The sequence below is a fragment of the Zea mays genome, chromosome 6 (genome assembly GCF_902167145.1).
Source record: "Zea mays cultivar B73 chromosome 6, Zm-B73-REFERENCE-NAM-5.0, whole genome shotgun sequence".
In the NCBI taxonomy this organism is placed as follows: Eukaryota; Viridiplantae; Streptophyta; class Magnoliopsida; order Poales; family Poaceae; genus Zea; species Zea mays.
This window is the reverse complement of record NC_050101.1, coordinates 87,980,578-88,052,666: the sequence shown is the minus strand read 5'-3', so window position 1 is coordinate 88,052,666 and position 72,089 is coordinate 87,980,578. Positions and strand designations below refer to the sequence as shown.

The 72,089-nt window shown below is 46.7% G+C and overlaps 2 protein-coding genes and 1 non-coding gene across 4 annotated transcripts; 1 reads left to right on the top strand and 2 right to left on the bottom strand.

Annotated features, from left to right (window-relative positions):
- The first annotated feature begins 15,892 nt into the window (after positions 1–15,892).
- LOC103629523 (rRNA N6-adenosine-methyltransferase METTL5) lies at positions 15,893–21,674 on the top strand. The gene is given in 8 exon segments (XM_020539299.3): positions 15,893–16,131; positions 16,319–16,375; positions 17,043–17,087; positions 17,090–17,148; positions 17,670–17,739; positions 18,762–18,810; positions 20,528–20,616; positions 21,385–21,674. Coding segments are annotated over 8 exon segments (459 nt in total). The 5' UTR covers positions 15,893–16,071; the 3' UTR covers positions 21,415–21,674.
- A 13,214-nt stretch (positions 21,675–34,888) lies between these two features.
- On the bottom strand, positions 34,889–34,960 carry TRNAP-UGG (transfer RNA proline (anticodon UGG)). Its single transcript has one exon. It is a non-coding gene; the product is annotated as a tRNA-Pro (tRNA).
- A 293-nt stretch (positions 34,961–35,253) lies between these two features.
- On the bottom strand, positions 35,254–37,717 carry LOC118471933 (uncharacterized). 2 transcript variants are annotated; one of them, XM_035959967.1, is made up of 3 exons: positions 37,003–37,717; positions 35,983–36,277; positions 35,254–35,534 (listed from the first exon to the last, which is right to left on the bottom strand). In XM_035959967.1, the coding sequence occupies exons 1-3, from the start codon at positions 37,513–37,515 to the stop codon at positions 35,488–35,490; spliced, it is 855 nt and encodes a 284-aa protein (XP_035815860.1). In that variant the 5' UTR covers positions 37,516–37,717; the 3' UTR covers positions 35,254–35,487. The 2 variants fall into 2 exon arrangements, with proteins under 2 accessions (XP_035815860.1, XP_035815859.1); XM_035959966.1 differs by lacking the exon at positions 35,254–35,534 and having other exon boundaries at positions 35,712–36,277; positions 37,003–37,696.
- Between the last annotated feature and the right edge of the window lie 34,372 nt (positions 37,718–72,089).

Genomic DNA, 72,089 nt, shown 5'->3' with positions numbered 1-72,089 from the left:
TGACCAAACCTTGATTTCCATCCCCGAATGTGATAGCTCTTTGGGGATCTTCGTTTTTCTCATAGGAGGAGAACATCCTTTTCTCCCCTATCATGTGGTTTGTGCATCCGCTATCAATGATCCAACTTGAGCCCCTGGATGCATAAACCTACAAAACAAGTTTAGGCCTTGTTATTAGGTACCCAAATGGTCTAGGGTCCTTTCACATTAGAAACAAGCACCTTGGGTACCCAAACACAAGTCTTGGAGCCCTTGTGTTTGCCCCTAACATATTTGGCAACTACTTTGCCTAATTTGTTAGTTAAAATATAAGAAGCATCAAAAGTCTTAAATGAAACATTAGGCTCATTTGATGCAACAGGAGATTTCTTTTTAGGAATTTTAACATGGGTAGAGTGCCTACAACTAGATGTCTCATTCTTATACATAAAAGCATGATGAGAACCAGAATGAGACTTCCTAGAATGAATTCTCCTAATTTTATGCTCAGGATAACCAGCAGGATAATGTAACCCTCGTTATCCTGTGCCATGGGAGCCTTGCCCTTAACAAAATTGGGCAATCTTTTAGGGGCATTAAGCTTGACATTGTCTCCCTGTTGGAAGTCAATGCCATTCTTAATGCCAGGGCGTCTCCCATTATAAAGCATGCTACGAGCAAATTTAAATTTTTCGTTTTCTAGTTCATGCTCGGCAATTTTAGCATCTAGTTTAGCTATATAATCATTTTGTTGTTTAATCATAGCAATGTGATCATGGATAGCATCAACATTAATATCTCTACATCTCATGCAAATAGAAACATGATCAACAGTGGATGTAGTGGGTTTGCAAGATTTTAATTCATCTATCTTAAATTTTAGCATGGCATTTTCATCTCTAAGACAAGAAATAGAAACATTGCAAACATTTAAATCCTTAGCCTTAGAAATTAGTTTATCATTCTCAATCTTAAGGTTAGAAATTGATTCATTCAATTTGTCAATCTTAGCAATTAAACTAGCATTATCATTTTTAAGATTGGCAATTGAATCATCGCATTCATTTGACTCATCAACCTTAGCAATTAATTTGACATTTTCAATTCTAAGGTTGGAGATAATGTCATGACAAATGCTAAGCTCACTAGTCAATTTTTCATATTTTTCTATTTTCTGAGCATAAGCATTTTTAACTTTAACATGCTTTTGTTTTCCTTAATAAGGAATTCCTCTTGGCTATCCAAGAGTTCATCCTTCTCATGAATGGCACCTATCAATTCATTCAATTTTTCTTTTTGTTGCATATTTAAGTTGGCAAAAAGAGCAAGCAAATCATCTTCATCATCACTAGAGCTACCCTCATCACTAGATGTCGTACATTTAGTGGAGGCTCTAGATTTTACCTTCTTCTTTCTGCAGTCCTTTGCCATGAGGCACTTGTGGCCGACGTTGGGGAAGAGGAGGCCCTTGTTGATGGCGATGTTGGCGGCGTTCTCGTCGGAGGAGGTGTCGGTGGAGCTCTCATCGGAGTCCCATTCCCGACACACGTGGGCATCGCTGCCCTTCTTCTTGTATTATCTCTTCTTCTCCTTCTTCTTCCCCCTCTTGCCATTGTCCCTATCACTATCACTAGACATAGGGCATTTAGCGATAAAATGACCGAGCTTACCACATTTGTAGCATACTTTCTTGGAGCGGGGTTTATAATCCTTCCTCGTCCTTTTCTTGAGGATTGGACGGAAGCTCTTGATGATGAGTGCCATCTTCTCGTTATCGAGCTTGGAGGCGTCGATGGGGAGCCTACTTGATGTAGCCTCTTCTTTCTTTTCTTCCGTCGCTTTGAATGCGACGGGTGCAACTCGGGCGTGGAGGTGCCGCCTTGCTCGACGATTTGTTTGGAGCCTTTGATCATCAATTCAAAGCTCACAAACTTTCCTATTACTTCCTCGGGAGACATTAGCTTATATCTAAGATCAGCACATATTAATTGAACTTGAGTAGGATTGTGAAATACGAGTGATCTAAGAATAACCTTGACCATTTCATGGTCATCCCATTTTGTGCTCCCTAGGTTGCGCACTTGATTCACCAAGGTCTTGAGCCGGTTGTACATAGCTTGTGGCTCCTCTCCTTGGTTGAGGATGAATCGACCGAGCTCCCCCTCGATCGTCTCCCGCTTGGTGATCTTGGTCACCTCATCTCCTTCGTGCGCAGTCTTTAGCACGTCCCAAATCTCCTTGGCACTTTTCAACCCTTGCACCTTATTATACTCCTCTCGACATAGAGAGGCGAGGAGTATAGTAGTGGCTTGGGAGTTGAAGTGTCGGATTTGGGCGACCTCTTCCGAGTCATAGCCTTCATCCCCTACGGATGGTACCTGCGCTCCAAACTTAACAATGTCCCAAATGCTAGCATGGAGTGAGGTTAGATGATGCGTCATTTCATCACTCCACATACAATAATCTTCACCGTAAAAAACCAGTGGTTTGCCTAATGGGTCGGAAAGTAAAGGAGTGCGTTTGGAAATGCGGGGATAGCGTAAGGGTATCTTACTAAACTTCTTGCGCTCATGGCGCTTAGAAGTGACGGACGGAGCATCGGAGCCGGAGGTGGATGGCGACGAAGAGTCAGTCTCATAGTAGACCACTTTCTTCATCTTCTTGTTCTTGTCGCCACTTCGATGCGACTTGACTCGGTGAGGAGATTCCTCCCTTCCTTTGGTACCAGACTCTCTTGATGAAGCCTTCCCATGGCTTGTGGCAGTTTCCATCTCCCTCTTGGCGGATCCTCCCGACATCACTTCGAGTGGTTAGACTCTTAATGAAGTATCGGGCTCTGATACCAATTGAAAGTCGCCTAGAGGGGGTGGATAGGCGGAATCTGAAATTTATAAACTTAAGCACACACTACAAGCTGGAGTTAGCGTTAGAATTAAATTCGAGTCCGAAAGAGAGGGAAAATAAATCAACCAAGAAATAAAGCGGATGAACACGGTGATTTGTTTTACCGAGGTTCGGTTCCAAAGAACCTAATCCCCGTTGAGGTGGTCACAAAGACCGGGTCTCTTTCAACCCTTTCCCTCTCTCAAACGGTCACCTAGACCGAGTGAGCTTTATCCTTAATCAAACGGGTCACTTAGGTCCGCCGCAAGGGCCCGGACGGTCCGCACTTAGGTGATTTTCCAAAAAGCTTCTCCTGTCCGGAATAATCTACAGTATTCCGGACAGTCGACTTTAGAATAGCTGTAGATGAACTTGTGCACCTGTGGAATGATCAACTAGACAAACTGGTTAGTCCACAAGGTTTGTGATGGTCATCAAACGCCAAAATTGATTATAAGAAATATTGAGACTATTTCCTTTTCAACAACCCTCCCTCTATTTATAAAGGGTTATTTAAATTTCCTAAACTTTCCTTATTTACATAGAGCATATCCACTCCACCAGGGGTGAAATGGATCAACTCCTAGTTTTTTTGATCCGACGACTACACACTTCACACGAAGTTGCTTCGTCTTGATGCACTATCACACCCGGTTTTAGGGGCAAAACCAAATACATAGCATATGTGTGTCAGGATCCATTTTCCACACATATGTTGACGTCACAAGTGTAATATATCAAAAGATAATGTAACAAAGGCATAAAAGAGAGTATAATGAAGCGTCCCGATCCACTAGGACTCAAATGTGATACAATTACTAGTCCCAGGAGGCTAGTAAACACATTTATACATCAGATGATTCCAGATCTGCTTAAACGAGACAAACCTATAAAGGTGGCGAACAACTTTAAGAGTTGGTCCACAACTCGGGACATATCATCAAAGTGGGGTTGAAGCAGCCCGATATACGCAGTGAAGCAATTCAGCGGTCCAACAGCCACAGGCAAGGTTGGGAACAGTCGTAACTCTTACCCGATCTCCTTTTTCTGAAAAACAACAAATAAGCAAGAGTGAGTACAAACGTACTCAGCAGCCCACCTTCACCCGCGGAATGGGGAAATCAGATATAATGCATGGAATATGTGGAGCTCAGGATATTTTGCAGAAACAGCAATATTTTATGCAGAGTTGTTTTGAAAAACATTTTGTATTTTTGCAAAGCGCATCCTCTCCAAAAGGAGCAGGAAGTTTTTCAGTATTATAACAAAATCCCCTGGACTAAACCATCCAGGTATCTCAGCAGTTCCCACTAGTTTTCATTTTCAAAAACAGCTACTGGGCTTCCCGTCCACCATAGCTCACGGCTCAACCGCCGAACTTTTTAAAAACCACTTTTCAAAAGCATCTCTTTTTTTGGAAAACAAAACATTAATTGCCATACCATACCAGACTCGTCCATTCCTGTGGACACGGACTATTCGAATAGGTTTGAACTCTGCGCAGAGGTGTACACTTTACCCACTAGTCCGGCTCTGCGATCTCATAGCTAGTGAGACCCGAATCTGAATCTCTTTCTTTCCTCGCACGTCCTAACCTTAACGGTTATACGGAAGGAGTCAGGCCACCGCCATGTCCAAACCGGACAAAACATTCCCCCTCCTTATCCTCCCGGTGCTCCCCAGCCTTCATAACCCTGAGGTTGGACCGTACGAGTTCAGATTGAGTGACTGCCCACACAGTCTCGAGTGGTTGTACTTATCATGAGTACAGGTAGTGAAAGATGACAAACCGGTCCTTATACGAGGGTATAATCCTTCTGCTCACGCCTAAACCAGCTAAGCCATCACCTTAGGCCCTCCCCTAAACCAGGGAGTCCCTGATTATCCCACTCACAAGGTGATAAGGGTGAAAACCCTTCATCATACACATTTTGAAAAGCATTTTCTTTTGAAAACTCACACCCTTACTCAAATCATTTGTAACAAATATATTAGGGATTGATTGCAGCAAGCGGCTGGGTGGCCATAATAACTTGTCTCAAAATCATATCATGCATAAAATAACAGGCTGAGGGTTGTGGTTGAAAAACATAGGTAATTTATGCATCAAAGGGATCCAGTGAGCTTGTCGTGCTTATTCGGCGAAGGGGGAAGGGGAGCTCGCGGAACTGGCTCCTGGCTCCATCGCCTAGCGTAGACTTGCGGATCTGGCCTCCACGAGACGACACGAACGCTCCGATAACTATGCAACATGAACAAGCAAACATACAAACCAGCAAGTATACCAACAAATATTTAGTATAGTGGTCAGAACAACGATATATGGATGGGTAGAGTCTTGAGTAGAATCTGTGTCATGTGGTGTTGTGATATTACTGGTGGTGGAGCGGAGGTGCTTACGAGGAGGGTGGACTGGAGGCGAAGCGACACTATTCGTGTAGCCGGCAGAGCGGAGTAACTGAGTGGGTGGGGTGTTTGCCTTGGCTGAGGGTGTTGAGTGTGTGTGGAGAGGGAGAGGGTAGCTGGGTGTATTTATAGCTGGGTGTATGTGGTGTAGCACAGTGAAGTTCATTGTTGGTGAGAATAGTGACGAATGAATCGTCTGACTTAGTATGAACAGGAGAGTTATAGGCAGAATATGGGACAAGAGTATTTTGAGAGTTTTCTGGAATATGGACCATGCTTAAGGGATGACATGGTTGGATAGGGAATAGTTTGATAAGAATTTAGAAATGAGGATTATTGGAATCTGAGTTTGGAAGCCTGGTTCGAAGGAATCTCAAAGTTAAGCGTGCTCAACTTGGAGAAACCTGGGATGGGTGACCAGATGGGAAGTTCCCTACTGGAAGGAAAATCACAGTCATCGGAGTTCGTATGACTGGAATATGGGTTTGGCTGGTTTTAGGTGGACTGGACAGCATGATGTATGAGTAGTTGAAATTTGGGTGATCGGCTAATCGATGAATAGTAACGATGAATAGTGACGACGGAAAAGTTACTAGATATCATCGATGAGTAGTAACGATGATGAATAGTAACGATGATGAATAGTAACACTGAATAGTAACTGTGAATAGTGATGGTGAATAGTCGTATGAACGAACGATGAACGATGAATAGGAACTATGAACGAACGATGAACGATGAATAGGAACTATGAACGAACGGACGAACGATCGAATGATCGGACGAACGAACGATCAGAATTTCGGCAGCATAATGGCAGGACAAAGATTATCTGGAAGAACGATGAATAGGGACCATGAACGAACGATGAACGATGAATAGGAACTATGAACGAACGATGAACGATCGAATGATCGAACGAACGAACGATCGGAATTTCGGCAGCATAACGGCAGGACAAAGATTATTTGGATGAACGAACGAACGAACGATCGAGTGATCGGACGAACGAACGATCGGAATTTCGGCATCATAACGACAGGACAAAGATTATCTGGAAGAACGATGAATAGGGACTATGAACGAATGATGAACGATGAATAGGAACTATGAACGAACGATGATCGATCGAATGATCGAACGAACGAACGATCAGAATTTCGGCAGCATAACGGTAGGAAAAAGATTATTTGGACGAACGAACGGACGAACGATCGAACGATCGGACGAACGGACGAACGAACCATGAACGATCGGACGAACGAACGAACAAACTAAGAACAGGGGACGAACGATCGAAGAACGATCGAACAATCCTTGTGCTAGTGTGTGCTTGTGTGGAACATGGAGTGGGTGTGTGTGGGGGGGGGGGAAGAGAGTTGCCATGAAATGGCTTGGGGTGGGATGAGAGGAGGCCCTTGCCCCTCTATTTATAGCCATGGTGGGGGGATTAGGGGGAGGGATGAGAGGATTAGTGGGAGGATGAGAGGATTAGTGGGAGATTAGCATGGATTTGTCTTGTATAAGTGAGATTAGCTTGTAGAGCTCACCGTATGACACTGGAGGCATACATATACGTATGAGCATGAGGAAAGTTATGAAGAAAATATTTGTAGGGACTTGAAAAATGATTCCGAAGGTATTTCTCAAGAGGAAAAATACTTGGAGATATATTGGTGGAATATTTGGACAGTATTTCTAGAAAGAACTTGAAGGGGATTACTCGGGAAATATCTGGGCAGTATTTCTGTAAACAATTTGAGGGGGATCACTGGAGAAATATTTGTAGGATATTTTGAGGAGGATTTTAGAGAGAATATAGACCACTATACTTTATTTGTTGATATCAACTCGCAAACAAACATTTTGAAATGAAATTTGAAATTCATTTTGAATTTAGAGCGAGTTTGAGAAAATTTCAGGATTTGAATTTTTGGGATGCTACAAATCTACCCCACTTAAAAGGAATCTCGTCCTCGAGATTCGGCTTAGAAGGGTTATGGGTATAGCTTTACTTCAGCTACATATCTTCACTTTGCAGACTCTTCGAGGAGATGAAACTTCAACAAAATCTAGCCTTTCAGGAGCATCCGGTTGCTGATTGCAAACGCTGATTCTGGCTACTCAAAGATCATCTTCAGGCTTCTAGCTTTTGCTTGGCAGCTAGCTTATTGAAGAAGCATCGACGCCAACACGCAAACCTTTCTCTTGCGAACTTCCACATGTATTCCTTCTTTGATTGGTCTTCTGGTGCTTCATCAACAAAACTTGGGTGACCACTTCTCATCCAGAAACTTATATGCTTTGATGATCTGGTCCTCCACAAGCTTGCTACAGGCCTTCTTCTTTTTCTCCATAGCAGGAACTTGGCTGGAACACTACCCCACTTAAAATGAATGAGGGTAGATCTCTTGAATCTTGGGGATTTGAACTCCTTGAAGTACCTCATAACAAGGGTGTTATGGGGCCTTCTTCTGTTGTTGCTGCTTGAGCAGGCTGCGGAGAGATGACCGACACAGGGTTGATTCTGGGAGAACCTTCTTCTTATCTTCTCTTCATTGTCTTCTTTTCTCTTCTCACTGCTCCTTTCTTTCTCTTTGTTCTTCCCACTGGAGGATTCTATCAAAGAGTATTACTATCATACACTGGAGGAAACCAAAGACTATGAACCATGTGCAACAGTCTTCAACCCAAGAATCACCAAGCATTGTGATTTTAGGGGCGAGGGAGTGGAAAATGGAGTTGCTTGCGATTTGGCAGAGGGGATTTATCTGGAGTGTGCTTTGAGCGAGTTGGGAGTTGAGGGAGCTGGGGGGGTTTATAGGCGAGCGGTGGTGCTGGGGGTGTGGAGTGGTAGTGATGAAGCAGGTGACACGAGGCAGCAGGCGCGACATGGGGAGGGGGGCCTGTTGCCAGCGACGATGGCGGTGGGTGCGCTGCAAAAGGGGGCGTGGGTGGCGGTGGGGTTGCGCATGGAGGCGGGCACGCGTGCGGGGGGGCACGGGTGAGTGGTGGGGTCAATGACCCTGATGTTTGTGGTCTCTGGTTCCAAGAATCCTTGCCTCTCTGTATGGTAATAACTCCTTCTGTCCTCTTTTCCTGTTTACTTTGACTCAGAGGCAGTGCTTTGATTCTCACGGTCGGTCCTTTTGACTGAGCGGCTGGACTGGTTCCTTCTGTAGCTTATTCCAGGCTTCAAGGGTAAGCTTCTCGGTATCTTCTTGGGTAAAGCACTTTTCTCTTCAGATGGGTTAAGAGGAGAATGGAAGCATAAGGTAAGGATTAGCTCTAATTTGTGATCTATGTTTTTAGAGAAAACCTTTTTAAGAAAAAACAAAAAGAAAACACACAAGCTCAGCAATGATAAGTGAAAGGGAATTAGGCTTACACCTAGTTCCTAAATAATTTTGGTGGTTGAATTGCCCAACACAAATATTGGACTGACTAGTTTGCTCTAGTGTATAAGTTATACAGGTGCAAAAGGTTCACATCTAGCCAATAAAAAGACCAAGTGTTGGATTCAACAAAGGAGCAATAAGGCAACCGAGGGCACCTCTGGCTGGAGGCACCGGACTGTCCGGTGTGCACCGGACAGTGTCCGGTGCGCCCGTAGACTTCGTTTTCTACCCTTCGCCAGAGGACTTCGACTTCAACCCTTCGCCCTCGGGAATTCGCGGAGGCCGGCGCGCTATAATTCACCGGACTGTCCGGTGTGCACCGGACATGTCCGGTGCGCCAACGAACCGCGGCCTCCGGAACTCGTCATCCTCGGGTTTTCACGACAGCCGCTCCGCTATAATTCACCGGACTGTCCGGTGTGCACCGGACTGTCCGGTGTGCCAGCGGAGCAACGGCTCTCTGCGGCGCCAACGGCTCCCTGCGCAGCATTAAATGCGCGCGCAGCGCGCGCAGACGTCAGGGCTGCCCATACCGGTGCACCGGACATCAAACAGTGCATGTCCGGTGTGCACCGGACACCTCGGCAGGCCCACAAGTCAGAAGCTTCAACGGTCAGAATCCAACGGCAATGGTGACGTGGCAGAGGCACCGGACTGTCCGGTGTGCACCGGACTGTCCGGTGCGCCATCGAACAGAGGCTGCCAGCAACGGTCACTTTTGGTGGTTGGGGCTATAAATACCCCAACCACCCCACCATTCATTGCATCCAAGTTTTCCACTTCTCAACTACTACAAGAGCTCTAGCATTCAATTCTAGACACACTAAAGAGATCAAATCCTCTCCAATTCCACACAAAGCCCTAGTGACTAGTGAGAGTGATTTGCCGTGTTCATTTGAGCTCTTGCGCTTGGATTGCTTCTTTTCTTTCTCACTTGTTCTTAAGACTATAACTCCATTGTAATCAAGGCAAGAGGCACCAATTGTGTGGTGGCCCTTGCGGGGAAGTTTTGTTCCCGGCTTTGATTAGAGAAGAGAAGCTCACTCGGTCCGAGGGACCGTTTGAGAGAGGGAAGGGTTGAAAGAGACCCGGCCTTTGTGGCCTCCTCAACGGGGAGTAGGTTTGCAAGAACCGAACCTCGGTAAAACAAATCTCCGTGTCTCTCTTGCTTATTCGCTTGGAATTTGTTTTGCGCCCTCTCTCTCGGACTCATTTATATTTCTAACGCTAACCCGGCTTGTAGTTGTGTTTATATTTGTAAAATTCAGTTTCGCCCTATTCACCCCCCCTCTAGGCGACTATCAATTGGTATCAGAGCCCGGTGCTTCATTAGAGCCTAACCGCTCGAAGTGATGTCGGGAGATCACGCCAAGAAGGAGATGGAGACCGGCGAAAAGCCCACTACAAGCCAAGGGAGCACTTCATCGGAAGAGTCCCGCATCAAAAGGAGGGAGAAGAAGAAGAGCTCCTCCAACAAAGGGAAGGAGAAGAAATCTTCTTCTCATCACAAAGAGAAGAAGGAAAAATCTTCTTCCCATAAGCCGCATCGGAAAGGCGACAAGCACAAGAGGATGAGGAAGGTGGTCTACTACGAGACCGACACTTCATCAACATCGACCTCCGACTCCGATGCGCCCTCCGTCACTTCTAAGCGCCAAGAGCAGGTATGCAGTGAGGTACACGATTGAGGGGTCGTCCTCAAGCAGCTGCTGCTCTTCCAATGCACGCATCCTGGCCATCCAAGCGAGACGGTCTCTCTGAAAGGGCGGAAAGAATCTGAGCGGGGTGTCAGCCACTTCTTCTTCATAGATCTGACACAGGGCCCTCAATGCCTTGCGAGCGACGACTTGGCAGGTGTCTCTGAATCTGTGCCCAACAGCAGTGACACTCCATTCCACATGGTGCGGACTGGATCCAATGTATACAGTCACGACACACTTCTCTGTGCCATTCTCGACGAATTCACGACCATCATACTCTGGCTGGCTCCTGATTCCGAGGCGGACTGTGCATGCTCTCAGCAACTTGGGGAAACCATCTTCATTCTGGCAAAAGCTGGTTTGGCAGCGAACCTCCATCTGACTTCTGAGAGAAGGAAAGGGGGAAAGCATTTTTGAAATGAAGGGATGAGAGCAAGATTTTTTTAAGAAAATAGTTTGGACTCAAAAACTTTTGATCAGGCTAAGGGTTACGTCCTGCGGCCAACCTAACAGCTCCGATACCACCTGAAGTGTCCCGATCATCTGGGACTCAAATGTGATACAATTACTAGTCCCAGGAGGCTAGTAAACACATTTATACATCAGATGATTTCAGATCTGCTTAAACGAGACAAACCTATAAAGGTGGCGAACAACTTTAAGAGTTGGTCCACAACTCGGGACATATCATCAGACTGGGGCTGAAGCAGCCCGATATACGCAGTGAAGCAATTCAGCGGTTCAACAGCCACAGGCAAGGTTGGGAACAGTCGTAACTCTTACCCGGTCTCCTTTTTCTGAAAAACAACAAATAAGCAAGAGTGAGTACAAACGTACTCAGCAGCCCACCTTCACCCGCGGAATGGGGAAATCAGATATAATGCATGGAATATGTGGAGCTCAGGATATTTTGCAGAAACAGCAATATTTTATGCAGAGTTGTTTTGAAAAACATTTTGTATTTTTGCAAAGCGCATCCTCTCCAAAAGGAGCAGGAAGTTTTTCAGTATTATAACAAAATCCCCTGGACTAAAACATCCAGGTATCTCAGCAGTTCCCACTGGTTTTCATTTTCAAAAACAGCTACTGGACTTCCCGTCCACCATAGCTCACGGCTCAACCGCCGAACCTTTTAAAAACCACTTTTCAAAAGCATCTCTTTTTTTGGAAAACAAAACATTAATTGCCATACCATACCAGACTCGTCCATTCCTGTGGACACAGACTATTCGAATAGGTTTGAACTCTGCGCAGAGGTGTACACTTTACCCACTAGTCCGGCTCTGCGATCTCATAGCTAGTGAGACCCGAATCCGAATCTCTTTCTTTCCTCGCACGTCCTAACCTTAACGGTTATACGGAAGGAGTCAGGCCACCGCCATGTCCAAACCGGACAAAACATTCCCCCTCCTTATCCTCCCAGTGCTCCCCAGCCTTCATAACCCTGAGGTTGGACCGTACGAGTTCAGATTGAGTGACTGCCCACACAGTCTCGAGTGGTTGTACTTATCATGAGTACAGGTAGTGAAAGATGACAAACCGGTCCTTATATGAGGGGACAATCCTTCTGCTCACGCCTAAACCAGCTGAGCCATCACCTTAGGCCCTCCCCTAAACCAGGGAGTCCCTGATTATCCCACTCACAAGGTGATAAGGGTGAAAACCCTTCATCATACACATTTTGAAAAGCATTTTCTTTTGAAAACTCACACCCTTTCTCAAATCATTTGTAACAAATATATTAGGGATTGATTGCGGCAAGCGGCTGGGTGGCCATAATAACTTGTCTCAAAATCATATCATGCATAAAATAACAGGCTGAGGGTTGTGGTTGAAAAACATAGGTAATTTATGCATCAAAGGGATCCAGTGAGCTTGCCGTGCTTATTCGGCGAAGGGGGAAGGGGAGCTCGCGGAACTGGCTTCTGGCTCCATCGCCTAGCGTAGACTTGCGGATCTGGCCTCCACGAGACGACACGAACGCTCTGATAACTATGCAACATGAACAAGCAAACATACAAACCAGCAAGTATACCAACAAATATTTAGTATAGTGGTCAGAACAACGATATATGGATGGGTAGAGTCTTGAGTAGAATCTGTGTCATGTGGTGTTGTGATATTACTGGTGGTGGAGCGAAGGTGCTTACCAGGAGGGTGGACTGGAGGCGAAGCGACACTATTCATGTAGCCGACAGAGCGGAGTAACTGAGTGGGTGGGGTGTTTGCCTTGGCTGAGGGTGTTGAGTGTGTGTGGAGAGGGAGAGGGTAGCTGGGTGTATTTATAGCTAGGTGTATGTGGTGTAGCACAGTGAAGTTCATTGTTGGTGAGAATAGTGACGAATGAATCGTCTGACTTAGTATGAACAGGAGAGTTATAGGCAGAATATGGGACAAGAGTATTTTGGGAGTTTTCTGGAATATGGACCATGCTTAAGGGATGACATGGTTGGATAGGTAATAGTTTGATAAGAATTTAGAAATGAGGATTATTGGAATCTGAGTTTGGAAGCCTGGTTCGAAGGAATCTCAAAGTTAAGCGTGCTCAACTTGGAGAGACCTGGGATGGGTGACCAGATGGGAAGTTCCCTACTGGAAGGAAAATCACAGTCATCGGAGTTCGTATGACTGGAATATGGGTTTGGCTGGTTTTAGGTGGACTGGACAGCATGATGTATGAGTAGTTGAAATTTGGGTGATCGGCTAATCGATGAATAGTAACGATGAATAGTAATGATGAATAGTGATGATGGAAAAGTTACTAGACATCATCGATGAGTAGTAACGATGATGAATAGTAACACTGAATAGTAACGATGGTGAATAGTAATGATGAATAGTAACTGTGAATAGTGATGGTGAATAGTCGTATGAACGAACGATGAACGATGAATAGGAACTATGAACGAACGATGAACGATGAATAGGAACTATGAACAAACGGACGAACGATCGAATGATCGGACGAACGAACGATCGGAATTTCGGCAGCATAACGACAGGACAGATTATCTGGAAGAACGATGAATAGGGACCATGAACGAACGATGAACGATGAATAGGAACTATGAACGAACGATGAACGATCGAATGATCGAACGAACGAACGATCGGAATTTCGGCAGCATAACGGCAGGACAAAGATTATTTGGATGAACGAACAGACGAACGATCGAGTGATTGGACGAACGAACGATCGGAATTTCGGCAGCATAACGGCAGGACAAAGATTATCTGGAAGAACGATGAATAGGGACTATGAACGAACGATGAACGATGAATAGGAACTATGAACGAACGATGATCGATCGAATGATCGAATGAACGAACGATCGGAATTTCGGCAGCATAACGGTAGGAAAAAGATTATTTGGACGAACGAACGGACGAACGATCGAACGATCGGACGAACGGACGAACGAACCATGAACGATCGGACGAACGATCGGACGATCGGACGAACGAACGAACAAACTAAGAACAGGGGACGAACGATCGAAGAACGATCGAACGATCCTTGTGCTAGTGTGTGCTTGTGTGGAACATGGAGTGGGTGTGTGGGGGGGGGGGGGGGAAGAGAGTTGCCATGAAATGGCTTGGGGTGGGATGAGAGGAGGCCCTTGCCCCTCTATTTATAGCCATGGTGGGGGGATTAGGGGGAGGGATGAGAGGATTAGTAGGAGGATGAGAGGATTAGTGGGAGATTAGCATGGATTTGTCTTGTATAAGTGAGATTAGCTTGTAGAGCTCACCGTATGACACTGGAGGCATACGTATACGTATGAGCATGAGGAAAGTTATGAAGAAAATATTTGTAGGGACTTGAAAAATGATTCCGAAGGTATTTCTCAAGAGGAAAAATACTTGGAGATATATTGGTGGAATATTTGGACAGTATTTCTAGAAAGAACTTGAAGGGGATTACTCGGGAAATATCTGGGCAGTATTTCTGTAAACAATTTGAGGGGATCACTGGAGAAATATTTGTAGGATATTTTGAGGAGGATTTTAGAGAGAATATAGACCACTATACTTTATTTGTTGATATCAACTCGCAAACAAACATTTTGAAATGAAATTTGAAATTCATTTTGAATTTAGAGCGAGTTTGAGAAAATTTCAGGATTTGAATTTTTGGGATGCTACATATAATAACTTTATTACATCATCCAGACTTAAGAGTCTTAAACAATATCATAATCAAAGTACAACAGAAATAGCATGGATGATCTCCCATAGGAAGATGACAGAGCGTCCCTAGACTCAGTACTGATCAAGATCTTCGTCTAAGTCTTCCTCATCACCTTCTAATAAAAAAATTAGCAAGGGGTGAGCTCACTTACGGTGGAGGCTCAGCAAATGGGAGTAATTATGCAAGGTTAACAAGGTAGGCTATGGTTACGCGGTAAGCATTTTAGTTAGACAATATTTTATTAACAACACCTAATTTACTAATTATAAGTGTATCCCAAAACCCAATTAATCATGAGCATAATGATATATCTCAAAAGCACTTGAGTGAAACCACTTAAGCAAACCATTTTTAATTAGTAGTAGAGTAGGGGTAAGCAAGATACTCGATATCCAAATCCCAAACCCGAACTATCCAAATTTGGATCCGAACTACCCCGAATCCAAATTACCCAATCACAATTCCAGATAACAATTCTAGAAACCAGAATTTAGTTTGGGTAGTTCGAGTAATGTTACTCGGTACCCGAACTAACCGAATTACCCGAAATATCTCAAATATTACCCAAAATATAAGGACGTGAAGTAGTTTAGTGCAATATATATTTTTGAAACAAATTAATATAGATTTATGCTAACTTATTATTTGGTTTGTTCTTAATTAATATAAAGGCATGGTGTAATTTAAAAAATTATTGTTTAATGCTTTAAATGCTACTATTATTCTTTGGAAATGGTTGGTTTACCAATTTTGAGTATATCGGGTAAAATTAGAATCCGAACCCGAATTATTAGGTACCGAAATTTCGGGCAATATTTTTTTAGGGTAAGAATCGGATAGCAATTTTTAATATCCGAATTTTCAATTACCCAAAATTACCTGACTCGAATTTTTTGGATAACCCGAATGTCCAGACCATATGTAGGCATACAAAAATAAGATGTTCCGTCTTAAAGTTTAAGCGGGAAAATTATATCGTCGTTACCGTAGTTTTAAAGAGTTATAAGACTATGGATCGGTTTTAGTCCGCTAAGAGCATCTACAACAATGCCTTAAAGTGGTGTCTCAAATTAAAATATGAGGTTTTACGTAGAAAAAACTACTCCAACAATGCCCCATTTCATAAAATTTGGTTAAACAATTATAGAGCACCTTATTAATTGTCTTAAATATACTACATCATAGTGGACTATCTTATAATATAGATTTAACGCCATTTTATTGGTACCCTAAATTATATAAAATATACTTATTTATAAGTTACATTACATTTTTATAGTTATAGGTCACGTTATTAGAGATGATTTAACAGTACATCCCATTTCTCGTGCGGCCAAGGCCCAGTCCGATGACTCTGGCCCTATAACTCTGAGCCCCATCGGAGACTCGGAGTCGGGGGCGCCAGCGTCTCGCCTCGCCGTCAGCAGCAGCAGCAGCTGCACCTCCATTCCACGGCTTCCGTCGTGCGCTTCGTCTGCACCCACAAAGGCGACGGCGACGGCAGGGGGAGGAGATGAAGCTGAAGCAGCTGGAGGGCCTCTTGGGTGGCCTGACCCAGTTCTCCGACCCCAAGGTACTGCTGACTGCGCCACCGCCACCGCCCCCACCTCTTGGGTGGCCTTTCTTTCTTCCTTTCTCGTACCCTGCTCGATTTCGCCTCGCCCAACCCCGACAAAAGGGAGGGGGAAAAGCGGAGGAGTATCTGACTTTTGCCACCAATGGCGTGTTTTTTTACAACGAGATGGCGTTGTTGGGTGTAGCTGGAGCTGGAGCAGTATGCGACGGGCCCTCACATCGCGTCGCGGATGCTCTACATGGTTAGTGCTGGCACTCACGTCCTGCTACGATTCCGATCCTTTCCCGCTTTGTTTCAGGATGCTATGCCTATGTAGGAGTATCTTTCTTTTGTTGGGATAGTCTTGGGAAGCGGCGCCGGGCTTTCTCGTGAGTAGTGGGGCTATGGAATTGGGTGCCGCAAAGTGCAGCTTTGATTCTGAATTAACTGAGCTGATTAAACAGTAGTCTAACGGCTGGAGTTGGGTGGCTTTGTTCCAAGAAATTAACTGCTTCAGTGCCCTGTCACAGAGAAAAAAAAAGAATCTTGTGACCTTGTCTATGCATGTATTTGTCCCTTTTGATCTCAGCTTTGGCAAAACAGAACACCTATAATTTTCACCATGGCATGAAAGGTTCATCAATGGAACATTTTGATACTTCCATTGAAGCCTAAACTTGGGTTGGGAATATTCCAAATCTTATTGGCCTGTTTCAACCTATAACTCAACATGGTCATGTTTTGCTTGGCTGTTAGTCTCGTTAAAGTGTATACAGAAGCTTTGAGTGGATAGCCAGTTTGAGTAGATTATTCGATCTTGATGGTGGTGTCGGTCTGGTGCAAGTGGCAATCAGATATTAAAATTCTACTATTACGATTTGATGTTCACTTAGCTTTATCATATTCATGTTGATTTGATAAATAATCAGGCAGAGAATAGTTTCAATGACATAACTGGCAAAGTGGTAGCTGTCTAGCTGACTTCGGCTGTGGCTGTGGCACTCTGGCTGTGGCGAGTGCTTTACTGGATGCTGAGTGAGTATGTTTAACTTGGTAGTTTTAAGTAACCATGTTCTTTCCTGTGACAATCCCTCTATTGCGTAATGTCTACTTCAATATTTTAAAACAAAAAAACTTCCTGTTTAGTGCTTATGTTTGTAATTTTGCACAGTTTGTTTGCTGATTGATCTAACAAAAAGTGGCTTCCTCTGCAATTGTGTCCTGGTAGATTGTGTCTATTCTTTTTTGTTAGTATTTTTTTAGGGAATCAGGAGGGGCTGACCCCTATTATAAATTTATATAAAGAACAGAACAAGCTCCAAATGAGTTTTAGGAAACAAAAAAGGTAACAAACATAGTAATTGTACACATGTCTTGCAGGTGAAGCTAAAATAAAGAGTAGAATTCCATGTCATAAAATGATTTTAGATAGTGCGTAATTCTTTTAAATGCTCATTGATATATATGTAACCATAAATTAATGGGTATCACCAGTTTGGTGGCTAGTTTCCTTATCATCCATTTATAATGTGAATTGCTATGGTTGTGATTCACAGACATGTTCTTGGTATTGATATTGACCCACAGTCACTTGAACTTGCTCAAGAAAATGCTGCTGATCTGGAGGTATGACAATGTTTTTGTTTTTCAGTTTTCCACTTTAACTATTCCTTTACTCTGAATTGGAGAACCCTTCACTTTATTTCCCCGCTTGTGTTTTAACCTGTTAATGGTTCTGACTTGTATCAATACCAAACTCTGTATAATATTTTAGATTTATAGACAATATTCTCACATATATGTGGTGCAAAATGCTAACCTGCACCTTCCTGTCAAGGCTTGCTGAAAGTTGTGGATAACTGCAATACTAAATCACCTATTAGTGTGTTTTTCAAGCAAAGCTACCAGCTTAGTTGTTATTTCTTGGTAGTAGTATGTTGGATAAATTTTTACCTACCAACTGGTGATAGGTAAAATTAGATATTCTTCAATTTGGAAGTTCTGTTGTCATGTAAAACATAGATGTATGGATTCTATGTTGTCATCCTGTGAGGGGCCGATTGCACATATTTACATGTTTGCAGCCTGTCCACCTTTGTTCAAAATCAGCATGTAGTCTTGTAAGCTGAGTTCAGAGGCCATGTTTGAGTTATTCTATATATTGAAGTCTTCCTTCCAGATAACAACATCATATAATCTGAAGCCAGTGGTAGTTGATAATTGCAACTAATAAAGTTAAAATCAGATGAAAGCTGGATCATTGGGTACACCCAGTTGCGCCATATAGCCATGGGCATTAGTGAATGCAGTTTGTCGATGGTTGACAAAACTTATGTTTGCGCTTGTAGAAATTAGTTGTCCGATGGTGGAGGCATGGGGCCACCTAAATCTTGTCATAACAGAACAGTGCTTCTTTGTTGTTAAATTGGGTGCACCTAAGCAATTATAATTTCGCTTTTATTGGCTTCTCTGATGTTCTTGCATGAAACATAAAAATCCCATGGTCATGTTAAAACACATGTTCATAAAGCAGAGCTGAAAGTAATATTTGGTGACTCTTGCTAAAATTTAAATGACCATTTGTACCTAACTTTATTTTCTCAAACTTGTGAATGACATGTATTTTTTATTATTTTTTGATTTTGCAGCTGGACATCGATTTAGTTTGGTCTGACATAAAGAACTTAAATCTGAAAGGTATTGTTCTTATGTGCTAACATATTCTTTTTTCTGGAATACGCAGGAGAACTGCGCATTTTTGTATTAAGAAGAAAGAGAATAGGGGAAAGGTCCCCATAATACAAAACAATTCCTGAAAGAATACCGGGAATAGGTGAGACCATGAGAACAGACTCGGACCACACAAGGGAGAGCATACTCCTACCACACCCCCTACCACTAGGCCAGCAGCTCGTCTATATGGAAGAGATCAGACAGAGCTTTATCACCAGCCAAAAACCAACATAAAGCCTCCTCTCTATATGGAAGAGACCAGACAGAGCAGCAGCTAAACAGACTCGGACCACACAAGGGAGAGCATACTCCTACCACACCCCCTACCGCTAGGCCAGCAGCTCGTCTATATGGAAGAGACCAGACAGAGCTTTATCACCAGCCAAAAACCAACATAAAGCCTCCTCTCTAGCCGCCCGAAGAGCAGCAGCTAAACTAGGATTACAATTATCAAAAACACACTTGTTTCTATGCTTCCAAATAGTCCAAGCACCTAGGATAACCAGCGAATTGAAACCCTTCTTCAAATGATTAGCCACCTTGTAAGAGCAGATTCGCCACCAATTCTCAAAACAAACATCAATCGTCGCACACAACAACTGCAGCCCTCCAATCATTAGAAGTTGAAACCAGAACTGTCTAGAAAACACACTGGAGATCAATAAATGATTAATGGACTCATCATCTTGATCACAAAGCGGACAACGATCAGGGTGATCCAGTCTGCGTTTCGCAAGCCTATCAGCAGTCCAGCATCTATCATGCTCCACAAGCCAGATAAAGAATTTGCATTTCCGGGGAGCCCAAGATTTCCACACCTTCTCTGCTGGCTCAAACCCAATTGACCCCTGAAAAAGAGCCCTGTACACGGAGCTAGCTGAGTAATCTCCAGAAGCACAAAATTTCGCAAGCCTATCTAGGAAGGACTTAGGACCAGCATGATGCTTAACCGATCGGCTATCGATGCTGCAATTCCCGATCGAACGCGGACTAGCCTCCTGCCACCGTTCAACCTTTGAATGACCCACCGACCGGTGAAGAATGCCACGAGGAGACAAGGAGGTGGAACGAGGTGCCTCAGGGAGAGAGCCAGGCTCAACGGAGCTGAGGGATGGCTCTGTCGCAGCGGCCGAGGACGCTGGGACCGTGAGGATCACCGGCGAGGGCGACACAGAGGAGGGCGCCGGGATCGTGAAGATCGCCGGCGAGGGTGGGACGGAGGAGGAGGCACCTGAGCGAGAAACAAGGGGGCGGGCGGGAAATACGAGCGGACTAGCGGGGGAGCCGAGTGGATGGGCGGGGGAACCGAGCAGACGGGCAGGAGAGCCTAGTGGTCGCATGGCTCCCCAGTGTTTTTCTTTTTTTGGTTATTGAATCTCTAGAACTTTTCCCAACATTATTTGTAAATGTAATAGGTAGTTCGTGTCTAGAAACTCACTTTCAGTCATAGTTTCAGTGTCCTCGCTGAACTTCCTGCAGATTGATCACTAGTGCAAAATTGAACGCCAGTTACTAGTGAAGTAGTGATTTATACTTGTGCACCATTACTGTCACAGCAATGGCCAGGCCAATAAAGTTGATGAAACAGCGTCACACAGAGCAAATGGAACACTTCTAAAAGCATTCTTCTTCCCCTAATTGAACTTTACCTTGTGGCTGAATAGAAAGCAATTTAGTGCAGGCGTCCATGTTGATACTGTTGTCATGAATCCTCCCTTTGGTACACGAAGGAATGGAGCAGACATGGAGTTCCTCTCTATGGCCTTGCAGGTCAGAACCGGTGCTTGTTTGCGACTAGCAGTTTCCTTTGGAATTAACAAGGACACAAGTCTTCACTGAGACACAACCATAGTTGAACGTACATAACTACTTAATAGAAAAATAGCATCAGGAAGATATCGTTTGAAGTTGTTGAAGATCAAACTTCAATGCTGCCCTCAGCGTCACAGCAGTAAGTTCTTTGAAGTACACTCCACAATCCACGCCATAGCAGCTAGAAATGAAACAATATATATGGATTAACATATAGCACTTGCTATAGATATTGAGGATAGAAACCATTAGGATATTTATACATAGGTGGGGGGCCTCGGCCACATGGTTAGGAGCGGATCCTGATATGTTGACTTTTACAAATATCCTATGGGAGTATGGGTAATTTTTTTGGAGGTTCTAGATGTTCCATGTATTAGGGAGTAGGCTCCCATATTCCGGTCGAACTAGGCCTTTCTTGTTATTCATCTCAAATGTATTGACAGGGAACAACTATTTATCAATTTGCACATCTTCAAATATCAACTGACCTTCATTTATTGTCTATTGTATCCACCGATAGAAAACATTGCAATCGATGGTGGCATGAAAAAAAGGAGTTATGCAATTTACACTAAGCACGCCTTTTCAATTCATCTGTTGGAGGAATTGTGTGGGATAATTTAATGTTTCCGCTCTTAATAATTTATCAAATATCTTGTCACACTTAGCAACATTGAATGTGAACTTAACTTCTCTTTGTCGATTCTTTTGAACCGACTGCAGGGAAGAGCAAGTGGGAAGTTTTGTCCTTAGCTGACCAAACAAGTTCGTCAACATATACCTCTTTTGGCTCATCATTTGAGCTACTACTGTCATGACACGTATTATGATGAGATGGCTCTTGAATTTCTATGCTTCGGCTTTCATAAGCCAAAGCTTGATGATGTAACTAAGCTAGCGAAAAGAACTGTGTGCTACCTAATTTTTCTTTTAAGTATGGACGCAACCCATTGAAAGCTAACTTTGCTAACTGCTTATCTATGACATGGATCTGAAAACATCAGTTTCTAGTATCTCTAAACCTTCAGAAACAATCTTTACTGATTCATTGACCCCTTGCCAGAGCGATGCCAGACCAACTAAATCTAACACGTAATCCTTGGAGAAAACGTTTTTAGAAAACTTATGCTCTAGATCATCCCAGGAACTAATCGAGTAAGGGGACATGGCAGCATACCAAGTGGATGCAGTGCTAATAAGAGATATTGAAAATAAGAGAACACAAACGCTTATTTGTCAATCAATTCTCCTAGTTGTACTAACAATTGGACTATATGTTCGTGAGTGCTTCTATCGCTCTCGCTTGCAAATTTGGAGAAATCCGGCACACTAGTCCCTAAAGGGTATGGAACAGTGTCCCATTAGGGTCGTATGGCCAAATATGAATGCCTTGGGATGGACACACTAACTCCTAGTTTGTCCCGGAACAATTCCGCTAGTTCCTCCTAAATTTTATTCATAGTGCCCGGTGGTAACCCACTGGCCCTTGGGACATGGGGCTTAGGTGGCCATTTATCGTTATGCCGACCTTCTGCCCCAAGTCAATCAAAGATGGCATCCGACTGCTGAGGCATATCGGTGTCGTGTCCCACTACCGTATGGTGTGAGGTGAACCTCTATAGCTCCTTAGGGGCTAAAAATATTTTACCCCACACATGGTTGGTGGCATGCTGAGGCTTTGATATGTCGTAGGTGGAAGAGAGTAGTGCTACTGAGGTGCGAGGAAAACTAGGTGTTGTGCTTGTGCATAGCAGCCTGCTCTGGATATGTGACGCTGGACAGTCCACACAGGGTTTAGGACGATCCTTTGTAGGACCGGATAGTTCAAGATTATATCCAGACGGTCTGGTTGTGCTCAGCGGTGACGACCCGTTATGTAGTGAGCTCGGTGTGACGCCGAACAATTCGACATGAGGATACAAACAGTCCGTAGTATGTCTAGATGGTCTGAGATTGTACCTGGTCTATCTGGTACTGCTTAGCGTTGCTGCTCTATCTTATAATGAAGGTGGCGATGGAGGTTGCCCTAGATATGAGTTCAACAACATACTATAGAATGGCTTGGGCTTGTGAGGACCCATTTGCAGCCGATGGATTAGGCACAGATGTCCTAGTGCTAGCTTCGTGCGATGGGAAGCTAGGGATAATAGATTTTCTCGAATACACGTGTTAGTTTTTTGAACGATTTTTCCATCCCTCCAATATATTGCTTTAATTGTTCTTGTTGCAAATCTATATATTGTCTAAGGGATTGGATGTCATCAGAATTACTTACATTGGGAGTTTATAGTGAAGGTAGGAGAGACACAAGCTCGACCTCCCCATGAAGTATGATATGAATTTATCCTTTGCTGCTTCATGAGCCTGATTCATGAGATCTTCAAATTGTCGCTGCTCATCGGCCGACAAACTCTCAAGACTCGGCCTGAGGATGTTGTCTTGGAAGACATCAATGCGAATTTTGGAACCAACAATCATGGTCGATCTAATAAACTTTGTCTTTTCTTTGTAAGACAAAGAATCAGAGAGACACAGATTAGAAATCAATTTCCCCGTTTCTCTTTATCCTTTATTTCTATAGATAATACATCTTTTTTCTTCCATAAAAAAATAGATTTAGTTGGCTTCTCTATCCCGGATAAGAGATTCAACATAGCTTCGCCTGCCTTCGTGATTGCTTGTGTAATACAGAAAGAAGAAAAAGAGTTGTGGGATGCAAGTCGAACTAGACTGAATGTGCCAGGCTTCACTCAGCAACTTGAAGTATTAATCTTATATTTAATATACCAAGAAATCACATCAGATCATAATATATATCAATACCCTCTAATATATATCAATATTTCCCTTCTTTTATCTATGCAAAACAAAAAAGAATAGTAATTAGAAACGACAGGGGCCAAATTTTCTCAATGTATTTCCAGGATCATAATACAGATATTTTTTGTGTAAGTACTATAATATGATAGGGTATGTAGCTCTTTCTACACACAAATGAAAAACGTCTATGGATGCAGATATAAGCTACGAGCATAAATGCATGCATATGCGTAGCCGACTATAGCGAGTTTTTTTAAGTGGATCCACTAATTTTTTTGTCAGATTTGGCTCGGGTGCATCAAAACTTGCAACCCTCAGAGTATCCTGATATTGATGAGGTGGCCTTTTCCTTTGCCCTTTTTCTTTCGCCCTTTAACCCGGAAGAAGAACGAAGAGCTTGTATTGCTCTCCCACAACCCCGTTTTCACGGTTTAGGCTGCTCCCATTTCGCTCGCCGCTACTACGGGAATCGCTTTTGCTTTCTTTTCCTCTGGCTACTAAGATGTTTCAGTTCGCCAGGTTGTCTCTTGCCTGCTCATGGATTCAGCAGGCAGTTCAAAAGGTTGACCTATTTGGGAATCTCCGGATCTATGCTTATTTTCAACTCCCATCTTCTGAGTGAAGGGACAACCCAATCACTCCTAAGTACCAGAGCCATTCCTTTAGTTAAAGTCAATAGTAGCCTACCCTCTGTCCCTTGCCGAGTCTACAGTAGTGGAATTTGCTTTTTCTTTCACTTGCTTGCTCACCCGCTTACACCACTGGAATAGAACTTACGAATCTTATCTTCTGTCCCCAGCGAAGTCACCAAAGAGTAAGTTAGCGTCTTTCTGGGTCCAATACTAACGATCCCTAGAGCCTGCACATGACATGCAAGACGTTAGGGACTTCTCTGTGGGTTGGTGGATCGTTCGCAGTAGGTCATCGAACCGTTCATGATGGTGCAGATAGCTCCGAGAAGAATTCGGATCCCACCCCAGGAGGGACCCATCAGGGAGTGATAGTCGCCTAGAGGGGGGGGGGGGTGAATAGGGCGAAACTGAAATTTACAAATATAAACACAACTACAAGCCGGGTTAGCGTTAGAAATATAAACGAGTCCGCGAGAGACAGGGTGCAAAACAAATCTCAAGCAAAATGAAGAGTGAGACACGTGGATTTGTTTTACCGAGGTTCGGTTTTCGCAAACCTACTCCCCGTTGAGGAGGCCACAAAGGCCGGGTCTCTTTCAACCCTTCCCTCTCTCAAACGGTCCCTCGGACCGAGTGAGCTTCTCTTCTCAAATCAAAGCCGGGAACAAAACTTCCCCGCAAGGGCCACCACACAATTGGTGCCTCTTGCTTTGATTACAATGGAGTTTTGATCACAAGAACAAGTGAGAAAGAAAAGAAGCAATCCAAGCGCAAGAGCTCAAAAGAACACGACAAATCTCTCTCGCTAATCGCTAAAGCCTTTTGTAGAATTGGAGAGGATTTGATCTCTTTGGTGTGTCTAGAATTGAATGCCTAGCTCTTGTAAGTGGTTGAGAAGTGGAAAACTTGGATACAATGAATGGTGGGGTGGTTGGGGTATTTATAGCCCCAACCACCAAAAGTGGTCGTTGGGAGGCTGTCTGTTCGATGGCGCACCGGACAGTCCGGTGCACACCGGACATGTCCGGTGCCCCCGCCACATCATCACTGCCGTTGGATTCTGACCGTTGGAGCTTCTGACTTGTGGGCCCGCCTGGATGTCCGGTGGCGCACCGGACATGCACTGTTCACTGTCCGGTGCGCCAGTATGGGCGCGCCTGACTCCTGCGCGCGCAGAGCGCGCATTAAATACGTCGCAGGTAGCCGTTGGCGCCGAATAGCCGTTGCTCCGGAGTTGCACCGGACAGTCCGGTGCACACCGGACATGTCCGGTGAATTATAGCGGACTAGCCGTTGGAGATTCCCGAAGCCGGCGAGTTCCTGAGGCTGCTCCTCCTTGGTGCACCGGACACTGTCCGGTGTACACCGGACAGTCCGGTGAATTATAGTGCGAGTGCCTCTGGAAATTCCCGAAGGTGGCGAGTTTGCGTTGGAGTCCTCTGGTGCACCAGACAGTCCGGTGCGCCAGACCAGAGGTGCCTTCGGTTGACCCTTTGCTCCTTTGTTGAATCCAAAACTTGATCTTTTTATTGGCTGAGTGTGAACCTTTTACACCTGTGTAATCTATACACTTGGGCAAACTAGTTAGTCCAATTATTTGTGTTGGGCAATTCAACCACCAAAATTATTTAGGAACTAGGTGTAAGCCTAATTCCCTTTCAATCTCCCCCTTTTTGGTGATTGATGCCAACACAAACCAAAGCAAATATAGAAGTGCATAATTGAACTAGTTTGCCTAAAGTAAGTGTAAAGGTTGCTTGGAATTGAGCCAATATAAATACTTACAAGATATGCGTGGATCGTTTCTTTCTTATTTAACATTTTGGACCACGCTTGCACCACACGTTTTGTTTTTGCAAATTCTTTTGTAAATCCTTTTCAAAGTTCTTTTGCAAATAGTCAAAGGTAAATGAATAAGATTTTGCAAAGCATTTTCAAGATTGAAATTTTTCTCCCCCTGTTTCAAATGCTTCTCCTTGACTAAACAAAACTCCCCCTAAATGAGATCCTCCTCTTAGTGTTCAAGAGGGTTTTGATATTTTTGAAATATTACTTTCTCCCCCTTTTGAACACAATAGGATACAATTGATAAAATTCTTTGAAAACACGAAGTTTTTGAAAAAGGTGGTGGTGCGGTCCTTTTGCTTTGGGCTCTTACTTTCTCCCCCTTTGGCATGAATCGCCAAAAACGGAGTTATTAGAGCCCTCGAGTTACATTCTCCTTCTTTGGTCAAAACAAATGAGTGAGGATTATACCAAAGATGGAGTCCTATCCTTTTACTTTGGGCTCATGCTTTCTCCCCCAAGTATGGAGAGTGATTTTGGAGCGATGGCGAAGGATGAGTTACGGAGTGGAAGCCTTTGTCTTCGCCGAAGACTCCAATTTCCTTTCAATACACCTATGACTTGGTTTGAAATAGACTTGAAAAAACACATTAGTCATAGCATATGAGAGCGACATGATCAAAGGTGTACAAATGAGCGATATGTGCAAGTCAACAAAAGAAGTTCCTAGAATCAAGAATATTTAGCTCATGCCTAAGTTTGTTGAAAGTTTGTTCATCAAGAGGCTTGGTAAAGATATCAGCTAATTGATCTTTAGTGTTAATATATGAAATCTCGATATCTCCCTTTTGTTGGTGATCCCTAAGAAAATGATATCGAATGGCTATGTGTTTAGTGCGGCTATGCTCGACGGGATTGTCGGCCATTTTAATTGCACTCTCATTATCACATAGCAAGGGGACTTTGGTTAATTTTAACCGTAGTCTCGCAGGGTTTGCCTCATCCAAAGCAATTGCGCGCAACAATGACCTGCGGCAATGTACTCGGCTTCGGCGGTGGAAAGAGCAACCGAATTTTGCTTCTTTGAAGCCCAAGACACCAAGGACCTTCCCAAGAACTGGCAAGTCCCCGATGTGCTCTTTCTATTGATTTTGCACCCCGCCCAATCGGCATCCGAATAACCAATCAAATCAAATGTGGATCCCCTAGGATACCAAAGCCCAAACTTAGGAGTATAAGCCAAATATCTCAAGATTCGTTTTACGGCCGTAAGGTGAGCTTCCTTAGGGTCGGCTTGGAATCTTGCACACATGCATACGGAAAGCATAATGTCCGGTCGAGATGCACATAAATATAGCAAGGAACCTATCATCGACCGGTATACCTTTTGATCCACGGACTTACCTTCCGTGTCGAGGTCGAGATGCCCATTGGTTCCCATGGGTGTCTTGATGGGCTTGGCATCCTTCATCCTAAACTTGTTGAGAATGTCTTGAGTATACTTCGTTTGGCTAATGAAGGTGCCCTCTTGGAGTTGCTTCACTTGAAATCCCAAGAAGTACTTCAACTCCCCCATCATAGACATCTCGAACTTTTGTGTCATGATCCTACTAAACTCTTCACATGTAGACTCGTTAGTAGACCCAAATATAATATCATCAACATAAATTTGGCATACAAACAAGTCATTTTCAAGAGTTTTGGTAAAGAGTGTAGGATCGACCTTTCCGACTTTGAAGCCATTAGCAATAAGGAAATCTCTAAGGCATTCATACCATGCTCTTGGGGCTTGCTTGAGCCCATAAAGCGCCTTAGAGAGCTTATAGACATGGTTAGGGTACTTACTGTCTTCAAAGCCGGGAGGTTGCTCAACATAGACCTCTTCCTTGATTGGTCCATTGAGGAAAGCACTTTTCACGTCCATTTGATAAAGCTTAAAGCCATGGTAAGTAGCATAGGCTAATAATATACGAATTGACTCAAGCCTAGCTACGGGTGCATAGGTTTCACCGAAATCCAAACCTTCGACTTGGGAGTATCCCTTGGCCACAAGTCGTGCTTTGTTCCTTGTCACCACACCATGCTCATCTTGCTTGTTGCGGAAGACCCATTTGGTTCCTACAACATTTTGGTTAGGACGTGGAACTAAATGCCATACCTCATTTCTAGTGAAGTTGTTGAGCTCCTCTTGCATCGCCACCACCCAATCCGAATCTTGTAGTGCTTCCTCTACCTTGTGAGGCTCAATAGAGGAAACAAACGAGTAATGTTCACAAAAATGTGCAACCCGAGATCTAGTAGTTACCCCCTTATGAATGTCGCCGAGGATGGTGTCGACGGGGTGATCTCGTTGAATTGCTTGGTGGACTCTTGGGTGTGGCGGTTTTTGCTCTTCATCCTCCTTGTCTTGATCATTTGCATCTCCCCCTTGATCTATGCCATCATTTTGAGGAAGCTCACTTGATTGATCTTCTTCTTCATCAACTTGAGCCTCTTCCTCATTTTGAGTTGGTGGAGATGCTTGCATGGAGGAGGACGGTTGATCTTGTGCATTTGGAGACTCTTCGGATTCCTTAGGACACACATCCCCAATAGACATGTTCCTTAGCGCGATGCACGGAGCCTCTTCAACACCTATCTCATCAAGATCAACTTGCTCTACTTGAGAGCCGTTAGTTTCATCATACACAACGTCACATGAGACTTCAACTAGTCCAGTGGACTTGTTAAAGACTCTATATGCCCTTGTGTTTGAATCATAACCTAGTAAAAAGCCTTCTACAGTTTTAGGAGCAAATTTAGATTTTCTACCTCTTTTGACAAGAATAAAACATTTGCTACCAAAAACTCTAAAATATGAAATGTTGGGCTTTTTACCGGTAAGGAGTTCATAGGATGTCTTCTTGAGGATTCGGTGTAGATATAACCGGTTGATGGCGTAGCAGGCGGTGTTGACCGCCTCGGCCCAAAACCGATCCGAAGTCTTGTACTCATCAAGCATGGTTCTAGCCATGTCCAATAGAGTTCGATTCTTCCTCTCCACTACACCATTTTGTTGTGGCGTGTAGGGAGAAGAGAACTCATGCTTGATGCCCTCCTCCTCAAGGAAGCCTTCAATTTGAGAGTTCTTGAACTCCGTCCCGTTGTCGCTTCTAATTTTCTTGATCCTTAAGCCGAACTCATTTTGAGCCCGTCTCAAGAATCCCTTTAAGGTCTCTTGGGTTTGAGATTTTTCCTGTAAAAAGAATACCCAAGTGAAGCGAGAATAATCATCCACTATTACAAGACAATACTTACTCCCGCCGATGCTTATGTAAGCAATCGGGCCAAATAGATCCATGTGGAGTAGCTCAAGCGGCCTATCGGTCGTCATGATGTTCTTGTGTGGATGATGGGCTCCAACTTGCTTTCCTGCCTGGCATGCGCTACAAATCCCGTCTTTCTCAAAATGAACATTTGTTAATCCTAAAATGTGTTCTCCCTTTAGAAGCTTGTGAAGATTCTTCATCCCAACATGGGCTAGTCGGCGGTGCCAGAGCCAACCCATGTTAGTCTTAGCAATTAAGCATGTGTCGAGTTCAGCTCTTTTAAAATCTACTAAGTATAGCTGACCCTCTAACACACCCTTAAATGCTATTGAATCATCACTTCTTCTAAAGACAGTGACACCTACATCAGTGAAAAGACAGTTGTAGCCCATTTGACATAATTGTGAAACTGAAAGCAAGATGTAATCTAAAGAATCTACAAGAAAAACATTGGAAATAGAATGGTCAGGAGATATAGCTATTTTACCAAGACCTTTGACAAAACCTTGATTTCCATCCCCGAATGTGATAGCTCGTTGGGGATCTTGGTTTTTCTCGTAGGAGGAGAACATCCTTTTCTCCCCTGTCATGTGATTTGTGCACCCGCTGTCGATGATCCAACTTGAGCCCCCGGATGCATAAACCTACAAAACAAGTTTAGTTCTTGACTTTAGGTACCCAAATGGTTTTGGGTCCTTTGGCATTAGACACAAGAACTTTGGGTACCCAAACACAAGTCTTTGATCCCTTGTGCTTGCCCCCAACATACTTGGCAACTACTTTGCCTGATTTGTTAGTTAAAACATAAGATGCATCAAAAGTTTTAAAAGAAATGTCATGATCATTTGATGCACTAGGAATTTTCTTCTTAGGCAACTTAGCACGGGTTGGTTGCCTAGAGCTAGATGTCTCACCCTTATATATAAAAGCATGATTTGGGCCAGAGTGAGACTTCCTAGAGTGAATTCTCCTAATCTTGCTCTCGGGATAATCGGTAGGATACAAAATGTAACCCTCGTTATCCCGAGGCATGGGAGCCTTGCCCTTTACAAAATTAGACAATCTTTTAGGAGGGGCACTAAGTTTGACATTGTCTCCCCTTTGGAAGCCAATGCCATCCTTGATGCCAGGGCGTCTCCCATTATAGAGCATACTTCTAGCAAATTTAAATTTTTCATTCTCCAAGTTATGCTCGGCAATTTTTGCATCTAATTTAGCTATATGATCATTTTGTTGTTCAATTAAAGTCATGTGACCATGAATAACATCAACATCAATATCTCTACATCTAGTACAAATAGTGATATGCTCAATAGTAGATGTAGAGGGTTTGCAAGATTTTAGTTCTACAACCTTAGCATGCAATATTTCATTTTTACTTCTAAGGTCGGAAATAGTAGCATTGCAAACATCAAAATCTTTAGCCTTAGCAAGTAATTTTTCATTTTCATTCCTAAGGCTAGCCAGAGATATGTTCAATTCTTCAATCTTAGCAAGCAAATTATCATTATTATTTCTAAGATTGGGAATTGAAACATTACAAGCATTTGAATCAACCTTAGCTAACAAATTTGCATTTTCATTCCTAAGGTTGTCAATAGTTTCATGGCAAGAGCTTAGCTCACTAGAAAGTTTTTCACATTTTTCTACTTCTAGAGCGTAAGCATTTTTGACCTTAACATGCTTCTTATTTTCTTTAATAAGAAAGTCCTCTTGGGTGTCCAAGAGATCATCCTTTTCATGAACGGCACTAATCAATTCATTAAGTTTTTCTTTTTGTTGCATGTTGAGGTTGGCAAAAAGAGAGCGCAAATTATCTTCCTCATCACTAGCACTATCATTACTAGAGGATTCATATCTAGTGGAGGATTTAGATTTAACCTTCTTTTTGCCGTCCTTTGCCATGAGGCACTTGTGGCCGACGTTGGGGAAGAGGAGTCCCTTGGTGACGGCGATGTTGGCGGCGTCCTCGTCGTCAGAGGAGTCGCTAGAGCTTTCGTCGGAGTCCCACTCCCGACAAACATGGGCATCGCCGCCCCTCTTCTTGTAGTACCTCTTCTTTTCTCTCCTCTTGCCCTTCTTGTCGTTATCCCTGTCACTGTCACTTGATAATGGACATTTAGCTATAAAGTGACCGGGCTTACCACACTTGTAGCAAACCTTTTTGGAGCGGGACTTGTAGTCTTTCCCTCTCCTTTGCTTGAGGATTTGGCGGAAGCTCTTGATGACGAGTGCCATTTCCTCATTGTCGAGCTTGGAGGCGTCGATTGGTTGCCGACTTGGTGTGGACTCCTCCTTCTTTTCCTCCGTCGCCTTGAATGCGACGGGTTGAGCTTCGGATGTGGAGGGATCATCAAGCTCGTTGATCTTCCTCGAGCCTTCGATCATGCACTCAAAACTTACAAAATTCCCGATAACTTCCTCGGGGGTCATTTTAGTATATCTGGGATTACCACAAATTAATTGAACTTGAGTGGGGTTAAGAAAAATAAGAGATCTCAGAATAACCTTAACCACCTCGTGGTCATCCCACTTTTTGCTCCCGAGGTTGCGTACTTGGTTCACCAAAGTCTTGAGCCGGTTGTACATGTGTTGTGGCTCCTCCTCTTTGCGAAGCCGGAACCGACCGAGCTCCCCCTCGATCGTCTCTCGCTTGGTGATTTTGTGAGCTCATCTCCTTCGTGAGCCGTTTTGAGCACATCCCAAACTTCCTTGGCGCTCTTCAACCCTTGCACTTTGTTATACTCCTCTCTACTTAGAGAGGCGAGAAGTATTGTTGTCGCTTGAGAGTTGAAGTGCTTGATTTGGGCCACCTCATCCTCATCATAGTCTTTATCTCCTACGGATGGTACCTGTGCACCAAACTCAACAACATCCCATATACTTTTGTGGAGTGAGGTTAGATGGAATCGCATTAAATCACTCCACCTAGCATAATCTTCACCATCAAAAGTTGGTGGTTTGCCTAATGGGACGGAAAGTAAAGGTGCATGTTTAGAAATGCGAGGGTAGTGTAGAGGGATCTTACTATACTTCTTGCGCTCTTGGCGCTTAGAAGTAACAGATGCCGCGTCGGAGCCGGAGGTGGATGTTGATGAAGTGTCGGTCTCGTAATAGACCACTTTCCTCATCCTCTTGTGCTTGTCTCCACTCCGATGCGGCTTGTGAGAAGAGGATTTTTCCTTCTTCTCTTTGTTGTGAGAAGAAGATTTCTTCTCCTTCCCTTTGTTGGAGGAGCTCTTCTTCTTCTCCTTCCTCTTGGTGCGGGACTCTTCCGATGAAGTGTTCCTGTGGCTTGTAGTGGGCTTTTCGCCGGTCTCCATCTCCTTCTTGGCGTGATCTCCTGACATCACTTCGAGCGGTTAGGCTCTAATGAAGCACCGGGTTCTGATACCAATTGATAGTCGCCTAGAGGGGGGGTGAATAGGGCGAAACTGAAATTTACAAATATAAACACAACTACAAGCCGGGTTAGCGTTAGAAATATAAACGAGTCCGCAAGAGAGAGGGTGCAAAACAAATCTCAAGCAAAATGAAGAGTGAGACACGTGGATTTGTTTTACCGAGGTTCGGTTTTCGTAAACCTACTCCCCGTTGAGGAGGCCACAAAGGCCGGGTCTCTTTCAACCCTTCCCTCTCTCAAACGGTCCCTCGGACCGAGTGAGCTTCTCTTCTCAAATCAAAGCCGGGAACAAAACTTCCCCGCAAGGGCCACCACACAATTGGTGCCTCTTGCTTTGATTACAATGGAGTTTTGATCACAAGAACAAGGGAGAAAGAAAAGAAGCAATCCAAGCGCAAGAGCTCAAAAGAACACGACAAATCTCTTTCGCTAATCGCTAAAGCCTTTTGTGGAATTGGAGAGGATTTGATCTCTTTGGTGTGTCTAGAATTGAATGCCTAGCTCTTGTAAGTGGTTGAGAAGTGGAAAACTTGGATACAATGAATGGTGGGGTGGTTGGGGTATTTATAGCCCCAACCACCAAAAGTGGTCGTTGGGAGGCTGTCTGTTCGATGGCGCACCGGACAGTCCGGTGCACACCGGACATGTCCGGTGCCCCCGCCACGTCATCACTGCCGTTGGATTCTGACCGTTGGAGCTTCTGACTTGTGGGCCCGCCTGGATGTCCGGTGGCGCACCGGACATGCACTGTTCACTGTCCGGTGCGCCAGTATGGGCGCGCCTGACTCCTGCGCGCGCAGAGCGCGCATTAAATACGCCGCAGGTAGCCGTTGGCGCCGAATAGCCGTTGCTCCGGAGTTGCACCGGACAGTCCGGTGCACACCGGACATGTCCGGTGAATTATAGCGGACTAGCCGTTGGAGATTCCCGAAGCCGGCGAGTTCCTGAGGCTGCTCCTCCTTGGTGCACCGGACACTGTCCGGTGTACACCGGACAGTCCGGTGAATTATAGCGCGAGTGCCTCTGGAAATTCCCGAAGGTGGCGAGTTTGCGTTGGAGTCCTCTGGTGCACCGGACATGTCCGGTGGTGCATCGGACACTGTCCGGTGGCACACCGGACAGTCCGGTGCGCCAGACTAGAGGTGCCTTCGGTTGACCCTTTGCTCCTTTGTTGAATCCAAAACTTGATCTTTTTATTGGTTGAGTGTGAACCTTTTACACCTGTGTAATCTATACACTTGGGCAAACTAGTTAGTCCAATTATTTGTGTTGGGCAATTCAACCACCAAAATTATTTAGGAACTAGGTGTAAGCCTAATTCCCTTTCAGGGAGGAAGGATATTGGGGCTGCTTTACAGACGATAGGCCATCCAAAGCGCCTCAAGATAACGTAGAGCAGAAGCGAGGTGAAGAAGATTGAGATTGGAGAACTACAACTAGAGCTACGCTATATCTAACCTAAGACATGAAGATAAGTAATGTAAATAGATTGTTTTGATTGGATTATGTGTCCAAATCGGTCGTATCACTTCATGTTTATAGAAGAGGAGGCCTAAGGGGGGTGTTTGGTTTTTAGTGTGTAATTTTTAGTCCATCCATTTTATTCCATTTTAATCTCTAAATTAACAAATATGGAAACTAAAACTCTATTTTTGTTACCATATTTGGTAATTTAGGAACTAAAATGGAATAAAATGGAGAGACTAAAAATTAGTCCCTAGAAACCAAACACCCACTAAATCTTATCCTAAACAAAGTCCAACAAGATATCGGAAGAAACCGAGAAGATCTTGCAACAAACTAAGCCTCTCACCCGAACTGATCTAATCTTGGACGGTCCGAATTAACAAGCCAACCCAGACCCTCCGAGGACTAGATCATCTAGGATTAACCGTGGACCGTCTAACAGTATCAGCGCTGCGATATATGATGTTCAACTAGGCTAAAGACCTTTCGACCCAGCAAAAAAGATAAATCAATGCTTTCCCCAACCACTTTGTACTTGTCTCCACATCAGACAATAAAATCCGTACATACATCATGCTTACCAACTCTACCATCTCATCTCTGTATGATTTTGGCATGAACAGACCAGCAATTCGTGAGCTGAACAGAAACGAAGCTAAGGTCACGATCGGACTCCATGAGCATGTGGTGGTAAAAGTAGTCGTGCCAGTCGAGTAGAGGAAGGACGTTGGTGACGCGACATCCGCAGGCTAGGCGAACCGGCGCGGCGGTGGCAAAAAATATTTTACAAAGCGGCGGAAAAATAAAATAAGGGGGCGTTGCGAGAATCGAACTCGCAACCTCTCGCACCCAAAGCGAGAATCATACCACTAGACCAAACGCCCTGTTATGCGAATTTGTTGAGGTAATTATTTATAAATACAACTATAATAATGTACTGGAGAAAAATCGCAAGCCATGTTGCTGCGTGCTGTCTAAATAGGCTGTTTCGTGGTGCTGCGATTTACACAAGTCATGTGGAGGCCTTCAGCAATCAACAACACACAAGTGATGCAATTTTCATGTCACGGTTGAAATTGATAGGGGTATGTTATGCGCAAAGGTGAGCTTCAGATCGTTCCAGCGGATGTTTCCTTGCAAAGCCGTTCACCATAATTTCTACATAATGGTTTCAGAATTTTTTTTTAAGTTTCTGAAACTGAAATGTCATCTCAAACCGCATCCGGTCAGTGGATCGCATCAAATCTAACCACCATTACAGAAAAAAAATTGCTGAAACTATCTTAACAAAAGATAACAATCAATTCTCATGTCACTGTATATATCAGGGGCGTCGATGCTTAAAGGCTCACTGCTTCCCAAAGATGAATTGCAAAGTGCCAAAGTTTAACAGCTCTACTCCGGTACTCCTCTACGGTTCTGGCGCATCAAACTGTGGGTACTCTAACGCATCTAAACCTGAATTGGCAAGGGAACAAGAAAAAAGAATGACATAATTAGGGCTAGTCTGGGAACCATATTTTCTCGATGGATTTCTATTTTTCCAAGAGAAATTAGTTCATTTTTCCTTGGAAAAATAGAAATTCCATGGGAAAATGTAGTCCCAAACTAGCCCTTAGGGATGCTATAATAACAGCAATGGGACCTAATCAAGAGTACACATAATAGATAACAGTAGACAGTTAGCCCCACAAAGATTGACAAATATTGTCTGCTTATGTAAAAAACACTATTGGCTATCAAGCAGAACAACTGAATGTATCCGAACTAGGGTTCAGATTAACTAACCACCAAGTAGAGCATTACCTCAAGCACAACTGGAGTAAAGTGTAAAAAAAACAGAAAAAAAAAATCAAGAAGTGGATATCGCATGCAGCAACTACTGTGAAAGCTGCAGAGTTCTCACCTGGTGATCCGGCGGGCATCACGATGATGTCCAGGGGATCTGTGTTATGAGGCAGGTCTGTGATAAGCGGGATTAAGAGCGCATGCTTGCCGGCCCGCAGGCACAACGTGATGTTCTCGTCATCCTGACGGAGCGCCACCTCGGCCCTCAGGTTGGACACGGAGTAGTCGTCGAAGTTGAAATCAGGCCAATTGTCAAGAATAAACCCATCATCGTCCATCCGCACGTGCTGTATCATCCGGCCCGATGGATGCACCTTGGCCCGCCGCTTGAATAGGCCACGGCTTACATGAATCTGTTGCAATGGAACACTTGTGTTTAGTATGATCAAATCTGAATACACATTGTACTGAGAAAGAAAGGTTCAGAGACAAAATTCTTTACAGATTTCTCTGAAATATCAGGAAAAAAATATACCATTGTGAGACCAAGACCAGATCACTCAAACCCCTCTAGTACACATCATGACAAAGAACTCCAGCGTTTACTTCAGCTAAGACTACGCATACGAGTTTATGACATTCTACCATGATCAAATGCAGATTAACGCTTGCAGAGCAATTCGTAAAGCCACCACAATCTAGAACAGACAACAATTTCTCGATAAGTGGTAGAAAATTGGAAGGTAATTAATGTGATCAACAATTGCATCCTGAAGAACACCAAATGCAGAGGCTCGAGAATACAAGAAACCGTTACTAGAGCTTGCTAGGAGCGTGGGATACTGAATCAGACATATCGCAAAGATTGCAGGTTCAGTCATCAGGAAGAACTAGCAGGTTCAGTCATCTTTCGGAAGAAGTGAAGAGTTTTATTAAGTTCAGACTTCGGCAAGAATAAACGCAAAGATTGCGGTCAAGACAGGAGAGTCAGATTGGGCATATGTTGTTGAGAAAATCAACGCGAAGAAGAAACATCCATGCTTGGAAGGTGTGCAAGTTCCAACATCCAATCCAAGTAACCCCCGTTCACGGGATGACGAACACGAGGAGTTGAAAGGAGAAAGGATGGCGAACTCACCGTAGGTTGTTGAGGTGGAGGCGGAAGGGGTAGCGGCTCCGGGCTCACTGGGATTTCCTCGACCCTCCACTGCATCATCGTGGTCAGGCTGGCGTTCCTGGTATCGATGGTGACGACGTTGTTCCAGTAGCGATGCCTGCCGTTGGCGCGGAGCCAGCGCTGGTGGTTGTGCAAGCGGACGTAGTTCTGGTGGGCATCCACCCTAAAGGCCGTCCACAAGAAGGGAGCCTCCGCGCGCGGCGAGTTGTAGTCGCGCTGGACGGCGCGGACGCCGCGGTGGCCGGGCGGCGCGTCCTTGTCCGAGACAGCGAGGTACCGGCCGTAGGCGACGATCTGGAGGATTAAGAAGTCCCCTTCGCTGGGCCAACGCTCCGGTTTCCACACCGCGTTCACAGAGGGTGCGGCGCCGAGCGGGCGCAGGGAGACCCCGCTCGCGTCCACGTCGGCGTGGACGTACTTGTCCCGCGCTCGGCTCCGCAGCCGCACGAAGCCCCCGTGAGGAAAGAGCTCCATCGTCGTGGCGTCCGCCGCGTGGTGGTGGACTGGTGTTGTGGTGGCGCGGCGGCGACGGCAGACAGCCGGCGGGTTGTTGCTTGGAGGGCGAGGGGCGAGAGCGGAGCAGAGCAGGTGTTCCTTCCTTGCAATGCAATGGGACGGTTGCAAGCCGAGGCGAGGCGGGTTATTTCAAGGTAGGCGATGGAATCTGGACTCGCATGCGTAGGTCGGTTGCGCTCGTGTGTTCTTTGAATGACGTGGGGTGGGGGGTGGGTGGGTGGGGGGGTGGGGGGGGGGGGGGGGGGGGGGCAGGCATTGCTGGGCCCGGATTCGAGGCGGCCAGCAAGAGCTCCTCCTACCTAGGTGAAAAGGGGACAGATACGACCGGATACAGGGTCGTCCCGTATCCTACCTTAATGTATTTTTCGTATCCTACCCTAATGTATTTCTCCCGGATACATTATTGGATATGGGTAGTTAAGATTCGGAATGGATATCCGGACGGGTAAGAAACGGATAACAGATACTACTTGGGTAGGTATCGGATAATTGTCGGGTAGTTCGTCCGATGATATTAATTGTTCAACCATCCATAAGTTAAGCAATACATAATCATGTATATGATTGATCAAATATAAGATATGAAACCGATAAAATTGACATCATGCAGTTCAAAGTTACTTATCACAAGGACATTGTAGAATCAACACAGCAATATTTAAAATTCATAAAATATTATAGTTTCACTAAAAAATGCAAATAAGTTACAAAAACTAATAAACATTTTATACGAAGATAACTCAAGTCCTCCAATGAAAATGATAAAATAAAGTACTGATTATGTTGAAACTTGGATACTTAGAGTGTGTAAGGAAAATGGACCCCGTGCCATTTGGTTAATTGGGTTTTGGTGTTTGATGATCAACACAATCCATGAACTAATAAGTTTTCTAGTTGTCGGGTACCGTAATTAGGGGTACCCCAACAATCCTAAACGCGGCTGAAATACATCTTCAGAACAAACCATACACGGCTGATAAAGCACGGTTCAAATTAGGGCCACGTCTACCAAGGGACGCGACCTCATCCGAGCCCAGCCTCGGCCTCGGGCGGGAACAGTAGTCCCGGGCAGATTCACGCCTCGCCCGAGGGTCTCCTCAGGCGATGAGCGCACCCTCGGCTCGCTTGAAGCCTAGCTTGGGCAGACTTTGCAGTGTAGCAACCTTGGCCAAATCGCCTTGCCAGCCGACCGTATCGCATGCGCATTTAATGCGGGAATCGTCTGACACCTTATCCTGACACGCGTGCCTCAGTCAGCAAGGTCGAAGTGACCGCAGTCACTTCGCCCCTTTACTGACCGATCTGACAGGAAAACAGCAATGTTCGCCTCGCTCCGGCAACTGTGCCAACCACCAGGATATAACTGAGTCACGATCTCCCACGAGTCTGGCCTTGGGCGCAACAGGGAGCTCTGCCTCGCCCGACCTCAAGCCTCGGCCTCGGAAGAAGATCTCCGCCTCGCCCGACCTCAGGCCTCGGCCTCAGCCTCGACCTCGGAAGAAGATCTCCGCCTCGCCCGACCCCAGGCCTCGGCCTCAGCCTCGGCCTCGGGAGGAGTCACCACCTCGCCCGAGCCTAGCCTCGACCTCAGGAGAAGTCTCCGTCTCGCCCGACCTAGGCCTCGGACCGACTACGCTACAGGGGATACATCATTACCCTACTCCTAGCTAGCTGCCTCAGGCTACGAAGGAACAAGACTGGTGTCCCATCCAAGGTCACTCCGGTAACAGGTAATGATGGTTCCCCGCGTGCGACCATGACGTCGGTTGCTCTCAAACCCCCTACGGAAGCAAGACAACGTCAGCAGGATCCACGCCGCGCCGACAGCTGTGCTTGTACAGGGCTCAAGGAACTTCTCCGACGGCCACGTTAGCTCATGTACAGGGCTCAAGGCGCTTCTCCGTCAGCCACGATAGCACATAGCTACACCCCTTGTACAGCTGGGCATCTCTTTGTATCTATAAAAGGGATGTCCAGGGCCTTCCTAAGGCACGTCGTGAGCACACGACGACGACGTGGTGGAACACACAACACACCACGCGAGACGCTTGTAACCCCTACTACAAGCACCCCGGTGCGAGATAACGCAAGCCACATTTCCCTCTTGTGTTCCATCTTGCATCAACCCATCTGGGCAGGGACACGCAACAACAAATTCACTGGTTGGCTGAAGGACCTCGCGGGTCCGAAACGCCGACAGTTGGCACGCCAGGTAGGGGAGCGCTGGGTGTTAACGAACACTTTCCCGTTGAGTTCCAGATGGGTAGCCTCCTGCAGCCTCTTCAGCCGGGGACGCTGCTCCGCTTCGGGAGTCTCGAGTTCATGTCCCTTGACGGCAGTTACGACATGGTACTCCTCCCCCCGCAGCGCGACAACAACGGTCGTCAGCTCGCCCGGCAGTGGCGAACTCGACGACGACTTCCCACCGTGGCAGAAGAGGAACACCCGGGTTTGCCCCGCCACCCTCTTCGTCGGAGGAGGAGGAGACGGGGCAACCGTGGCCATGCAGGAGGCGGCACCTCGTTGGCTGTCGGGCCAGAGCGAGTCGACGACGCCGGCACCCCTGCGGGGGGCCATGTCGGGTGTTGTCCTCGCACCTGAGACAACAACGGGTGTCGCTTCCCCGCATCGCGCCAACCCTGAGCGGACTGATGACGCCAGCACCCTCGCAAAGGACTTGCTGGGCGTCAGCCTCGTACCTGAGATAACGGTGCAGTCCATCCCCGATGCGACTTCGCCACCGTCCGTCGACCAAGAGGTACCGTCTGTTTTCCACCCTGTCCCTTTTAGATTCAGCCTCGATCCACCAAGCGACCCCGCTTCGGTGAGCGCTTTCGCAAGGGCATGCCCTGACCTTCCAGGGTACCATATGTGGTCATCTTGGGACCGACTGACGGCCGTCTCAACCTCCGGACTCGCGGGTTCCGAGGAAGATGACGACTCCGAATTTGGTTGGGATTTCTCTGGACTCAGTGATCCTAGTGCCATGCGAGACTTCATGTCCGCATGTGACTACTGCCTCTCTGGCTGCTCTAACGATGGCCTCAGCCTCGGCGACGAGGGTTGCGACCCCAGTCACGAGTGTTTCCACATTGATCAGGGGGATCACGGCGGAGACAACCACCTCGGCATGCCGGAAGATGACAACACCCCTGTGCCTGCGTCTTGCGTTGACATCCCGCGAGAGCTAGCTGTGGTCCCAGTCTCTGCGGGGGGTCAGGACACACAACTCGAGCAATTCCGCGAGATGCAGGCCAGGTTCGACGAAGAAGAAGGGCGGCTTGTGCAGCTCCGACAAAACATCAAGCAGGAGTGGGCAGGCCGAACACTTGCTGGAGGAGCGCCTCATCGGGCCCAAGACGTCCAGCGCCGAATCGTTGACGATGCCAGGGCAAGGCTGCCCCCGGCCTTCAGCGGGGTCGGCCAGAATCTAGTTGCAGCAACGATGCTGCTTCGAACGATGCCGGAGCCATCCACTACCGAGGGGCGGCGCATCCAGGGCGAGCTCAAGGATCTCCTGGAAGATGTCGCAGTCCGACGAGCTGAGAGCTCTGCCTCCCGAAGGCAAGGATGCCCCTCGGAGCATCGTGCGATGCCCTCCTGACGCGTACGGGAGGCCTCGGTCCGCACCGAGCGCACACGGGACGAGACGCCCGCGGCCCCGGATCGCCTCGGCAACGAGCCACACCGCCGCGACCGTCGAGCCCGCCTCGAAGAGAAGGTGCGCTGAGGCTACCACCCCAGGCGCGGAGGACGCTACGACAGTGAGGAGGATCGGAGCCCCTCGCCCGAACCGCCAGGTCCGCGAGCCTTCAGCCGGGCCATACGACGGGCGCCGTTCCCGGCTCGGTTCCGAGCCCCGACTACCATCACCAAGTACTCAGGGGAGACAAGGCCGGAGTTGTGGCTTGCGGACTACTAGCTGGCATGCCAGCTGGGAGGGACGGACGACGACAACCTCATCATCCGCAACCTCCCTCTCTTCCTTTCCGATGCTGCCCGGGCATGGCTGGAGCATCTGCCTCCTGCGCAGATCTCTGACTGGGACGACCTGGTCAAGGCCTTCGCGGGAAACTTCCAAGGTACGTACGTGCGCCCTAGGAACTCATGGGATCTCCGAAGCTGTCGCTAGCAGCTAGGGGAATCCCTGCGAGAGTACATCCGGTGGTTTTTGTAGCAGCGCATCGAGCTGCCCAACATCACCGACTCGGACGTCATCAGAGCATTCCTCACTGGCACCACGTGCCGGGACCTGGTGAGCAAATTGGGGTGCAAGACTCCCACCAAGGCGAGCGAATTGATGGACATCGCCACCAAGTTTGCCTCTGGTCAGGAGGCGGTCGAAGCCATCTTCCAGAAGGACAAGCAGCCTCAAGGAAGACAGAAGGAAGACGCCCCCGAGGCATCCGTCCAGCATGGCTCGAAAAAGAAGGCCAAGAAGAAGGCGCAAGCAAAGCGCGACGCCGTTGACGCGGATCTCGTCGCCGCTGCTGAGCACAGGAATCCTCGGAAGCCTCCCGGAGGAGTCAACACGTTTGACAAGATGCTCAAGGAGTCGTGCCCCTATCACAGGAGTCCCGTCAAGCACACCTTTGAGGAGTGCGACATGCTCCGGCGCTACTTCATCAAGGCGGGACCCTCGGTAGAAGGTGGCAAGGACCAAGGCAACAACAAGAAGGGGGGCGACAAGGATGAGGAGTTCCTGGAGGTCCGCGACTGCTTCATGATCTACGGCGGACAGGTGGCGAACGCCTCGGCTCGGCACCACAAGCAAGAGCGTCGGGAGGTCTGCTCGGTGAAGGTAGCGGCGCCAGTCTACCTAGACTGGTCCGACAAGCCCATCACCTTCGACCAAGGCGACCACCCCGACTATGTGCCGAGCCCAGGAAGGTACCCGCTCGTCGTCGACCCCGTCATCGGCAATGCTAGGCTCACCAAGGTCCTCATGGACGGAGGCAGCAGCCTCAGCATCATCTACGCCGAGACCCTCTCGCTCTTAGGGATAGATTTGTCCATGATCCGGGCCGATGCAGCACCCTTTCACGAGATCGTCCCTGGTAAGCGCGTCCTGCCCCTGGGGCAACTTGATTTGCCTATCTGCTTCGGAACTCCCTCCATCTTCCGCAGGGAAACCCTAACGTTCGAGGTGGTCGGGTTCCGAGGAACCTATCACGCGGTGCCGGGGACACCGTGCTACGCCAAGTTCATGGCCGTCCCCAACTACACGTACCTCAAGCTCAAGATGTCGGGCCCCAAGGGAATCATCACCATCGGATCCACGTACCGCCACGCTTACGAGTGCGACGTGGAATGCGTGGAGTATGCCGAGGTCATCACCGAGTCCGAGGCCCTCATCGCCGACCTGGATTGCCTCTCCAAGGAGGTGCCTGACGCGAAGCGCCACGCCAGCAACTTCGAACCGGCCGAGGCGGTTAAGACCGTCGTCCTCGACCCCAGCAACGACGCCTGCAAGCAAGTCAGGATCGGCTCCGAGCTCGACCCCAAATAGGACAGTGCTCGTCGACTTTCTCCGCACAAATGCCAAAATTTTTGCGTGGAGTCCCTCGGATATGCCAGGCATACCGAGGGAGGTCGCCGAGCACTCGCTGGATATCCGAGCCGATGCCCGACCCGTGAAGCAGCACCTGCGCCGCTTTGATGAAGAGAAGCGCAGGGCCATAGGCGAGGAGGTCCACAAGCTGATGGCTGCAGAGTTCATCAAAGAGGTATTCCATCCCGAATGGTTAGCTAACCCTATGCTTGTGAAGAAAAAAGGTGGGAAATGGAGGATGTGCGTAGACTACACTGGTCTAAACAAAGCATGTCCGAAGGTTCCCTACCCTCTGCCTCGCATCGATCAAATTGTGGACTCCACTGCTGGGTGCGAAACCCTGTCATTCCTTGACGCCTATTCAGGTTATCACCAAATCAAGATGAAAGAATCCGACCAGCTCGCGACTTCTTTTATCACACCTTTTGGCATATATTGTTATACTACTATGCCATTTGGCTTGGGGAATGCAGGTGCCACCTACCAAAGGTGCATGAACCACGTGTTCGGAGAACACATCGGCAAAACGGTCGAGGCTTACGTTGATGACATCGTTGTCAAGACCAGGAAAGCCTCTGACCTCCTCTCCGACCTCGAAGTGACTTTCGGGTGCCTATGCGCAAAAGGCGTAAAACTCAATCCTGAGAAGTGTGTCTTCGGAGTCCCCCGAGGCATGCTCCTGGGGTTCATCGTCTCCGAAAGAGGCATCGAGGCCAACCTGGAGAAAATCGCAGCCATCACCAACATGGGACCCATCAAGGATTTGAAAGGAGTACAAAGGGTCATGGGATGCCTTGCGGCTCTGAGCCGCTTCATCTCGCGCCTCGGCGAGAAAGGATTACCCTTGTACCGCCTCTTAAGGAAGGCCGAGCGCTTCACTTGGACCCCCGAGGCTGAGGAAGCCCTCGGAAACTTAAAGGCGCTCCTTACAAACGCGCCCATCTTGGTGCCCCCCGCTGCGGGAGAAGCCCTCTTGATCTACGTAGCCGCAACCACTCAGGTGGTCAGCGCCGCGATCGTAGTCGAGAGATGAGAAGAGGGGCATGCACTGCTCGTCCAGAGGCCGGTCTACTTCATCAGTGAGGTGCTATCTGAGACCAAGATCCGCTACCCACAAATCCAGAAGCTACTGTACGCAGTAATTCTGACGCGGCGAAAGTTGCGACACTACTTCGAGTCTCATCCGGTGACTGTGGTGTCATCCTTCCCCCTGGGAGAGATCATCCAGTGCCGAGAGGCCTCGGGTAGAATAGCAAAATGGGCAGTGGAACTCATGGGCGAAACAATTTCATTTGCCCCTCGGAAGGCCATAAAATCCCAAGTCTTGGCGGACTTCGTGGCTGAATGGGTCGGCACCCAATTGCCGACAGCTCCAATCCAGGCCGAACTTTGGACCATGTACTTCGATGGGTTGCTGATGAAAACAGGAGCAGGCACTGGCTTGCTCTTCATCTCACCCCTCGGGAAACATGTGCGCTACGTGCTGCGCCTCCATTTTCTAGCATCAAACAACGTGGCCGAATACGAGGCTTTGGTTAACGGGTTGCGCATCACCGTCGAGCTAGGGGTTCGGCGCCTCGACGCTCGGGGCGACTCGCAGCTTGTCATTGACCAAGTCATGAAGAACTCCCACTGCCGCGATCAAAAAATGGTGGCCTACTACGACGAAGTTCGGCGCTTGGAGGATAAGTTCCACAAGCTGGAACTCAACCGTATTGCTCGACGGTACAACGAGACCGCGGATGAGCTGGCTAAAATAGCCTCGGGGCGAACGACAGTTCCCCCGGACGTCTTCTCCATAGACATATATCAACCATCCGTGAAACTCGATGATGCGCCCAAGCCCGATGAGACCTCGGCCCAGCCCGAGGTACCCTTGGCCGCCGAGGGTGAGGCCTTGCGCATCGAGGGAGAGCGGAATGGGGTTGCACCAAACCAAAACTGGCAGACCCCGTACCTGCAATATCTCCTCCGAGGAGAGCTACCCCTCGACAAGACAGAAGCTCAGCGACTGGCTCGGTGCGCCAAGTCGTTCGTTTTACTGGGTGATGAAAAAGAGTTGTACCACCGCAACCCCTCAGGCATTCTCCAACGATGCATATCCATCGCCCAAGGACAAGAGCTGTTACAAGAAATACACTCATGGGCTTGCGGTCACCATGCAACACCTCGGACCCTCGTCGGAAACGCTTTCCGACAAGGTTTCTACTGGCCGACCGCAGTGGCCGACGCCACTAGGATTGTACGCTCCTGCAGAGGGTGTCAATTCTACGAGAGACAGACGCACCTGCCCGCTCAGACCCTGCAAACAATACCCATCACTTGGCCATTTGCCGTATGGGGTCTGGACCTCGTCGGTCCCTTGCAGAAGGCACCCGGGGGCTTCAAGCACCTGCTGGTCGCCATCGACAAGTTCTCCAAGTGGATCGAGGTCCGACCCTTAACCAGCATCGGGTCCGAGCAGGCGGTGGCGTTCTTCACAAACATTATCCTTCGCTTTGGGGTCCCAAACTCCATCATCACCGACAATGGCACGCAGTTCACTGGGAAGAGGTTCCTGGACTTCTGCGAAGACCACCACATCCATGTGGACTGGGCCTCCGTAGCTCACCCCATGACAAATGGGCAGGTGGAGCGCGCCAACGGTATGATTTTGCAGGGACTAAAGCCGAGGATCTACAACGACCTCAACAAGTTTGGCAAGCGGTGGATAAAGGAACTACCCTCGGTGGTTTGGAGTCTGAGGACGACACCGAGACGAGCCACGGGTTTCTCGCCGTTCTTTCTAGTCTATGGGGCTGAGGCCATCCTACCCACGGACTTAGAATACGGTTCCCCGAGGACAAAGGCTTACGACGACCAAAGCAACTAGATCAACCGAGAAGACTCGTTGGACCAGCTGGAAGAGGCTCGGGACGTGGCCTTACTACACTTGGCGCGGTATCAACAGTCCCTGCGACGCTACCACGCCCGAAGGGTTCGGCCCCGAGGCTTCCAAGTGGGAGACTTGGTACTTCGGCTGCGACAAGACGCCCGAGGGCGCCACAAGCTTACTCCTCTCTGGGAAGGCCCTTCATCATTGCCAAGATTTTGAAGCCCGGAACATACAAGCTGGCCAACGATCAAGGCGAGGTCTATAGCAACGCTTGGAACATCCAACAGCTATGTCGCTTTTACCCTTAAAATGTTTCAAGTCGTTCATGCACCTCGCTTTCTTTACATAAATAAAGTCTAACCATCAAGGAAGGATCAGCCTTGCCTCGGCAAAGCCTGACCCTCCCTCAGGGGCTAGAAGGGGGGAACCCCCTCTGCGTCAAAATTTTCCTCGGAAAGGTCTTTCGCCAGAACGTCTTTCGCGCTTTTCGACTGCTTCGATAACAGAATCCTAAAGACGAGCGAGAGAGACCTTGAACGACAAGGCCGATCGAGCCAAGGGACTCGTACACCTCCGGGATACGGATACCTCACTCATCACCTTCTGCGAAAAGTAACTCATGCTCGGATAAGCGATTCTGCTACCGAACAAGTCCTAATGCTCGAAAACTTTTCTGCCAGAACGACTTTCATGCCGTTTTCGACTACGTCGATAACAGAATCCTAAAAACAACGAGGGACCACGTAAGCGGCAAGGCCGGCCGAGCCAAGGGACTCCTACGCCTCCAGGATACAGATACCTCACTCATCACCTTCCGCGTAAAGTGACTCACGCTTGGACAAGGGATTCTGCTACGAAACAAGTCTTAACGCTCGAAACGAGAGGAAACAAAACGCAGCTTTATAATCCAGCGTTAAAATGTTTAGGCCTCAGCAGCCGCAAAAAACATATGCATACTTCAAAGCAAACTGTTCTTGCAGGCTCAGACATCGGCAGGGGGAGGAGCAGCACGGTCGGCGTCGTTTCCACCCTCGGCAGAATCTGGCCCGGCCCCAGGCGGCAACACGGGCAGAAGGACCTCCACCTCGAAGGAGGAAGCCAGCGCCGCACTTGGACCGTCGACAGCCGCGTCAAGCCTCTGGACCTCGGCTAAGGCAGCCTCCTCATCGTCGGGTAAGCAGTACCCCTCGCTAACCCACTCCAGATCCACATCGTAGTGGGAAGCAAGCACGACGAAGGCCTGCCTAACGCCATGGTGCAGCACCCCGTGGAGTCTGTTGCGCACATGGCCGCCCAAGGCTCGCAGATGACTCTGGGGGAGCTACCCGAGGGGACGCCGTCGAGGCCAAAGGCCTGGCAGAAAGCCGAGATAGCCTCGGACATGGCCACACGCTCGACCTCCTTCTGCTCAGCCGCCTCGGCAAGCGCCTTGCAGTTCTTGACGGACTCATCAAGAGCCGTCTCAAACCCTGCAGATGGTAGGACAACTTTCTTCAGACGCAAGGTGAAGAATGGAGACAAAAACAAAGTCACAGAGCGGGCAAAACATACCTCTGGCCCGGTCATGCTGCTGTGAGGCCATGCCTCGGGCAGACCGGGCAGACCCGACGACCACGGCCAGACCCTCCGCAAGGGTCCCGGCCCGAGCGGTCGTCTCGGGTCTAGAAAGGAGGAAGCCCCCTCTGCGTCGAAACTTTCCTCGGAAAAGTTTTTCGCCAAAATGACTTTCGAGCCTTTCGACTGCGTCAATAATGGAATCCTAAAAACGACAGGAGACCACGTAATCGGCAAGGCTGACCGAGCCGAGGGACTCCTACGCCTCCGGGATACGGATACCTCACTCATCACCTTCCACGAAAAGTGACTCACGCTCGAAAAAGGGATTCTGCTACCGAACAAGTCAGAATGCTCGAAATAAGAGGAAAGAAACACGGCTTTATACCCAAATGTTCAGGCCTCAGCAGCCACAAAGAACAAACACACGTACTTGGGATAACAATGGTACCTAGACTTAGACGTCGGCAGCACCCTCGGCGGTTGTCCCGACCTACGACAAATGTCTTAGTACTTAAAGCTATTACATCTCGCCCTCAAGAGGGTACCATTACAAACAGGACTCCGGGTCCATTCCCGCAGGAATGAACAACCTCCACACCAGAAGGCCTGCGGGATAACAAGCTCCGGGTGGCTCGCCAGCGACCACTGCACCAGCAGCGCGGCAACGACCTCCGTCCCGGGCGGCTAGACAGCAGCAGCGATGGCCTCAGGGCAAATGCTACTGCTGAAAGGCCCTCGTCCACGTCCCCTCATGGGGGACGAGAACCAGCCATTGAAGCCAAAGAGCCGGGGGCCCGGAGCACAGGTGGCACTGACGGTCTCGTCGGTGGAGGTAACCGCTTCGGCAGAGGAAGCCTCATCTACGGCGACCACCACCTCAGCACCGACGACAGCGGCCACCTGCCCACCAGCACCGCACCAGCGAGAGGCGGTCGCCCCAAAGCGATAGGAGGTGGCACCGGAAGCAGCGCCAGAGCCGCTCAGGCCGGGGAGCTAGACACGCGGCAGCTGCCAGCGCCAGGGACGGCGGACGCTCTTCTCCCCCAATCACTGAGGGAAGGAGCGGGCCACCGGCCCACGCAGAGGCAGGACCCAACTCAGTGCACCCTCCTCCCCAGCACGGATGATGAACATCCTTGAAGCTGAGGGTAGGGGGGAGGCCATGGCCCGGCTCGCTCTTCCCCACCATAAGGCCTACGGTCATCATCCTAGGTGACCGCCAGCGGGGGACTGCAGCCGGGCTGCCTGATGAAAATCCTTGAAGCCAAGTGATGACTGAAGAGCGCCAACCCCCACGGGGTCGCGCTCCTCAAACAACAGCAAAAAGAAGGCAACGCAGGTGCACCCCATCTGAGGGCTCGGAAGGTGGAAGGGCACGATGAATGCGAAGAGTGTGAAGGCATGGCTACTGCCCAGGGGATCGACCCCTTTTTAAAGGGGGATCTCCCCACTCGCACCCCCAAGCGTCACGGGCAAAGTCTCCACCGACGCGCTCCAGGGTTTTCACCCCCCAACGCGGGGCTAGGTCCCACACGTCATGCGAGTTGACCCGAAACAGAAGACGCCAAACCGCCATGCGCGAGGCATGTAACTGCCCCGCGGTTATAAGCATTCCCCCATCCTCGCCGAAACCAGTGGACGAAAGGGTGGACCGCCATGCGAGAGACATGCAACCGCACCACGGTTGTGCACCCTTTCGGCTTCGTCGCATCCGGCGGTCCAGCATGGAGGCCTGGGCCCACATGTCATGTAACCGGCGCAACGGTTACTGCGTGCAAGGAAACCGCACCGCCACTCGCGCCAATGCTGCGTCTACTCGACTGCAGAACCAGTGCCTCCACTCAAGGCAGCCCTGCGCGTGACCCAACAGTGCCAGTTGAGTGCAATGATCATGGGTCAATCAGCCGCGGGGATAGGCGCGACGATCGATATGGCCAAAAGTGGACCGGCAGTAATTGCAGCAACAGACGAGCAGAAGCAGCGGTCCAATCACCTACAGGCTCGCATCCTCTCCCGAAACGGTAGGGGAGCCCTCTCCCGTGGAGTAAAGACGACGCGCCCGTGCTCCGTTCCTCGAATGGCTCGCGCACGCGCAACAGACGCCCCGCGAATCGCCTGTCCCGTCGCATTAACTCCTTGGCAGGCCAAGCGACACCTCCGGTAGGAGAAGCGGGTGCCGTTTCGCCTCCGTCATAATGACCACGTCAAAAAAGGTGCGCCACCTTATTTAAATTCATGTCCTTTTTCTTTCCCTCTCTCCCTCTCTTGCCACAGGGACCGGGAAAGGGGGTATTTCGAAAAAGGACCCTTCCCAGCGAAGGAAACGGGCCTCGAGCCCTCCTACTGATCAGGGGTTTGAAGGTTGCACCCTCCGGGGTTCGGCAACCGCCCCAGAGCACTCGGGCTCCGAGCCCATTACTGATCAGGGGTTCGAAGGCTGGCCCCTCGGAAGGGTTCGACAGCCGCCCCAGAGCACGCAGAGTCAGGGATGACCCTGGGTACATCCGTTACATGGCCGAGGCTCGGGCTACGCTCCCGAGGTACCCTAGGACATTTCCGAGACCAGCAGGAACGATTTGTAACGGAATCCCACCGGAGGGAGGCATCGAGCCCTCGGACCCTATCGAATGGGTCCAGGTCCGGCAAATCACCTGCAGGTACTTTTGGAGCGCGCCTCTGGGCCACTAGCCGACCCTTATCAAATGGGGCTCGGGCGTCCACTCAGATCACCCGCTAGCAACTCATTGGAAACACCATGTTCGGCGCCCTCCAAGGGCAACATGGTGCTTTCCCCCCTTCCTCCTTGCAGAAAGGCGACGAAGGGGCGTACAATAAAAGTCGATACAGTCCTTGATCGTCCTCTCGCTCCGTGCAGAGGCTCGGGGGCTGCTCTCGCACTAGGCTACAGCCGAACCGTTGACCACGTCAACAAACCAGCGTGAAAACTCGGAGCCTGACCGTGCACCCGGGCTACGGCCAGGCCGCATGAGAAAACAACAAGGCCAAACAAGGCATCGCAAAAAGAATTAAGACCTCAGAGGAGTCAAACCACTCCTCCAAGGCCTCGAGGGCTACACCCGGCAGGTGCGCTCGCGCGCACCCACTGTAACAAAATATAACCGAGAAGGGCCAGTCCCCTTGCAAAAATTCGGCAGAACCTCCAAGCGAGTGCCCGCACTCCCTTTGAGGCTCGAGGGCTACTGTTGGGTACCGTAATTAGGGGTACCCCCAACACTCCTAAACGCGGCTGGAAAACATCTTCAGAACAAACCATACACGGCTGATAAAGCACGGTTCAAATCAGGGCCACGTCTACCAAGGGACGCGACCTCATCCGAGCCCAGCCTCGGCCTCGGGTGGGAACAGTAGTCCCGGGCAGATTCACACCTCGCCCAAGGGTCCCCTCAGGCGATGAGCGCACCCTCGGCTCACCTAAACCCTAGCTTGGGCAGACTTTGCCGTGCAACAACCTTGGCCAAATCGCCTTGCCAGCCGACCATATCGCATGCACATTTAATGCGAGGATCGCCTGACACCTTATCCTGACACGCGTGCCTCAGTCGGCAAGGTCGAAGTGACCGCAGTCAGTTCGCCCCTTTACTAACCGATCTGACAGGAAAACAGCGCTGTTCGGCCCGCTCCGGCAACTATGCCAACCACCAGGATATAACTGAGTCACGATCTCCCACGAGTCTAGCCTCGGGCGCAACAGGGAGCTCCGCCTCGCCCGACCTCAGGCCTCGGCCTCAGCCTCGGCCTTGGAAGAAGATCTCTGCCTCGCCCGACCTCAGGCCCCGGCCTCAGCCTTGGCCTCAGAAGAAGATCTTCGTCTCGCCCAACCCCAGGCCTTGGCCTCAGCCTCGGACTCGGTAGGAGTCACCACCTCGCCCGAGCCCAGCCTCGACCTCAGGAGAAGTCTCCGTCTCGCCCGACCTGGGCCTCGGACCGACTACGCTACAGCGGATACATCATTACCCTACTCCTAGCTAGCTGCCTTAGGCTACGAAGGAACAAGACCGGTGTCCCATCCAAGGTCACTCCGGTAACAGGTAATGATGGTTCCCCGCGTGTGCCCATGACGTCGGTTGCTCTCAAACCCCCTACGGAAGCAAGACAACGTCAGCAGGATCCACGCCGCGCCGACAGCTGTGCTTCTACAGGGCTCAAGGAACTTCTCCGACGACCACGTTAGCTCGTGTACAGGGCTCAAGGCGCTTCTCCGCCAGCCACGATAGCACATAGCTACACCCCTTGTACAACTGGGCATCTCCTTGTATCTATAAAAGGGGATGTCTGGGGCCTTCCTAAGGCACGTCGCGAGCACATGACGACGACGTGGTGGAACACACAACACATCACGCGAGACGCTTGTAACCCCTACTACGAGCACCCCGGTGTGAGATAACGCAAGCCACATTTCCCTCTTGTGTTCCATCTTGCATCAACCCATCTGGGCAAGGACACGCAACAACAAATTCACTGGTTGGCTAACGGACCTCGCGGGTCCAAAACACCGACACTAGTGTTTGTGTTTGTAGTTCGCAGGATGCAAGATTAACTTGGACTAAGGAATTGAGAAAGCAACACCTCAAAAGAAGACATTAAAAAGATCCAAGAAAAGTCCAAGTGTGCTGCTTACGGACTGTCTGTGCGTGGAGCACCGGACTGTCCGGTGGCACACCGGACTGTCCGATGCCCAGACGCCGGACTCTCCGGTGCACCAGGGAACCGCAGCCCAATGGCTAGTTCCAGGTGGCACCCGGAGAGAAGACCATCGGACTGTCCGGTTTGAGGACCGGACTGTCCGGTGTGGAAAGCCTGCGGCGCCAATGGTCACCTGCTCTGACAGGGCAACGGCTAGGCGCACCGGACATGCTACAGTGCGCTGTCCGTTGCACCATCGAACTATCCGGTGTGCCGCAGAGAAGCAGCAGCTTTTCTCCAACGGCTCTATTTGTGTTGGGGGCTATAAATACACCCCAACCGGCCATTTCCAAGTGTGGGAGCCCAAGAGACATACCAAGGCATATAGTAGACATTACCAAGTGCTCTTACACCCAAGTGCTTAATAGAATCACTCGGTGATTAGCGTAGGTGCTTTGCGAAGTGCTTAGGTTAGTTAGACCGCTTTAGCGCTTGCTCTAGGTGAACCCTAGTTAGTTGAGTGAGTTTTGTAAAACCACACAACCCCTTGGCTCTTGCGCGAGCCGTTGTAATTGTACCGAGTGGGGCGAGAGTCTTGCGAGACCGTGACAACCGTGTTTGTGTCATGGCCGCCACCATGTACCGGAGGGAACGAGGCCCGCGGCGTTTCGGCCCGAAGCTCGATAGTGGAGACGGCGGGGAGCGTCTGAGAGGAGCCGGAAGCGGAGCACCACTTGCGCGTGGAGAAGGCTCATGGCTCTCAACAGAGTTACTCGACCGAGGTGCTTGGTCCTCGCGTGGGCTTCCCTTTGCGTAGGGGCACCAACGAGGATTAGTCGGGACCTTGCGCGGTTCCGGATACCTCGGTAAAAATACCAGCGTCATCCACGAGAGTTTGCATCTCTACTTTGCTCTTTAAGTTTCCGCATTTATATTAAGCATTTAAGTTTCAATCTTGTAGTCATACTTATTTAGTGTAGATTGAAACTTAGCCATTGTGGTAGAGATAGCAACACTTAGACAAAACCTAGTTTGCACATTCTTGTTTGACTATTTGCATAGGTTTTGCTCTAGGGATTTATTTGTGGCCTAGTTTAGCGAAAGTTTTAGAAGTCCTAATTCACCCCCCTCTTAGGCGTCACCCGTTTCCTACAAGTGGTATCAGAGCCTGGTTTGGCTCATTTGAAACGTTTTAGCTTCACCGCTAAAAGAGCCAACACTTTTTAGAGGAAGGGATGGATACCCATAGGCCACCACACTTCGACGGCACTAACTTCCCATATTATAGTGCTAGAATGGCTTGTTACCTAGAGGCTGTTGATCTCGGTGTTTGGAGAGTCACTCGTGACGGGATGAAACCCCTCAAGAATCCCGAGAAACCCACCACGAGTGAGGAAAAAGAAATTCATTTAAATGCTAGAGCCAAAGATTGCTTGTATGAATCTCTTAGCATGGATATTTTTAATCAAGTATTTACATTGAAAACTGCTAATGAGATTTGGCTAAAATTGCATGAGCTCCATGACGACACATCAGATGTCCGTGAGCAAAAACATTGCCTAGTCTTAAATGAGTATAATTCTTTTGCTATGAAAGATGATGAGCTTGTTAGAGACATGTATTCTCGTTTGAATCTAATTATCAATGAGCTCAATTCTATTGGCATTAATAAGCTAGGTGATGCGGACATTGTGAGGAAGATTATCTCCCTGCTACCACAACGAAGATATGGGAGCATCATCACTATCCTTCACAACATGGAGGACTTGGGTAACATGACCCCGACCATTGTGATTGGAAAAATCGCGACCTTTGAGATTTCGCGAAAAATGTGTTGGGGAGAGGAGCCAACCTCCTCAAGGCCATATGCTTTTGCATGTGATGAAAGGAAGGGCAAAAAGAAGGCTCCCACTCCAAGTTCCTCAAGTGAAGAAGAGGAAGAGGAAGAAAGTGATGATGATGAAGATAATCAACCATGCACATCATCCTCCGAGGACGAAAAAACAATCCAACACGTCGGAAAGGTAATGGGGATGATTCGCAAGATTAATCTAATGTGTGTACCTCTGCAGGTAGAGTATATTCTCTTTAACATTGACAGGAAAAAGCAAAGAAAGAGAGGATGCTTCGCATGCGGGGAAAAGGGCCACTTCAGGGACAGTTGTCCAACTATGGCCGAACCCAAAAAGGGGAGGAACAAAGGCAAGGCGCTAACAAGTGTCAAAACTTGGGATGATTCTTCAAGCAAAGATGAACCACCAAGGACGCGCAGCCACCGGTCCTCATCACGCTCATCACGGTCATCACACAAATGCCTTATGGCAAGAGGTAAAATGAGCATTCCATCCTCTAGTAATGATAGTAGTAGTGATGATGATGGTGTGGGAAAGCCCTCCGTAGATAAACTTGCGGAAGCCGTTAAATTTTTCCAGGATGTTTGCACTAAGCAAAAAGCTCAACTTAAAACTTTGAAAAATAAGTTGATTAGCTCCCAAAATGATTATAAAGGTTTCCTAAGAAAATTTGAAACTTTTGCAAACTTAAACTGTGAGCTGTCAACTAAAATTGAGCAATTAGAGTCTAGTGCTACATCCACAGCTACCGATGATAGCCTTATTAAAAAGAATGAAAAATTTAAGGCTAAGTTAGCTAGCTCTCAAGAAGCTATTGAAAATTTGCTAGAGAAAATGGAAATTCTTAGCATACACAACAATGAGCTAACTACTAAGCTAGAAAACATTGGTAGCACCCCAGGAGCATCTCTAGTTGAAATTCCTAAAATTATTAAAAAGGATCCTTCTACTTCTTGCGTTGATTTAATTGATGATTCTAACTCCTGCAACCAAGTTCTTATTGAGAATATTGTTGTAGAAACATGTTTAGACGAGGTTGCAAAGGAAAATGAGCAATTAAGGCAAGAAGTGGCTCGCCTTGGCAAGGCTTTGTATGACAAGAAAGGCAAAGCCAAACAAATCCGACCTCCACAGGATAACACCACTGCGGGAGTGAACAAGCCTATGGAGGAAGAAACTGCAATTTGTAGGCTATGCCACAAGGAAGGCCACAAGTCTTTCCAATGCAAGGCGATGACCGGGGATAAACAAAGGCAAAAGCTCAAGCAAAAGCCATCAAGCAAAGTCTCCAACACCTACATCAAAAAGGTGGACAAAAAGGCTGCTACACCATATTTGATCAAAAAGAAAAAGAATGGAAAGGTGATAGCAAATAAGGCCAACAAGCAAGCCAACAAAGGAAAGGGGGCCAAACTGAAAGCACCTAGAGGGGGGGGATGAATAGGTGATCCTGTAGAAACTTAAAACTTAAAGCCACAAAACTTGATTAAGTGTTAGCACAATGAAATCAAGTGGCTAAGGACCAAGCTCTTGTAAAACACAATAGTCACAATGAGAACAAGCACAAGAGACACGATGGTTTATCCCGTGGTTCGGTCAAGTACAACACTTGCCTACTCCACGTTGTGGCGTCCCAATGGACAAGGGTTGCACTCAACCCCTTTCAAGTGATCCAAAGATCCACTTGAATACCACGATGTTTTTCTTTCCTTCACTATATCCCGTTTGCGAGGAATCTCCACAACTTGGAGCCTCTCGCCCTTACAAATGCTGATCACAAAGAAAGCACAGATGTAAGGGAGGGAAAAGCAACACACACAAGTCCCAAAAGCAACAGCACAAACACGCACACTAGTCACAACTTGAGCTCTAAGTTCACACACGGAGTTCTTAACTCAAGAGGAGCTCAAATTGCTATAACAAAGAATCGAATGCGCTAGAATGAAGTCTTGGTGCTTAGAGATGGTCAAAGAATGCTTGGTGTGCTCCTCCATGCGCCTAGGGGACCCTTTTATAGCCCCAAGGCAGCTAGGAGCCGTTGGAAGCAATCCAGGAAGGCAATTCTTGCCTTCTGTCGGGTGGCGCACCGGACAGTTCGGTGCACCACCGGACAGGCACTGTTCAGTGTCCGGTGCAGATTGCTTTCCTAAATTGGTGCAGCCGACCGTTGAAGATTTGGAGCCGTTGGCGCACCGGACAGTCCGGTGCCTCCATATGACCGTTGACTCGGCCACACGTCATGCGCAGATTGCGCGGCCGACCGTTGGCTCGGCCGACATTTGGCTCACCGGACAGTCCGGTGCACCATCGGACAGTCCGGTGAATTTTAGCCGTACGCCGCCGACGAATTCCTGAGAGCGGCCAGTTGACCAGACTCCAGCCTGGCGCACCGGACACTGTCCGGTGCACCACCGGACAGTCCGGTGCACCCAGACTGCGCAGAGTCTTAGCTGCTCCAGCCAAGTCTTTTTCCTTTTGTCTTTTCTCTGATTCTAGCACTTAGACAAATATGTTAGTACACAAAAACCAATGTACTAAGTCTAGAATCATACCTTGTATCTTGATTTTCACTTCTTGAGTCTTTGGCACAATTTAACACTTAAACCATTTGTGTTGGGCACTTAATCACAAAAATACTTAGAAATGGCCCAAGGGCACATTTCCCTTTCAATCTCCCCCTTTTTGGTGATTTATGCCAACACAACAAAAAGCAACACATAGAAGCGCAACTTTAATGCAAATGAGAACAATATTTGTTTTTGATTTAAATTTGACATATTTGGATCATTCTTTGCCACCACTTGGTTTGTTTTTGAAAATCAACTTCAATTTCCTATCTCTAAGTCAAACACACTTGTTGAGGCATAAATAAAGGTATTCCAAGAGAAATTGATCAAAGATTCAAAAACTCCCCCTTTTTCCCATAATCAAACATTCTCCCCACAAGAGACCAACTTTTGACAAAAAGAGACACTTAGAGTATTTTGACAAACCAAAAGTTCTAACTCTACTATATTCAAAGTTCTCAAGTGATAGCTGATCCATTTGCTTGCTTTGGCCTTAATTTCTCCCCATTTGGCATCAAACACCAAAACGGGATCATTTTTGGCCCTAGAACCCCATTGCCTCACCAAAATCTTCAAATAAGAGTAAAGAGGCAATAAGAGCACAAAGATGAACTTGGAGTTAATTACCCTCTCATCGGAGTGCAGTGGAAGTCTTTCATGGTCCAAGTCCACCTTTCCCTTTCAATCCACTTTTGAGACTAAAACACGTAAACTCAGACACAAGGTTAGTCACAAAGTGTCAAGTTGTGGCATGCCTCCCCCTAAATAAGTGCATCACTTGCACATGGACTTGTGAGGTCCGGGGATAATGTGTACAACTTGAGCACCACAAATGAACAAAATAGATTGAAATGCATAAATTACATGATCAAAGGCATAAAATACATGTATGCTATAGATCAATCCAAGTTACGTGAATCTAAGACATTTAGCTCACTACGCAGCCTGTAAAAGGTCTTCTCATCTAAAGGCTTTGTAAAGATATTGGCTAGCTGGTTTTCGGTGCTAACATAAAACACTTCGATATCTCCCTTTTGCTGGTGGTCTCTCAAAAAGTGATGCCAGATGTCTATGTGCTTCGTGCGGCTGTGTTCAACAGGATTGTCCGCCATGCGGATAGCACTCTCATTATCACATAGGAGTGGGACTTTGCTCAGATTGTAGCCATAGTCCCGGAGGGTTTGCCTCATCCAAAGTAGTTGCGCGCAACACTGTCCTGCGGCAACATACTCGGCCTCAGCGGTGGATAGGGCAACAGAAGTTTGTTTCTTAGAACTCCATGACACCAGGGACCTTCCTAGGAATTGGCACATCCCTAATGTACTCTTCCTATCGACCTTGCATCCAGCATAATCGGAGTCTGAGTATCCAATTAAGTCAAAGGTTGACCCCTTTGGATACCAGATCCCGAAGCAAGGCGTAGCAACTAAATATCTAAGAATTCACTTAACGGCCACAAGGTGACACTCACTTGGGTCGGATTGAAATCTAGCACACATGCATACACTTAGCATAATATCCGGTCTACTAGCACATAAATAAAGTAAAGACCCTATCATAGACCGGTATGCTTTTTGATCAATGGACTTACCTCCTTTGTTGAGGTCGACGTGTCCGTCAGTTCCCATTGGAGTCTTTGCGGGCTTGGCGTCCTTCATCCCGAACCGCTTGAGCAAGTCTTGCGTGTACTTCGTTTGGGAAATGAAGGTCCCATCCTTGAGTTGCTTCACTTGGAACCCAAGGAAGTAGTTCAACTCGCCCATCATCGACATCTCAATTTTTTGAGTCATCACCCTGCTAAACTCTTCACAAGACTTTTGGTTAGTAGAACCAAATATTATGTCATCAACATAAATTTGGCACACAAATAAGTCACCATTACAAGTCTTAGTGAAAAGAGTTGGATCGACTTTCCCAATCTTGAAAGCATTAGCAATTAGAAAATCTCTAAGGCATTCATACCACGCTCTTGGGGCTTGCTTAAGTCCATAGAGCGCCTTAGAGCTTATACACGTGGTCGGGGTACTGTTCATCCTCAAAGTCAGGGGGTTGCTCTACGTACACCTCCTCCTTGATTGGCCCATTGAGGAAAGCGCTCTTCACATCCATTTGGAACAACCTGAAAGAATGGTGAGCGGCATAGGCTAACAAAATGCGAATGGACTCTAGCCTAGCCACAGGAGCAAAAGTCTCCTCAAAGTCCAAACCTGCGACTTGGGCATAACCTTTTGCCACAAGTCTAGCCTTGTTCCTTGTCACCACCCCGTGCTCGTCCTGTTTGTTGCGGAACACCCACTTGGTTCCCACAACGTTTTACTTGGGACGAGGCACCAGTGTCCAAACTTCATTTTGCTTGAAGTTATTGAGCTCTTCCTGCATGGCCAACACCCAGTCCGGATCTAGCAAGGCCTCTTCTACCCTGAAAGGCTCAATAGAAGAGACAAAAGAGTAATGCTCGCAAAAATTAGCTAATCTAGAGCAGTAGTTACTCCCTTGCTTATATCACCCAATATCTGGTCGACGGGATGATTCCTTTGAATCGTTGCTCGGACTTGAGTTGGAGGGGCCTGTGGTGCTTCTTCCTCCATAACATGATCATCTTGTGCTCCCCCTTGAACACATGCCTCCTTGAGATGAACTTGTTCATCAGTTTGAGTTGGGGGGTGCACCATTGTTGAGGAAGAATGTTGATCTTGCTCCTTTTGTTCCTGTGGTCGCACATCTCCGATCGCCATGGTGCGTATTGCGGCCTTTGGAACATCTTCTTCATCTACATCATCAAGATTAACTTGCTCTCTTCGAGAGCCATTAGTCTCATCAAATACAACGTCGCTAGAGACTTCAACCAAACCCGATGATTTGTTGAAGACTCTATACGCCTTTGTATTTGAGTCATAACCTAACAAAAATCCTTCTACAGCTTTAGCAGCAAATTTAGAATTTCTACCTTTCTTCACTATAATGTAGCATTTACTACCAAATACACAAAAATATGACACATTTGGTTTGTTACTGGTTAGAAGTTCGTACGACGTCTTCTTGAGGAGGCGATGAAGGTAGACCTGGTTTATGGCGTGGCAAGCCGTGTTCACGGCTTCCGACCAAAACCGCTCAGGCATCTTGAACTCTCCAAGCATCGTCCTCGCCATGTCTATGAGCGTCCTGTTCTTCCTCTCTACCACACCGTTTTGCTGTGGTGTGTAGGGAGCGGAGAACTCGTGCTTGATTCCTTCCTCCTCAAGGTACTCCTCCACTTGAAGGTTCTTGAACTCGGACCCGTTGTCGCTTCTTATCTTTTTCACCTTAAGCTCAAATTCGTTTTGAGCTCTCCTTAGGAAGCGCTTAAGGGTCCCTTGGGTTTCTGTTTTATCCTGCAAAAAGAATACCCAAGTGAAGCGGGAAAAATCATCAACAATAACAAGACCATACTTACTTCCCCCGATGCTAAGGTAGGTGACGGGGCCGAAGAGGTCCATGTGAAGTAGCTCCAAAGGTCTTGATGTGGTCATCACATTTTTGCTATGATGAGAGCTTCCCACCTGTTTACCTGCTTGACAAGCTGCACAAGGTCTATCTTTTTCGAAAGTTACATTTGTTAGACCTAACACATGTTCTCCCTTTAGAAGCTTATGAAGGTTCTTCATCCCAACATGTGCTAGACGGCGATGCCACAGCCATCCCATGCTAGTCTTAGCAATTAAGCATACATCTAGACCGGCCTCCTCCTTTGCAAAATCAACTAAATAGAGTTTGCCGTCTAGTACACCCTTAAACGCTAATGAACCATCACTCCTTCTAAAGACAGACACATCTACATTTGTAAATAAGCAATTGTAACCCATATTACATAATTGACTAACGGACAACAAGTTATACCTGAGCGATTCAACCAAAAACACATTAGATATGGAATGCTCGGATGAAATAGCTATCTTTCCTAGTCCTTTAACCTTGCCTTGATTCCCGTCACCGAATATGATTGAATCTTGGGAATCTTTGTTCTTGACATAGGAGGTGAACATCTTCTTCTGCCCCGTCATGTGGTTTGTGCATCCGCTGTCGATAATCCAGCTTGAGCCCCCGGATGCATAAACCTGCAAGGCAAATTAGGCTTGGGTTTTAGGTACCCAACTCTTGTTGGGTCCTACAAGGTTAGTAACAATAGCTTTAGGGACCCAAATGCAAGTTTTGTCTTCCTTGCATTTTGCCTCCAATTTCCTAGCAACTACTTTCTTATTTTTGCATGTGAGTACAAAATCAGTGTTGCAGGCATGAATAACAGTAGCATTTTCATTATGCATTTTCCTAGGCACATTAACAACATTTCTCCTAGCCATATGATGAACAACATTTTTTCTAGGCATATCTCTACCATGCACAAAGGAAGAACTTGAAGCAATCATGGCATTTGAATCATAAGCATTACAACTCCTATTTTGATAAGCATTTCTAGAAAATTTTCTATCATAAATAAATGCATGATTCTTTTGACTACTATTAGCCATAGGAGCCTTTCCCTTTTCGTTGTTGAAAATGGGAGCTCTTTGGCTTGTTAAGTTCTTGGCTTCCCTTTTAAAGCCAAGCCCATCCTTAATTGAGGGGTGTCTACCAATAGTGTAGGCATCCCTTGCAAATTTTAGTTTGTCAAAGTCATTCTTGCTAGTCTTAAGTTGGGCATTAAGACTAGCCACTTCACCATTTAATTTTGCTATAGAAGAAAGGTGCTCAACACATGCATCAACATTAAAATCCTTAAACCTATTACAAATTACTACATGTTCAATACATGAGCTAGATTTATTTGCTACTTCTAACTTAACATTTAAGTCATCATTAACATTCTTTAGACTAGAAATAGACTCATGACAAGTAGATAGTTCACATGAAAGCATTTCATTTTTTTTAACTTCTAAAGCAAGAGACTTTTGCACACTTATAAATTTATCATGCTCTTCATATAAAAGATCCTCTTGCTTTTCTAACAATCTATTCTTCTCATTCAAAGCATCAATCAATTCATTGATCTTATCAATTTTAGTTCTATCTAAACCTTTGAATAAACTTGCATAGTCTACTTCATCATCACTAGATTCATCATCACTTGAGGAAGCGTATGTAATAGTATTTCGAGTGCTTACCTTCTTCTCCTTTGCCATGAGGCAGGTGTGATGCTCGTTGGGGAAGAGAGACGATTTGTTGAAGGCCGTGGCGGCGAGTCCTTCGTCGTCGGAGTCGGATGAAGAACAATCTGAGTCCCATTCTTTTCCAAGGTGTGCTTCGCCCTTAGCCTTCTTGTAAACCTTCTTGTTCTCTCTCTTCCCATTCTTTCCTTGTTCCTGGTCACTATCATTATCGGGACAGTTAGCAATAAAGTGACCAATCTTACCACACTTGAAGCAGGAGCGCTTTCCCTTCGTCTTGCTCTTGTTGGGATGCTCCTTGCGACCTTTGAGCGTCATCTTGAAGCGCTTGATGATGAGGGCCATTTCATCTTCATTTAGCCCGGCCGCCTCAACTTGCGCCACCTTGCTAGGTAGCCCCTCCCTGCTGCTTGTTGCTTTGAGAGCAATGGTTTGAGGCTCGTGGATCGGCATTGGGCCATTCAATGCCTCATCAACATATCTTGCCTCCTTGATCATCATTCGCTCGCTTACAAACTTTCCGAGTATTTCCTCGGGCATCATCTTGGTGTACCTAGGATTTTCACGAATAGAGTTTACAAGATGAGGATCAAGGACAGTGAAGGACCTTAGCATAAGCCAGACGACATCGTGGTCTGTCCATCTCGTGCTTCCATAGCTCCTGATTTTGTTGACCAGGGTCTTGAGCCTGTTATACGTTTGAGTTGGCTCCTCCCCCCTGATCATTGCGAACCTTCCTAATTCGCCTTCCACCAACTCCATCTTGGTGATCATGGTGGCGTCGTTCCCCTCATGTGAGATCTTGAGGGTGTCCCAAATTTGCTTGGCATTATCCAAGCCGCCCACCTTATGATACTCTTCCCTGCACAAGGATGCTAAAAGAATAGTGGTAGCTTGTGCATTTTTGTGAATTTGTTCATTGATAAACATGGGATTATCCGTACTATCAAATTGCATTCCATTTTCTACTATCTCCCATATACTTGGATGAAGAGAGAACAAGTGGCTACACATTTTGTGACTCCAAAATCCGTAGTCCTCTCCATCAAAGTGTGGAGGTTTACCAAGAGGAATGGAAAGCAAATGAGCATTGGAATTTTGCGGAATACGAGAATAATCAAAAGAAAAGTTTGAGTTGACCGTTTTCTTTTTCTCGTCGTCGTCGTCTCTTTGGGAAGAAGAGGACTCGTCGCTGTCGTAGTATACTATCTTCTTGATGCGCCTCTTCTTCTTCCCATCCTTCTTCTTGTGACTTGAGCCCGAGTCAGTGGGCTTGTCGTCTTTTGGCTCATTGATGAAGGACTCCTTCTCCTTGTCGTTGATCACCATCCCCTTTCCCTTAGGATCCATCCCTTCAGGCGATTAGTCCCTTTCTTGAAGAGAACAGCTCCGATACCATTTGAAAGCACCTAGAGGGGGGGGGGTGAATAGGTGATCATGTAGAAACTTAAAACTTAAAGCCACAAAACTTGATTAAGTGTTAGCACAATGAAATCAAGTGGCTAAGGACCAAGCTCTTGTAAAACACAATAGTCACAATGAGACAAGCACAAGAGACACGATGGTTTATCCCGTGGTTCGGCCAAGTACAACACTTGCCTACTCCACGTTGTGGCGTACCAATGGACAAGGGTTGCACTCAACCCCTTTCAAATGATCCAAAGATCCACTTGAATACCATGGTGTTTTTCTTTCTTTCACTATATCCCGTTTGCGAGGAATCTCCACAACTTGGAGCCTCTCGCCCTTACAAATGATGATCACAAAGAAAGCACGGATGTAAGGGAGGGAAAAGCAGCACACACAAGTCTCAAAAGCAACAACACAAACACGCACACTAGTCACAACTTGTGCTCTAAGTTCACATACGGAGTTCTTAACTCAAGAGGAGCTCAAATTGCTATCACAAAGAATCGAATGCTCTAGAATGAAGTCTTGGTGCTTAGAGATGGTCAAAGAATGCTTGGTGTGCTCCTCCATACGCCTAGGGGACCCTTTTATAGCCCCAAGGCAGCTAGGAGCCGTTGGTAGCAATCCAGGAAGGCAATTCTTGCCTTCTGTCGGGTGGCGCACCGAACAGTCCGGTGCACCACCGGACAGGCACTGTTCAGTGTCCGGTGCAGATTGCTTTCCTAAATTGGCGCAGCCGACCGTTGAAGATTTGGAGCCGTTGGCGCACCGGACACTGTCCGGTGCACACTGGACAGTCCGGTGCCCCCATATGACCGTTGACTCGGCCACATGTCATGCGTGGATTGCACGCCGATCGTTGGCTCGACCGAAAGTTGGCTCACCGGACAGTCCGGTGAATTTTAGTTGTATGCCGCCGACGAATTCTCGAGAGCGCCCAGTTGACCAGACTCCAGCCTGGCGCACCAGACACTGTCCGGTGCACCACCGGACAGTCCGGTGCACCCAGACTGCGCAGAGTCTTGGCTGCTCCAGCCAAGTCTTTTTTCTTTTGTCTTTTCTCTAATTCTAGCACTTAGACAAATATGTTAGTACACAAAAACCAATGTACTAAGTCTAGAATCATACCTTGTATCTTGATTTTCACTTCTTGAGTCTTTGGCACAATTTAACACTTAAACCATTTGTGTTGGGCACTTAATCACCAAAATACTTAGAAATGGCCCAAGGGCACATTTCCCTTTCACAAACGCATCTAGGTGCCAAAGGAAATAATTTCAACCATGAAAAGCATCAAGAAGGTTTGGATCGCGAAAGGGAAGTGAGTGGACCGAAAGGTCATGCAGGAAATTTGGAGACTTGGCAAAATTGGGATGTATATCATGGGATACATCATATTGGATCAAGTTTATTGCCAAGTGAGTTAGTGAAAATCTTGGACCCAAATTTCCCACCCATGACTAAGGTAACTAGATTTACTGTATTTCTTATTTTTAGATATGAGTATCTATCTTTTATGTATCTAGTTTTACCTTTCATGCCTAGTATTACATTTTGTGCTTATTTTAGCTTAAATGCATGCATACTAGGAAAATCACATGGTAGGTCTGCTTGTTTTAAATTCATACACTTAAGCAAGTCTACATGATTTAAAATGTTTATTTGAGCACGACACATAGCTCCTTTATCACCCCATAATAAATGATGCATCAATTGATATTGTTAATATTACAAGTGGTAAAACACTCACATTCTACAATGTGTATCATTTAATTTATATGTGCCAAAAGTTCGGATTATAGATAATTCGCCCCTCTTGATATCAAATCAAAGTGCATGTCTCCTACAAGTATTCAAAACTTGTATGCACAACTTTAGGGGGAGGTTACTCTATAATCTAAGACTTTGAGACTAACATCTTTTTGAAGTCTATTTTTCTGTGATAGTCTCATTGTAAGGAAAATGAAGTCCCCAGAGAATGACAACAAACTTCCACTGCAAAATCTCCAAGAACTCTCATGTCTCACAAGCACGCCATTGACTTTCAATCGGTATCTTTGAGACTACATTTAGTATCATTTACATGTCTTCTCCAGTATTTGATTAGACTATATTTCATATCATATACTTCAGTGTTGCTAAAAATGCATAAGTGATTAATTCATATTTTGTTACCTATGCATAAGGGAAGTTAGTCTATTCAAATCATGTCTTGCACCTCTAATTTTCACATGCTTTTTCCTAAGTAGAAGATCTCTGTCAGGGGGAGTATTTCTTCGTCTCACAAAGAGGGAGAAAATTCTTTCTAAAAGAGAAAACTCATTTAGGGGGAGTAATCATTTGAGGGCAAACTTTTTTATTTACTTCCTACATGCTTTTAATGTCTTCCTTTTCGGTGGTTGATGCCAAAGGGGGAGAAGTTTAGGGACCAAAGCAATGAAAAATGTATCTTCAAATCTACAAATGGTTTTTCAAGTGGTTTTGGTTATTTGGTCCAAAAATAGGAAGTAAGTGAATTATGGAGTTAGGGGGAGGCTTAAGTCCATAATATCACATTATGGGGACAAACATGCATCCTAGCAAGTAGATTGCATAATGTCATTCAAATAACTGTATTATTTGCTTGCTTTGTTGTGTTGTCATCAATCACCAAAAAGGGGAAGATTGTAAGGAAAATGGACCCCGAGCCATTTGGCTAATTGGGTTTTGGTGTTTGATGATCAACACAATCCATGAACTAATAAGTTTTCTAGTGTTTGTGTTTGTAGTTCACAAGATGCAAGATTAACTTGGACTAAGGAATTGAGGAAAGCAACACCTCAAAAGAAGACATTAAAAAGATCCAAGAAAAGTACAAGTGTGCTGCCTGCGGACTGTCTGTGCATGGAGCACCGGACTGTCCGGTGCCCACACGCCGGACTGTCCGGTGCACCAGGGAACCGCAGCCCAATGGCTAGTTCTAGGTGGCACCAGAAGAAAAGACCATCGGACTGTCTGGTGTGAGGACCAGACTGTCCGGTGTGGAAAGCCTGCGGCGCCAACGGTCACCTGCTCTGACAGGGCAACGGCTAGGTGCACCGGACATGCTACAGTGCGCTATCCGATGCACCACCGGACTGTCCGGTGTGCCGTAGAGAAGCAACAACTTTTCTCCAACGGCTCTATTTGTGTTGGGGGCTATAAATACACCCCAACCGTCCATTTCCAAGTGTGGGATCCCAAGAGACATACAAGGCATATAGTAGACATTCCCAAGTGCTCTTACACCCAAGTGCTTAATAGAATCACTCGGTGATTAGCGTAGGTGCTTTGCGAAGTGCTTAGGTTAGTTAGACCGCTTTAGCGCTTGCTCTAGGTGAACCCTAGTTAGTTGAGTGAGTTTTGTAAAACCACACAACCCCTCGGCTCTTGCGCGAGCCGTTGTAATTGTACCGAGTGGGGCGAGAGTCTTGCGAGACCGTGACAACCGTGTTTGTGTCACGGCCGCCACCGTGTACCGGAGGGAACGAGGCCCACGGCGTTTCGGCCGGAAGCACGATAGTGGAGACGGCGGGGAGCGTCCGAGAGGAGCCGGAAGCGGAGCACCACTTGCACGTGGATAAGGCTCGTGGCTCTCTACGGAGTTACTCGACCGAGGTGCTTGGCCCTCGCGTGGGCTTCCCTTTGCATAGGGGCACCAACGAGGATTAGTCGGGACCTTGCGCGGTACCGGATACCTCGGTAAAAATACCAGCGTCATCCACGAGAGTTTGCATCTCTACTTTGCTCTTTAAGTTTCTGCATTTATATTAATCATTTAAGTTTCAATCTTGTAGTCATACTTATTTAGTGTAGATTGAAACTTAGCCATTGCGGTAGAGATAGCAACACTTAGCCAAAACCTAGTTTGCACATTCTAGTTTGACTATTTGCATAAGTTTTGCTCTAGGGATTTATTTGTGGCCTAGTTTAGCGAAAGTTTTAGAAGTCCTAATTCACCCCCTCTTAGGCGTCACTCGTTTCCTACAAAGTGGTTTCACATGTAACTCATACAAATAAGTGAAAATGAAATGGAAGAAACGCGGACATCTTATAGATCTTATGATCCAAATATTTTTATGGTTATATATGGACATATGTTGTGTCTCCGTTAAATTTCACGATTTTTGAGGCTATTTATGTATTACTAATTTCTTGTCATAGAAAATTATCAAAATACAATTAAATCCTTAAAATATTGTTGTATCGACCGAAAAATACAAATAAGTTATTAATACTAATAAATAGTTTATAAAATATAACATTAAGTTTCCATGTGGAGATAACCTTAAGCCCCCACATAAAAAATGATAAAGTCTATTAATTTGATATAAATTTGGACATTATTTCAATGATTTTGGTCTAAAGATATGTTTAAACAAAAAATTGATGTATTACAAAGTTATAGATCTCTTCAAGCTCTATAATTTTTATATAAACTTTATCGTCATCCGATTTTATATGTAAAAGTTATGATTTTATAATTATATTATGTAGAAAAAGAAAAAACGGGTACCCGAATTCCAGGTACCCGTATCCGATCTGAATATCTGGTATTTTTCGGGTAGTCATCGCTCCGTATCCGACCCGAATCTGAAGCTACAGTATCCGGGTATTACCCGTACCCGTCCTGAATATAAAACTACTCGAATCCGTATCCGAAAAAACGGGTATTTGCACTACCCGTATCTGGTACCCGACGGGTATACCCGACCCGTTTTCACTCCTACTCCTACCAGTCCTCCACTCGTCGGTTGGCGAGTCATTATCATTTTTAAAGTATTTTTGTCTCTTGAACAATTAATTGCATTTTCTCTTTTTTAAAAATATATTAGGAAAATATTATGGTTGTATAAAATATTTTGTTTTTCTAGGTGTTTGATGTAACAAACCTTGTAGTATATAGGACCATTTTTTATCAAAACTATAGTCCTTTTAAAATTTTAGATATTCTATTCATAACTTTTTCCTTCTTGTGATGGTTGATATTCCCTTGTGGTTCAAATTATGATGAGTGATTGTCAACCAACGTAGCGTCTTGGGTTGTGTTGTGTGGACTAACTAAGGCATGAATGTGTTTAAGCAACATGTCTCTTATTTTGCAGTTGGCAGGTGTGTAGTATGGATACGATGGTCAACAACGAAGGTGAAGGTCAAGCGGGTTCATGTCGATGGACTAGGAGCGGTGAAGGATGAGCGATGTGTCATATCCAAGGGACTGAAGAAGTCAGGTGACTAGCCATGGTGCTGACACCTAGGGACACTAACATGAGCAAGAACACTTCAGAGCAGATCGTGTCGCCGACGCGGTTGTGGACCCGTATGTCACGCTCGGATTTATGGACAAATCTAGTTGCATCTCATTATGTGCCAGGATCAAGGTCCACAAATATGATGACTTATATAAACTAGTGTTATAAACTTTATTATATAAGAAAAATGTCTTTACAAAAATAACTAAATAATAGAAACCAAACGACGACGATGACAATGACGATTGCAATAATGAGCCATAGGCAGGTTGACTGAAGCGACGACAATCAAGACCTCCTTGAACTCTTCATAGCATTCTTCCTCCTGTTGAGCTGATTCTGAACAAATCCTGCAAGGATGAGCTCACTTGGTGAATTTCGCGCCTGGGTTTTGGACCCCTAAAATCCGGGTATGGTAATTTCATACCCTCTGTTGCATTTCTGCTTTTTCTCAGGGGGGGTTCTCTTGTCAAGGGAGATTTTTTTCTTTCTACCCTTGTATGTGCTAGATGAGTTCACTTGTTGTAAAGCCCAAAATTTGTATCAGGGAAAAATTATATAAATAAATAAATATAATTGTGTTAGGGTTTTGAGAATTTTTGGAACCATTGGAGATTTAATTGCTCCTTTCCTTTGTCATATTCAAGTAATAGTCTCAAATTATTCAAGTAACCAATAAATAACTTGAGAAATGTGCATCTCATACTGATATTATTTTCGTGTGATGCATATTGGAAATATTAGCCTAAGTAGGTAAATAAAGTAATTCATATAAAATTGTTGCACTTCATACTGGCTCTTTGAATTTTGCATTTTAATTTAGGTTTAAAACCAAAGCAGATTTGAATTTTAATTGAAAGAAGACAAAAATAAATAAGAAAAAAGGGGAAAGCTTCACCTGTGTGGGCCAAAACTCATCGCACGGCCCACCTCACTCACGCGGAGCCAGCCCGTGTGGCTCGGTATTTTTTTATTATTTCCATCGTGCTGATGTTGTTGGGGCGTCAGGGATGAAGTCATCCGTGGAGCTCCCACAGTTACTGGCAACTGGACCCTCCCAGTCACATCGCAGCCGTATAAGAATACGTATACCGGTCGCCGCGAGAAACCTGGGCGAGATCCGATTCCGCCGCCCTCTCATCCACCCTCCCTCGTGACTATAATGGTGGGCATCATCGGTCCACTCCTAGAATCACCATTAGTGCCCTTACCGCCGGAGATCTGAAGACGCAACATCACGGGCCTCGCCAGTTCATGTGGTGAGCGTGTGGCTCCATGAGCTGGCCTAATGCGGGCGATGCCTCACCGGTGTGGCGCTGGGAGTATGGCGGATTGCCGGCGACGCAGTCGTTTACCACTCGCGGGGGCTGGGGTGCATCCGTTGGTTTCTTGCCCACCGCCGGGACTTCACGGGAGCAGGCCAGTGGCCGATCGGAGGACTCGGCATGGTTCGGTGCGCGAAACCGTACCTAGGTGTTCTCAAGATCACGCTGGGCTGTGCGCAGAAGAAACCCGGTGTCCCGGGGAAGGCGGTGGCCAGAATTAGCTCCCCGCTGCGCTTCGAAGCCGGACCATTGACCGCACAATCCATGGTATGTCTCCCTCCCCTTGTGACCGCCTTCGTTAGCGCATCGTAGAGCACCAGGGGGACTCTTGGGTTGGAGGCTTGGAACCCTAGGCGTGCTGCCCACCGAAGTGCGCCGCCGTGATGGCCTCGGTTGTCCTAGCCATCTGGCGAGGAGTTTGATCTGATCTAGGTGGCGTTTCTCAGTTGACATTGGCGTCGACGATCCTTAGTTCGTTTTATATTTATTCTTTTATTTTGTAATAAGTCTTCCGCTATGTAATAAATACTCTGATTATTGTGACATTTATCTCTATACACTCTGTTATTATATATGTTGTCTTCTTGGCGCATGTATGAGATGCACCTGGCTTGGTTCCTTAAAGCCGGGTGTGACAGAAGTGGTATCAGAGGAAATGTTGACTGTAGGACGAAACCTAGATAGAAATGGACAAAACTCTTACCTACTTACCTTATTTTGATTCATTCTATACTTACCTTACTCTGATTCATTCTATACTTATCTTGATCCTGTCTCACCTTCTATTGTTCTACTCTGATCATTCTTATCTTTTCTACTCTAAGACAAGATGGATTTCACACCTTGGAATCCTACCACTATGATCTTTTTAAGAGATAGGGAACCTAAGACAAAAATTTAAAACTATTTTCTCTATTTAAATGTTGTTTGATTGTTCTGATGTTAAATGCTTGATTTGCTTCTTTGATTGATTGAAATAGTATAGTTGGGCATCTTAGCCTGTTCCACCATATGGTAATGTATTAGCTTTAGTGGATAACACACTAATCTACTTAACTAATAAATCCCCCGCAGTAACATTTCTCGTAATTACTCGCCTTGTCTACAATTCTTCCTTTCTTACCTTGTATTTCTAACCCCGATGGGCTACCCCTATAGTGTTAGAAGAGAGCACTATAGACGTGATCCTTGGTATGTCATGGTTAAGAAAGGCAAAGGCAGTATATACACTGTGCTAAGGGAACCATAGAACTCACCAGTTCTAAAGGTGAAAGATTTCAAGTTCAAATTGCAGTAACCACCTCTTCCAAACATGCGATGTTCTTTATAGCTGAGGAGTTTGTTGGTGACAACATCCGTGTGGTTAGGGATTTTCCGGATGTCTTTCCACAAGAGTTACCATGGATGCCACCATATAGGGAAGTTGAGTTTGTCATTGATCTTTTACCTGGAACTACCCCTATTTCTAAACAGCCATACATGATGTCTGTAGAAGAGTTAAAAGAACTTAAGAAGCAGTTAATAGAGTTACAAGAGGCTGGGTACATTCGTTCACATTCTTCACCATGTGGAGCGCCGGTTCTATTTGTATAGAAGAAAGATGGATCGCAAGGGATGTGCGTGGATTATAGGACCCTTAATGATGTTATCATGAAGAACAAGTATCCGTTGCGCCACGTTGAGGATTTATTTGATCAGAGGAGAGGTGCTAGGATATTCTCGAAGATTGAGCTCCGATCGGGTTATCATCAAATGAAGATTAGGCCATCGGATATTCCTAAGACGGGTTTCTCGACCCGATATGGTTTATATGAGTTCACTGTTATGTCATTTGGACTATCTGATGCACCAGCCTATTTTATGGATCAGAAGAATAAGGTGTTCGTGACCTGGACAGATTCGTCGTAGTATTCATCGACGATATTCTTATTTATTCCAAGAGTGAGAGTGATCATGAGGAACATCTAAGATTGGTGCTACAGAAGCTACAGGATAATCAACTTTACGCCAAGTACAGTAAATGCGAGTTTTGGATTGGCGAGGTGCCATTCCTTGGACATATCATTTCTAATGGAGGGATATCAGTGGATCCTGCTAAAGTCAAGGAGATAGTGGCGTGGAGAGTACCCACTACAGTTACTGAGGTTCAGAGTTTCTTGGGACTAGCAGGATATTATCGAAGATTTATTGAAGGATTTTCTAAGATTGCGAAGCCTAAGACCTCACTTCTGGAGAAGGGAAGAGAATTCAAGTGGGACGAGAAATGCCAAGATAGTTTTGATCAATTAAAAAAAGAGATTAATGTCACCACTAGCGTTGGTTATGCCAGATCTACAGAA

Coding starts and splice junctions, on each gene's coding strand:
- LOC118471933 (XM_035959966.1), bottom strand. CDS start 37,515: ATGGAGCTCTTTCCTCACGGGGGCTTCGTGCGGCTGCGGAGCCGAGCG. Junction 36,278..37,002: donor CTCCACCTCAACAACCTACG/GTGAGTTCGCCA, acceptor CCATTGCAACAG/ATTCATGTAAGCCGTGGCCT.